The following is a 60,948-nucleotide window of genomic DNA, read 5'->3' as shown; positions in this document are numbered from 1 at the left end:
TAAGGCTTTTAAGCATATCTCCATGAATCAGCAGCAGGTTTTCTGCTTGTTTTTCTCTGTTTCCTCAGTTTTTCTCAATTGTTTTGGGCCTGTAGATTTGGACCAAGAAGATTTTTTGGAAAGGTTTGATTTCACAGACTTGCACAGAAACTTTGCTGAGTTTTTTTACTTTCTAAGTAAAATATTCACCAAGAAGTATCAATAGTTGCCTGAAGAGTATTCCTAAATCACAGTTGGATAGATACAGTACCAATGAAGTATTGTCTATGAATGATGGTAAAGCATCTGAAGCATGTGACCTTCCCTAAGCAACTGAGAGTTCCACTGTTCTGTTTGTTAAAGGGAAACAGCTTGTGGATTTCTTGTTTTGTTGGGTTGGTTGGTTGGGGGGGGTTGCAGTTTTTATGGTGGTTGTTGTTTTTTTAACCCATGTAACTTTTAGGCCTGTTGGCCTGTTCTATTTAAAATTTGAAGAGTACTAATGATTCTGGAGACAACTGACATTCCTGTGAATCAGTTGTCTGAATGATTGAGGCAGGAAAGACAGACGGTCACATTCAGATGTTTAAGGGTGTCAGCCCTAGTACTCTTTGACTAGGGGCAGAAGAGGCTAGTTGTGATGAATCTCAGAATGGTTATGGTTGGAAGGGACCACAGTGGGTCATCTAATCCAACCTCCCTGCTCAAGTAGGGTCATCCTTGAGCATGTTGCACAGGACTATGTCCAGACAGTTCTTGAGTAGCGCCAGTGAGGGAGACTCCACAACCTTGCTGGGCAATCTGTTCCAGTGTGCATTAACATGCACAGTGAAGAACTTCTTCCTCATATTCAGGTGGAACTATTTGTTCATCAATGGTTGGTACCACCACAGAGAGCCTGGGTCCCTCCTCTTGGCACCCTCCCCTTTAGATATTTATACACGTTGACGAGGTCACTTCTCAGTCATCTCTTTTTGAGGCTGAACAGGCCCAACTCCCACAGCCTGTCCTTGTAAGAGAGGTACTCCATCCCGTAGTCATCCGTTGTTGTCCTCCGCTGGACCCACTCCAGGAGCTCCATGTCGCTTCCTCTGAGGAGCCCAGAACTGGGCACAGTAAGGGATGAAGCAATTACAGCAACAAAGAATGTATCTCCCCAGCAGCCCAGCCCACTTGCAGTTCACAGAGCCACTCCACAGCAGCTGTCTGAGCTGCTTTCAGACTCCCCTTGGTTTGCCTCTCTAAGCCGTGGAGCTATTGAGATCCAGAACTTCCCGCTATTTGCCCGCCTGCCTGCAAGGGCCAATTCAAAACGTGCATTTCCGACACAGAGTGTAAGGAAACACAGGTGGTCGAGTCACCCGCGTGCCAGAGGATGGAGAGGGCTCGCTTGGCCTTGCAGTCGTTATTCAAACACAGTTTTCCCGCTTCCGTGCCTAAGCACTACTTGACGGTGTTTATAGGTTTGGTTGGGGGTTTTGGTGGTTTGTTGCTTGGTTTTTTCCAAATACTCCTCTTCGGCCGCGCCCGGGCGCCGCGGCGGCATTTGAGCCTCGGCGCGGCCCGTAGCGGGAGCGCCGCGCTCGGTTCGACATGGCGGCGTCCGGCGTGGGGGGCGGGAAGGCCCCGGGCCGCCTGTGGAGGTGAGAGCGGAGCGGGCCGGGCCGGGGGCAGGGCGGGACCGGCACCGAGCGCGGCTCGGCCCGGCAGACACCCGCGCGGGCGCGGGGACCGCCGGCACAGAGCGGCGTCCCGGGGCGGCCCCCTGCGGGACCCGCGGCGCGGAGCCCGGTGCCGGCACTGACCTGCCCCGGCCGGGCCGGCCCCGCAGATGGAGCACCACCGGGAGCGCTCCCTGCGCCCGGCACCGGCGATCCCGCTGTGGGCGCGGTGTGAACCTCTGGAAACTAACGCAGTTATTCATCGGGGGGTTAAGGCTGCTGTGTTGATATGTTGGCTAAATACGGCTTTTTGTTTAAAAAAAAAGTCTTACAGAATTGCGTTAAAAAAAAAAAAAGTGCTAAACTGGAAGAATAAAGCTGTAGGTAACTGGGTTTAGTACTTCAGGTGGGCCTCACCTGGACCTAAAGTCAGCTGAAGATAAACTATTAAACCAACTTTGGGTTTTGGTACTTTTTTCAACTTTCTTAGACAAATTAGGGTAAAAACTACTTTGAGAGCAGTGTTCCTTTACATATAGGAAAGGTCTTAGATAATTTAATCTCTAAATCTATGCTGAGACTCCAAGTTTTGCTTAAAATTATGTTTGCAAAAGTTGATAAATACTTAAAAGTGGGCATCCACATTCTGTTTGGAATTTAAATGTGATTTGCTGAGTTATGTAATTCGTGTTCAACCCAAAACTTTAAGGCCATTAGTTTAAAATGAAACAAACACACCCCCCCCCATGTCTTTGTGTAAACAGCCAAAGTATTAATTGAAATTACTATCAAGTAGCTATGTTTGAGAGAATAAATCAGTTACTGAAACATTTCTTTAAAATTGAATTGCTGTCTTCTGTGTATTGGGTAATAGCTGCATGATGGGGTGCGTTAATCATGAAAATGCACCTGTTCCTCTTCACCAAAAAATTGACCGTGTATTTTGGTTAGAAAAATGCTAATGATTAATAGCGAGGTTTAGGTCTGCACATTTTTGCTAATTGTTTAGAAGGTGGAGCCAGGAAGAGGAGATTGCATTCACAGTCCAAGCTGTCATTTTGCAAATACGTTATGCTCAAGCAGCATTTGTGTCTTTCCTCAAGGAACAGATGTGTTGCCCAGCCCTGGCACTGAACGCAACTTGTGGGGCAGCAGCAGACCAGCTTCTCTGTTGTATTGCTCATGGTGTGATGGCAGCAAAAATGCGCTTGGCAGTTTTCTGTCACAGTAGCTGCTTGCCTGCAAGGGAGTTTGCTCGTGTTACCTGTCCCCCAAGAAAATAATTTACTGATCACAGCAAAATTTTAAGTCAGGTGTTAGATGGGATCTTCCACCCTTTGCATATGAGAAAGGGCTCATTCCTGCTTGCTTCTGTGGGGCTATTGTCCAAATGAACACAAATAGTGTGAGCCCCTTGACTTGGAGGGGTTCCAGAAAGGCTTAGGAATCAAGATAAACAGGATGGCGTGGTAGATGTTCTTCAGCATAGCAATAATCACATGTCAGTGCTGTGGGTTGGAAGGAGATGGGAAATTGTTCCTCTATGTTCGTGGTTTGAACAAGAGAGAATTGGAGGCAGGGCATGTGTAGCAGTTGAAGTAAATGGTTTGAGTTGTCCATAAAGCAAACGTTGTTTGTAAGTACAAGAGACAGTGAGGCTGCAGACAGGGCTGCAAAACCTAAAGTATCATGACCTGGAATATGATAGCTAACAGGTCTGTGTTACCTATATAATGTAAAAACAGAGTAAAGGTTGAGAGGAATAGTAGGTAAAAGTAAGGGGAGAAACATTGTGAGATCTTGAATCTAGACAAGTCAGAATTAAGTTAATATTGATAAAATGGTATTAATAATGAAAACTGTAAAAATACAGTTGAGATCCAAAAAACTTTTAATTTGCAATAACTTCATGTAATAACCATTTGCTTTAAGTATATGGTATGTATTCTGTTTCAAGTAAACAGATTTTTAATGTATAGTTCTTCCAGGTAGTATCTTTAGTGTTGTTTAATTAGATGTTTAGTGTAATTTGAAAATATGTGTTACCAAATACATAATTTAAGCAATAGAATGTCTTAGGCCTAGTCTGTCTTTATACCAATTATTTAAGCTGGATTTACACTAAGTGCCAGTCTTCAAATCTGCCAAAACTTACAAGCAAATGAGTCAATTCACTTTATCATTTGTTGTTTGCTGGTTTAAAAAATGAGAATTTAAAAATGAAGAGAGAATAAAGGCTAAGTTTTGAATTTCAGTTTCCCCAGATTTATAGATACAGGTAGTAAGCACTGAGTGTTCTTGGCACATTGGTTGCTCTTTCGTGCCAGTAACTCTTCAGAAGTATCTGTAAAATGGAGAATTAGTTAATTACTTAAAATTGATAGAGGCTCCATTTTAAGTGTACTTATGTGTTGGAGACTGTGCCCATAACATTACATAATTCCCATTAAAAATACTGTCTGTTCCTATACTATATTAATAAGAAAATCATGTCAGTTAAATGGATCTGAGTAGGAGGTGCTTCTGTTGTAAATGTAATATTGATCCTGATAATTTTTTTGCTTGCTTTTGGAGGAGGGGAGGAAGTAGCTTGAATAGGTGAAAATTAATGCTTTGATTTTACATTAGGAAAAATCTCTGAAAATCATGCCAGATCAGTTGATACATCTGTGTGTCCAATCCCCTTTTGTGAAACGGAGATAAATGCTAATAACCTTTTCATTATTTACTGTAGGTTAAGCTCATTAGCTGAGTGTGAAGTTATTTTTGTAACTCCTGTAGTTATTTGACTGCTAAGAGGAAGTCTTGCAAAGCATACTGAAAAGATTTAGTATAAAGTGAGAACTTAATGAATGTAACGGTGAAAGAAAATAGTGTTTTAAAACAATACTGAACTATTCTAGAAGGTCATAGCAATATTTTGGATATCCATGGATATCTCATATAGGTACCTAATGGATGAGTTTTGTGGAAACCTGCACAGGTGAGGTTTGTTTTCCACTCATTCAAATTATGAAGCAAGATTTATGCAGAACCCATTTTATATTGGTTTTAGTCATGACCCCAGTTTACATGACCTTTAACAACACACTTGCTTGATCTTTTCTATGTGTTAATTTAGATGTTTAACTCCTTGGTGAGAAAGGACATGTCATGTTTATGTTCCATGTAATTAAAAGGGATTATTTGCCACTAAAACTTTTTTTAATTCTCTTCCAGGACTTTGAGGATTCTGGACCACTGTTGCTGAAATGATACTACAGAAGGCAGCGATTGCATTGTGTTTGTTGAATGAAACCCGAATATTTACTTTCAGTCAAGTGGGTGAAACCCCCTAACTGCAGTTTACATGTGTAGGTCACTGCGTTACTGTGTTAGTCATTGTCTCTATGCAGCAATGACAAGGCTAGAAGAAGCAAACAGGGAAGTGAACATGCACTCATCAGTCAGATACCTTGGCTATCTTGCCAGAATCAACCTGTTGGTTGCCATTTGCATGGGCCTTTATGTCAGATGGGAAAAAACTGCGGATGCACTGATTTTGGTAATATTTATTCTGGGGCTCTTTGTTCTTGGAATTGCCAGCATACTGTACTACTATTTTTCAATGGAAACAGCAAGTTTGAGTCTCTCCAATCTTTGGTTTGGTTTTTTGCTTGGCCTTCTCTGTTTTCTTAATAATTCTGCCTTCAAAACGGATGTGAAAGAAGAAGCTACTAAATATCTGCTCCTCTCCGCCATTGTTTTAAGGATATTATGTGCTTTGGTTGAGAGGATTTGTGGCTGTGTCCATCATCGACCGACTCTACTGACAACAGTTGAATTTTTAGAGCTAGTTGGATTTGCCATTGCCAGCACAACTATGCTGGTAGAAAAATCTATGAGTATTATTCTGTTGGTCATGGCTTTGGCCATGTTGATTATCGACTTACGTATGAAGTCTTTTTTGGCAATTCCAAATTTGGCAATTTTTGGAGCCATTGCATCCCTACTCTTTTTTCCATCACTGCAAATTCCCACAAACCCTTTTGCCTTGGCATGTTTCTTCAGCTGCCTGATTTCTGATCCCCTTCTCGACGTTTACTTCAGTGGACTTTCAGTTACTGAACGGTGGAAGCCCTACCTGTACCGTGGCAAAATTTGCAGAAGGCTTTCTGTCCTCTCAGTTGGAGTCGTTGAACTCACCTTTTTCATTCTTGCAGCCTTTAAACTGCGTGATTTGGATCTCTGGTATTTTGTGATACCTGGTTTTTCTATTTTTGGAATTTTCTGGATGATCTGTCATGTGATTTTTTTTATAACTCTTTGGGGATTTCACACAAAACTAAATGACTGTCACAAGGTGTACTACACCCACCGTGCAGAAAACAACAGCTTGGACAGAGTTATGGCATCTAAAGGAATGCGTCACTTCTGTTTGATTTCGGAACAGCTGGTGTTCTTCAGCCTGGTCGCGACTGCTGTTTTGGGGGCCGTCTCTTGGCAGGTAAGTAATTATCTTGATCTCCCTCTTGAGAATATTCCTGAGAATTGTTGGCTCCCTAAAATTTCTAAAATTTGATGGTGTGCCGTGGCTCAGCAATTAAAAATTTGAACTCTTGGTTTCACCAGCATGCACTTCAAATTTGACACTGTGTGCTGCCTTGACTGTGACCTGTTAAGGCAGGTGGAAGAGTTAATGCTTCCAGGGGAGAAGAAGCGTGCAAAGTATTTTGTATTTAACTACTTACGAAATTATTTTGCTTTTGAATATGTTGTGCCATAAAATTTGTTTTCAGAGTAAATCACTATGTTAAACCCTAGTAATGCTCACTATATCAAGAGCTTTTGTTGTGGACTATTTTAGTTAGATTGAGTTGTATTAAATAATGTCTTTTTCAATACTTTTGCTTTTTGTTTAACCAATTATAGGGAGTCAGAGATCACCTCATAAGCTGGTACATTGTTGGTGTAAGTGTGCTGTAATTGTCTCACTTTCAAGTCTGGTTATGTACCACAGGATATGTCATCTGAAATACCAGTTCTTAAAATCACACAGTGTCCTTTGACTTTTCTTTACATGTATGAATTAAGGATGTTATTTTTTCTTTAGCAGAAAACATATGTTTTGTTAAAAATATTTGTTCAGTGCCCAAGTTGAGGCACGTTGTGTGTTGTCATAGTTGCAGCAGGGTGTTTGGAGTCTGTTTAAACCAAGACGACAATGATTTTTGTACCTATGTATCTCTTATATGCATTACAAACATACAATAATGTATAAAAATATAATTTACAGCGGATCCCATTTACAGAAATGTCTCTACAGTGTTTCCAAAATAATTTCCTGCCCATTCCTGCAGAATTTCTAGTCCTGGAGATTTTCTTAGGTTAAATAACTTTGTGGATGAAAGGATTAAAGAAATTAGTGGAAGATGAAATTGAGAGTTATGTTGTGAGGTTCTTTGTGTTAGTTTTTGGTTTGCTTTGGGGTTTATTTTATTGCACGAAGAGCATCAGAGGTTAACAGACAAGCCTGCGAGGAATGCTGGGTAGTTTTGCTTTTTCTTTAGAAAAGTATCAGCACTCATAGCTGTGGTGTGTGGACTTGCAGAAAAGACAGAAGGAAATAGAACCAAAAAAGAAGAGAAAAAAAATCCCCAAAATGTACTTACAGAAAGTAAAGGTGCTGATGCACCTAAAGAAATGGGAAAGTGGTTTGCGAGGCAGAAACAATAAAGATGGACTACCAGCATGCTGATGTTGCTAACTTCCATACTTTTTCTTCTGACAATTATGTGATTTTATCAAAATGCTAGACTTTAATTTTTATCTGCTAGTTGACCACTTTTCAGTAAAAATATTTTTTGCCATATTTATCAGATAGTCTTATTAATTTCTCAATCCTTGCCCTTGGATGGAGTCACTCTACCTAGTTACACCTAACAAAGCAGTCAGAATAAATCAAGGGCTTAAGTTGTCCAGATAGTCTCTGGAAAGAGGCAGTTTCTCTTGGTGGTGCCCAGAGCCTGACTGCAGGGAGTTAGGTTTGGGCAGGATCTCCAGCTGTAGCCCTTCATGGGAAGGGCCCTCTCTCCCCCTGCCATCTGTTTAAAGCACACAGGTGCTTCCTTTAGAACTGCCTCGTTGCTGCAAGCTGTTGGGGTAACCCAGGAGGATTGGATTCATACCCATCTTGTTAGTTTTTTCTTTTTGGAGTGGTTGATAATTTATTGTAATTTTTTTCTGCCTCTGTTCTCTGACCCAGAATAACTGCAACTGTTATTACTGTCTGATAATTTTTAGTTCTGTCTAATTCTGAAGAAGTGCAGTTGTGCTGTGGAATTACTTGTGCATTACTTGTACAGTACCCAAGAAACAAACTGGTAATCCACCTAAAAACTCAGTGTTTGTTATTGGCTGATTTCAGTTTATAGCATCCTGTGTGTAAGTAAGATAAGTTCATCACCCTTGTTGAGAGGCATTTGCCTACTCAGTAAGAGAAGGAGTAATTGTAGTGGTGAAAGTGCAAATACTTTCATTTGTCAGGAAATCCAGTTTTTTATTATAATAGCTTATTTTCAGTAGATAATTGCATTTATCTTACTATATTTATATTTCTTTCACTGTGTATTTTTAGTAATGAATTAACCTAAGATTATGAATGCAGTTGCCCCAACTAAAAGCATTTCTACTTTAAAAGATGTTGTGATGTTCACCTTGCAGATGACTTGTGTCTATTTCATCTCTTACTGGAAGATGAAATATTTATCAGATCTGCGCAGAAGATAATTTAATAAATAGGTGTATCATTTATTATAGTGATTGCAGGAAGCTGTGGCCTTTTCTGTATTTTGCTGGATAGTGTCAGATTGCAAAATAATTAGAAATAAGAAAACAATGATACATAAGCACACAAATTGTCCTCTTACAGGGCATTTCCTTTTTTCTCTAGAGGTTTAACAGAACTAGGGGTTTTTTTCCTCTTTCTAGGGGGAATTCAAGGCCTTAAAATTCCAGAATCCTTTACTGGATTTTTGAGTCTCCTGTTTTAGAAGGTCTAGCAGGCTCAACAGTAATGCAGCAAACAGACTTCTCCGGTGAATATATACTTTTCTAATGGTGATTTATATGTATTGTAATAACTAAGAGACAAATCAGACTGTTAGAGATAAATCTCTGCCTTTTCTATTGAAAAAAAATTAATAGTTATTGCTGAATTCCTAATGGATTGGGATTTCAGGGTTTTTTGGTTTTGTTCTGTTTTTAAGAAAAATTGGCTGCAAGAAAAAACCTACAAGCATCACTATGTGGTAGAAAGAGATCCTAGATTCATTTCCATGAAAACATCACCCTAATGTTTATTAGCGATCAAAAAAGCAAATTAAATATTGGGAATTATTAGGAAAGGACTGGAGGTATCATTATGCCACTGTATAAATCCGTAGCTTTCATATTTTGAATGAGTGTGCAGTTCTTACTTGCTTTCCTATAGATAAGAAAGCAAGCAAAGGTTGTTGAAGGGTGATGAAATTCATTATAGACATGAAAGAGTTTACATGAGAGAAATGAATAAATAAGGGTGCTTCTGTCAGAAGAAAGCAGAACTAAGTGAAAATATGATGAACATATAAAACAGGTTTGATGTTGTAGAAGGTAAATAGTAAGAGACAATGAATGATCAGTTTCAGTGCAAATGTTGAGGGGAGTCAGGTTGGCAAGAGGCAGGTTGGGGGAAATAGTTCCTCGTTCCGTGCTGAGTGAGCTCTGCTTCTGTGTATCTCTGTGTGCCCAGCAGCTACAGAGGCTCAGGAGAAAGCTGGACAAGCTCATGGAAGTAAATTAGCTGAGGTTTGTGTACTATTTGGAAACCACATCTGGCTCAGGAAGTCCTTGAGCCACCAGTGGTTAGAGTGCTCGGGAAACATGCTTCGTCTGTTCTTATGGTCTTTTCTAGGGGTCCATTTGACCTCCTTGGAGACCAGAGATTCTTGTAGCTGAACCTTTGGTGCAGACTAATACAGCCACTCTTGTATTAAGGAAATTGTTCTAACTTACATTTTCATCGTATTTTTTCCTTAGAGTTTCTTAGGAATGCCAATGATTCCTCAAGTTACCAGTTTTCGAAAATGTGTTTGCTCTTTTAAAAATTGTTGAAAGTGTTTTTTTGGATAAGTAAGATTAACGATTTTCAGTCTTTGCAACATCAGTTTGGGATTTATGTATTATATTTGAAATCTGTTAAATATTACCTGGAAGGTGAAGCATTTTTTACTTATACCTTTCCTCACTCTGAAGATGTACTGAATAGTTGTTTTATGATACTGCATTTGATAAGAGAGATGGCGTGAAATCACTTCATGGTCTGCCGTTTGACCTCCTATATAATTAACAGAACTGGCTGAAAACCTGAGCCTTGGAAAGGTGCTTCCTAGCAGTCAGCTTTAAATAATTAGCAAAAGCATATTAAAAAAAAAAAAAATCTAAGTGAACTGTGTGTGTTAGGTTACAGCCGGAAATGAAATGGTGTAGAGGAGGGGTTCTCTTTCATGGAAAACTTTGTTACAAGCACATTATATATGCCCTCTTAACATTTCTAATAACTGTAATATCTGTGCTTCATATAACTCTCAAGTGTATGAAAGGTCAAGACCTAAAGAGCCAGTTGTCTGCTAATTGGTGCCTAGAAATATTCTATTTGATTAAAATTGCCAGAAAAATATCAAATCTGCTTTCGTGGAAAGGTTTTTAAAAAGTGAGATCACTTAACTCACTGTAGCACAGACTGGTTTTCTGACTGATGCAGAGCTGTTGAGGCTGAAAGTCCTGTTAACCAAGGTTCTTTCTTTAAGGGGAACATAGCTCTTGTAATGAGACAAGGGTTGAAAGTGTCTGTTCCTGGTGCTTTGGCATGTGCTTGGGAAGAACTCTAAAAGTAATTTGTCAAAATTGGTTGCAATAAAAAGGGAGTAACAGCTTATCTTTCAGTGGGGCGTGTTTCAGGTGGGGCGTGATCTGCTTCTGATAATAATCCCTGCTCTAGCTGCAGAGGAAAGACACCTTGCAATCTTGGTAGAAATACATGGACACTTTCCTTGCAAAATCTGCAGGAAGCGTTCAGCACCTGCCTTTACATTTGTGTGAGTAATTGCAGTCAAATCAATAGACTCTAGAGCACCAACTTATTACAGCAATTAGTCATGTGCCTGTTCATAATTAGGCCCTTGGATGGGACAAGATCCAGCAAAGTCATGCAAATGACTCAGACATTAGTTCTTTCAGAAGCCAGTACAATGATGAAAAATTTGTAATGAAGATCTCGAAATTTGCAGGCAAAGATCTTGGAAAGATTTGGGGCACTCTTTTTCTCAGAAACTTATAATCAGATTTTGTTAAGTGCTCTAACTACAGGTTTTCTGAATTACTGGCCAAAGAAAATTATTATCCCTGGAAGACTTGTATTTAATATCACCGAGAGAAAAATGAACTATGTTAGAGACAGGTAATGTAATGTAATGAAGTACTTTCAGTACATTACTCTTGGTTTTAGTGAATTTTATGAGTTAAATGAGTAATTATTTTATGAGTAAAAGAATAGTATTCATTATATGCTTGAATACTTAAATGGACAATACCATTTAACTCTAATTATTTATGGGAGATAAATTAGTTTGTTGTATATAGGAGTACTCTCATGTTTTGGGGAGAGTTAGTGATTTTGTATTCTTTATTCTGGTGTGGTTGCCTGGTGTTTCTTAAAAGCTAAATTTACAATGCCTTAATAAAATTTGAAGATGGTGATTTTTTTGAACTTCTCTAAAAACAAGATTATTTTCTGAATAGTAAGAGGTTTTCTCAGTAACATCTATATTTACTTGTACATATTTTTGTTAACATCACAGGTTAAATAACTTTTTGAATGCAAATCATAGCCAGTCTTTCTTCTTCTTTTTATCCCTGCTTTTCTTCCTTGTATTTTTAATCCAGTCCTCCTCAGACTTTGCTTATTTGGGGGGTGGGGAGGTTGTTGGTTTGTTTGGTTTTTTTACCTACAAAGGTCCTGCTGCATCCTCTGGCCTCTTTCCAGATTTTCTCAAATAGCCATGCCACTCCTGGTTTTTTCCCCTCTCTGTCTGTCTGGTCATCTTAAGTTCCCCTCTTTCTTTTCATCACTGACAGTTTCTCCCCTCCTTGCCGATTTGACTGTGCTTTGCTGTTTCTTTATAGACTCGTCTTTTCAGTTTCTTTTGTAATACCTTTATTCCCTCTTTCCCTACTGTTCCTGGGGATCCTAGCTGGATCCTAAGTTCCCCTTACTCACTGTTTATTGCTTCTTCTCAAGCTCACCCTCTATCCTTTTAATTTTTGCTGCCTGTCTTCCACTCTGTGATTTGCGCTCAGCCCTCCTTATCTCTGTGTCTCTCCAGTCCTGTCCCGAGGGCTCCCTCAGGTTACCTGCTCACATCTACAGTGGCAGCACACCTTGGGGCAGTCACCACCACTTCCAGAGGCCCTCTATCCTGAAGGGGGTCTCCGGTGACAAGAGAAAGAATGTATTAATTGTTAGTCTAAAGAGTGTGATCTATATATTAAGCTTGCTGTAAAAATCTCATTAATTTCAGGATCCACATTTTTGTATTTAAAAAAGCAGAAGTGCATTTAGTACGTTTTTAAACTGACAACCACTTGAGGTTTTGCTGGGACAAATACACATAGATTAAAGCACAGGCTTCCCCATGTTAGAACAGGAGTCAGGGGTGGAAAACAACACATTAAATCCATCTGCCAGTGAATGTGACAACTATTTTCTGCAAGCTGTTTTCTAGATTTTCCCACTGCTGTTTTAACAGAAGTAATTGTTTATTTATTGCTCTCCAGAGACTGTTCTCCCATTCAGTAACTTGTTGTAAGACTGTTTCATCTGGTAGCTGATCTACTTTGTAGCTTTACAAATTTTGTCTTTACACTTCTTTTTACCTGTAATATACATATCTTGTCCTCATTTGAAATAAGCTATCCATCAAATATTTGTAGATTAGTTACCATGTTACTCTTTTCTCCTGAGCCTCCTCTGTCATAGAGTGTGTACTTCTTCAGTTTGTTTGGAAGGGGTTTTTCTGTGTATATATAAAAACAGGTAAATATTATTCAGCTTGGATAATGGAAAGCAGGGCAGTATTTTTGCTTGGAAATGCACAAGGACATTTTTGTAAGCCTTCTCAGTTGTTGGTCTGTCAGACATAATCCCAGGCAGCCTGCTGTAGGTCACTCTGCTTGAGTACTGTGTTGGACCAGACAATTTCCAGAGGCCCCTTCTAACCTCATCCATTCGGTGATTCTGTGATCATCTTAGTTGCCATATGTTAAATGATTTATTTCTATTTTAAACAGAAGGGCTCTTCTATAGGTCTTGGTAACTGACTTCCAATTTAAATTAATGTGTTTTTTGGTTTTATTTGCTTTTTTCTTACCTATTTTTTTACATGTCCAGAATTGCATACAGTTCCAGAGTTGTACTTCAAACAGTGGTTACGCTTTGGCATGGGAGTTGTTGTATCCATGAATGTAAAATTAATATCGTGGCTGTAAAATACCTCTAAATTCTTGTGGTGTTTTAGCAGTTACACTTAGCATTAAGTGTTGCTCAAAAAACTAGAGAAAGTGGAAAGATAATACTACTAGTGAATCTCACCAATCTTTTATTCTTTGTCATTTCAGTTGTTAGAGGCAAGAAGTAGATTTTTTCTTTTATCTTTTCTACATTATTTGAAATAATACTACACTGTGTATTTATTTCCCTCAGAAGAAGACAGACAAGAAAACCCCTAAGACTAAGAGAAGAAATGATTTCTCATGTTTTTCTAGTGGGATTGCCTAGATGGTCCCTATCTTCTGTTCGCTTTTTGAACTGTCTGTCTTGAATCAATGGGCACTTAGAGTACAGGGATGTACTGCAGGCTCAGATTGCCAGTGCAATCAAAAACAGAATGAAAATGCGTTGAATAGATGAAAGAACAAAATCCCTTTTTGGCTCCATTTGTGCATCCGTGGCCATCTGCTCCATTAAGGACCAGTCTTCAAATCTTTGGGATTTAATAAAGAATTGACAGTCTCCACCTGGCATTTTAGCTCTTTGTCTTAAAGGAGTAATCTATCTTCAGTTTTACTGTAATTAGATATTATTTTTGCTATTTGAAGTTCTTATAGTTTGGGTATTTTAAAATGCCACCAGTCATTTTTTTTGCAGCACTGAATTAAAATATTTTATTATTCTATTGTAGAGCTGCTCTATTCATCATTAGTCATTTTTATACTTGTTAGTGACGTATTTTTTCGAAATCAAACTGTTGAAAAAGTGCTGACAGCAAGTGCCAGCATCTTTACATTAGATAGATGTCTATAAATGTAAAATATCCATACTAACAACATCTTCCTATGCTACGGAGGTAGCATAAGATGGCCACTGAAAAAGAACAAAGTTGAAACCTCAAATGGAGCTGAGTTGATTCATAACACTATAGAGCTTATTTCCCATTCCTGTTTAATATTTGGTACAAAGTCAAAGCAGGACACAGAGAAAGATGGATCACTGAGATGATCCATAGAGTTTCTGTGTGAGATCCTTATCCCACAAGTCCTCGGGAACTCTCTTACCAGTATCTTTGTATTAGTAGGAGTACTTTCGATGATTAAATATAAATATTTTTTAGTAGTCAGACACAGAGTGAGTTTTTGTGATAATTTCAAGTTATGTTATGGTAGAACACTGTGAGTTTAATAACTTGCATGTGTTTAGGGAATTGGGGAAATACAGGGAGTGTTTAAAACAACATGCCACGCTGTAAGAGAACTTCTACAATCAAATTCATATAAAGTAATAATATAATAGTATTATTTAGGATATTATGATTGCTCTAGTTTTTATCAGCAGTTGTGTTGTTTTATCAGCAGTATGTTCACCATGATCAAAACAATAATGCAATGTAAGAGCAGTTTACTGTAGCAAGATCCAAGAAAAGATATATTTATATATGCTAGAAAAGCTGAATTTGTCATAAAAATGTATTATAATACTTCCTGGTCCAAAGCTTAGAAAATTCTCTAACTAACTGATCATGAATAGGAAGGTTTTCCAGAGAAGCCCTTCAATTTCTGGAGCACGCAAGCCTTCCTTTTTTTTTGGTAACTTCCAGAAAATTACCCTTTTGGTATCTACAACTAGAAAAGTAAGTCTCCAAGTCTTGAAACTAATTTAGCTACTGAGCTCCCCTGTTTCATCAGTGTTATCTCTTACAAGGTTTCTACAGTATAAAATCTAACCAAATCTTTCTAAGTTTTTATTGCTGCTGCTCCTAGTCTTTTTCTTTTTCGAAGTGCATTTGGGAAATAGCAATGAAAAAGAGCGCTTGCTGCTGAAAAATATGAAACAAAAAATACATTCTCCTAGTTAAAGGGGTTTTTTTCTCCTTATTGACAAGAAAACATTGAGGTTGCACCCTAATTATTACAGTGATTTGAGCTTTTCTGTCTTCTGGTTATTTCAGATAATTATGTGCATTGGGAGGAAGTCAGTGCTATCTGTTAATAATGCTATCAATTATCATTTAGTATAAGACTCTGGTGTTCATTTTTGGTTAGAAGTATTGCTGTCACCATTTCAAGGACACATAGGGGAGGTCCTTCCATCAGAAATATGATGGGACAGTTTTTAAAACCAGGAAAGGTAGCAAATGGTATTCTTCCTTATCCAGGAAGCACATTAGATGGGTGGTGTGTTCTTTCAGGCTGAGACGTTGTGTGTTTAAAAACTGAATGTAGTTGGGTTAGTGCTATGTGCCAACAAGAACTGAGTTGGTTTAGGTGTAATTTTTTTCAGTATTATTCACTTTCCAAATTATTAATAGTTTTGACTATGTATTGAGTCGAACTACCAGTCCTTATCTAATCACTGAGTGTTAAACAATAAGGCAATATCCAGATTCTTTAAAAACATTAATATTGTAGATTTATGCAAAGATGGTGAATAAAACAGAGAGAGGATCAGAGACCACAGGACTCTTCTCAAGACAGAAATCCGTAGCTATGAATTTATTTCCTTTGCTGCATAACAAACATTAATATTTAACAAATGCATCATGAATATTTAAGTTCTTAGTTAATTATATATTATAATACTGTTTCTACCTTTCCTAAAACATTTAATGCTTCATTAACCCATTCACATCATACTAAAATAATTAAAATTAATCTGTATCTGTTCTACCTCTCAGTGACATCTGGCATTTTTTTGTACGGAAGTCAGCTACGTATCAGTAAGAGTAATCTTTTCCAAAACTGCTTTTTCCCTACAAAACAGGAAAACTCCATATAGGTTATTAGCTCTATGAATGCTAAGAAGTCCTGTAGTGAATGTTCTTTCTCCTCTGGTATTTATGTAACTGGTAACGGTCTTTTTAATTGAAATAATGTTCATGAATGTTCTCAGAAGTCATCTTTTGTGTGATACATAGTGTTCCACAAAGAATATTTTGAAAACTCCCTGGTGTTAAAAAGCAAGACTATTTGAATGTATATTTTCAATGAACATAGAATCATAGAATGGTTTGGGTTGGAGAAGACCTCTAAGATCATCGAGGCCAGCTGTTAACCCAGACTGCCAAGTCCACCACTAAACCATGTCCTTAAGTGCCACATCTACATGTCTTTTGAATACCTCTAGGGATGGATGCAATATAGTGTGCTGTAATCTGATTCTAGGTACATAATACCTTACTGATTAAGACCTGACTCTGCAGATGTCTACAGATATACTTATTTTATGCATATAAATAGTTTTGTGGCATTTGATTTTCTTGCCTGAATGGGTAAAACTAAACTGTGATCACAGCTTTTACAGCTAAGTCTTGTGCTGTCAGTGTTTTCAAATGCATTCCTTTCAGAAGAGTGATCCCTGCTTACCAGCCACCTTTTCCCCAAGCCTTTTGTTTGTCTTTAGAGTACTTCACCATGTAATATGTGGAAAAATAAGTATACATTACAAATAATATTTTGCATGTTTCAGGATCCAATTATGTGTGATCAAACACAGGGAACTATGGTTCATAAAACCATAACCAACAGACAGGAAGGATTTTTCATACAGTGCCTAAATCTCTTTGTTTTCTTTTTAGCCAGCCAATGGGATCTTCATGAGTGCATTTCTCATTGTTTTACCTCTGGAGTCCATGGCTCATGGGCTTTTCCATGAGCTGGGAAACTGCTTAGGAGGAACGTGTGTTGGGTATGCTGTTGTGATTCCCACCAACTTTTGCAGGTATAGTTACCATGTATTTCAGCTGCAGAGTATTGTAAGTGTACTGTTAACTCGTGGAGACAATGCAGTAATGTGGCTTGTATTTTTCAATAATTAAAAACAAATTTAAATAATAGGGAGATTTTCTATTTTTCTGTTTTTCTCATCTTTTGGAATGAGTAACTCCAACTCCCAAGTTTTTATATCTAATGAATTTGTTTTTAGAAAGCCTACGAATACTCTTCAGACCAGTTGTGCATGGGCAGATTCCATAGCCCATGTCTCATGCAAAGGAGGATCAGGGCATTTGACTGAGTGCAGATATTTTACATGAGGAGATTTAGTAAACCAAACAGATTAGTTCAAAACAATTTTGAATTCTGTTAAATGAGATGCTGTCTACATTTAAAGGGCAATGAAATTAAATTTGTGAGTGAACTATATGTCAGGTCTTGGTATTGAGAATTTACAGCTGATTTTTATTCCAACATAAATGTTACTGTGTGAGAAATGCTTGGGGCTGGAGGGATTGTACCATTATTATTTGCCATTTTGTGTGTTTTTCTTATAAGCTTTAAACTTGCAAATGCTTCTTTAGCCATATAATTAAAATTGGTGTGGGCCCATTTGTTTTGTAAATGATAAAGAAGAGCTATGCAAATCATCTGTTAAAGTTACAAGAGAAACAGAGTAGTCAGTTGAAACGAGGCTTAAAAATAGAACTGCCCAATTTATGAAAACTGCCCAGTTTGGGTATGTGTAGTGGATTGGGAAAAAAATTAACAGGCAGAGAAACCGAAGCTACTGTGCTAATCTTAGATCACTGTATCTTAAGTAATGTAAAACCCAAATTTTCTGAGCTTCTGATCTACAGCTGTGCACCCTTAAAAGAATCCATGTAGTCAGTTATTGTTAGGGATTAAAAAAATAAATGTTCAAAATTTGCATTACAATAAAAATAAAGTATTTTTGTTTCCATGGCAACAATATAATTATCTCATTGTATTGTTCTGGCTCTGGCAGTTACCTCTAATTTTGCATGAATGAGATACTCTTGAGCAACTGTTCAGGACTTGACAGAACTAAACTTCCTTATTAATAAAGCTTGCCTCTTTCAGTGATGGGCTCAGTCTTCACTTGCTGAGACAAACAGTAATGATGAGGTATTCAGTGTAGCTATAGTAGTGGAACATTAACTGTCATAAAAGCACTAGACAGGTAGGAGGTGCAAAACTGAATTAGCTAGACCAATGAGGAAACCAGGTGGCTTTACAAACTGGCTTGCAAACAGAATGCATGAAGAATACATACATACATACATACATATATAGAAAAAAACCCCCCGTAAGTCATGTTTTGTATTATTAGAGTAAGATTGTATTTTCAGCCACAAAAGCTCTTGTCTAACTGAGCCACTTGTCTAAATCAGGCCACTTTGGCAGAACTGTCAGTCACGCTCCTTATCAGTACCCTTATTACGTTGGCTGAAGAGCGATAAATGCATTTCTTTTTATGAAAATACATTCCAAAAAGCGTTCCCATAATTGGGTGTCTTGGAAGGCCAAATTTCTTATTGTAACGATTAATGAATAGCTATGTAGACCTAAAAAAGGTGTGTGTATTTTTACTATATATTTTATTCTATATTTTACATACTATAAGTATTTGATTTTATATTTTATATATTTATCTATATTTTATATAGAATATACATATATTAATAGAAATAAAATGCATTTTGGAACCAAGGACTCTTTTTTCTTTTCTTATATATGCATATTCATAGGTATAGAGACTCACACAGACATATGTATACAGACGCACACACACATACATGGTTTGTTCCAGGTCTAATTTTTAACTGTCTTAAAACTTTGATTTTCTAATCTGTGAACACTGTTACGTGAAATGCATTTCTTATGGTGAAAGAACAGCATCTGAACAGCATACACAAGGAATAATTACTGTATATGTGCAAGTTCCATATTTCAAAATGTCTGAGCAAAATGTGTATTTGGATTTCTCTTTAGTCTATTATTGGAAACTAGTTAGCATTTGATGTTTTGTGCAGATTAGCACTCATTCTCCCTATGCTCTTTTCCAGATGTGAAAAAGTGCTTTTGCGTAGACAGTGCTTCTCAGTGGGGCTTTATGAAATTGCTGGAACCTCTCCAGCATGTTCACATTGCAGCTCCTCTCTCCCTCTGTCTCTCAGCTGCAGGAATAGCATAGGGCTTAGTAAGGACTATGCTTTGAAGTGAAGTGTGACAGAAGGGAGATAGTGGTCCCTTGCACAAATACAGTAATTTAGGTTGTTTATAAACTGTGCATTTAAAGTCAGTTTAAATTTAGAACAGTGCTACTTCATAGCAGAGAAAATATGCACAGGGGAAAAAAATCACCAATTGCTAAAAGCCCACTAAGCATGAAATAATTATAAACCATAATCACAGCTGTTTTCTTTCTCTTTAGTCCTGATGGCCAACCAACTCTTCTTCCACCTGAGCACGTACAAGAGTTAAATCTGAGGTCTACTGGCATGCTTAATGCCATCCAAAGATTTTTTGCATATCACATGATTGAGACATATGGTTGTGACTACTCTACAAGCGGACTGACCTTTGATACTCTTCACTCCAAGATCAAGTCTTTTCTTGAACTTCGGACAGCAGATGGACCCAGACATGATACCTACATTCTGTATTACAGTGGTCACTCACATGGCACTGGCGAATGGGCACTGGCAGGTAACTGGTTTGGGGATTTTTTAATTAACAGTTTTGGTATTGATAGACTTTCCAGATCTGTTCATTCTGTAAAAAATCATACTGTATTGCAAAACTTTGATGTTTTGGTCATACTTATTATTGCATTGTCCAGAATGGCAAAGAACCATTAGTGTTCAGAGAACAGGTTTATATACAAGCTCCTGGCAGGGAAGAAAGAAAGGAAAGGGTAATACTACAGAGCATGACTGTTAAGAGACTAAGAGGCAAAAAGGAGTTGAAAAAACAGGACAGGTTGTGGGCTGACTGCCTCTGATAGTGGAGAGAATGGAGAGGTGCAGTCACCCCTTTTGTATGAAGTTGTTGAAAAGAAGCAGTTCTTTCCTTACCTTGCTTTGTATGACAGCCAGGTATGTTACCTCATGAACTTTGTAATTTTAGTATTCTTTCATTTTAATAAAAATCCTTTTTCAGCTAACTAATCTTTCGCTTGTTCTCAAAATTGTCTAAATATTGTTGACCCCAAAGGTATTCTTACAGGTTTCGTATTCTCCTGATTTTCATCCCACATGATTTTCATATTCAACAAGTTAACTTTAAAGATCTGTTTTCCCCCCCCATAAAATTTAAAGTGGAGATAACCTCCCACTCTAAGGGCAGATTTTTCCCTATATTTTGAGGAGTATTTATTCACTGTAATGAAAAGCATGATTTTTTCTCATTCCTTGGACATGGTAGAATGAATTATATAGTGTTCTGTGTCACTGTGTTAGTTAGTCATGAAGTCCTTAAGATGTACTTTGGGTTTTTTTGTAAAAGATAGAATCAATAACAGAAATAGGAGGCAGTTATGCAGTCCACACTAGAAAAGCAGGTCTTCAAACATAGTTGCAAACCTTGTATTGTAAAAACAGCTATGATTTGCTGGTGTCCTAGACCTTGGGAGTGACTGTGGGCACAGGCCTTAAGACTATAAACCCTTATATAAAGGGCCAGTTCAATGCCCCGTCATATATATGCTTGGCATAGACTTCACCATTTTCCATTTTCTTGGCCCATTTTTTATCTCTTTTTAATGGCCAGTTTTGTCTCAGCTCTGTTCTTTGGTAAGCGTACTGAAGTTGTTGAATCATTGGAAGGTTTAGCCTTGCTCTGCTGCTGTAAGGAACTGAGCTTCTGAGGTCACTACGTGCAAAAAGTGAATCTCATGGTAAATCCATTGAAAATTTGCAACTGGGATAGAATTAATGCTCCTGGATAGCACTCTGCCTGTGAGCTCCTGGCTATTTGTCAGCAGTGTCTCTCCAGGTGCATGTGCTCTTCAACAGGTTAGACAGATAGTAGTTTTGTGTGTGGTCACGCTGATGTAGGTGTCCAAGCACAGGTCACTTTCCATCTGGGGGCTCTGTACCTGTGTTGGTAAAGCTCCACGGCTGAACCATTTGTTCTGCTGAACAGCAGTGTCTACTTTTTTCTCAAAGGCTTCATCTGTATCAGATATTTTAAAAAACCACGGTTGTACTGTGAGCTTAACATGAGTGGTGAAGTGCAGTGTATGCCAGGGTGGCTGAATTAGTTCTCTGGGAATAGGGTGGTTTGTCCATAAGAGCAGCTGCCACCCTGTGCAACTGCTGAGCATGGAGCAGGATAAGCAGCAAAACTCCAACTCCCACCTGTGCTCCAGCCAGCAGCTTTCTAGCATATATAGAGCCAAATGTTTCTGCAGAATTTGGCAAGCTTCCAGCCCAGTCCTGGCTTATGACAAGGTTGCTCAGGTGTCTCTGTACCTGTGTAGGTAGCTGTAGCCTATAATTGAAATCTGTCTTCACTTTTAGGATGAGGACCAAGGGGGCTGTTAAAAAGAAAGTTTCAGTGCTAAAAGATAGAGTGTAAATGCAGTGGTGTTCAGGTTTCTGACAAAGCTCCTTTTCAGTTCCCTGTCCAAGCACATCTTCAGCTTCTACATAAAGGAGAGAACAGGCAGCTGTCACAAGTCTTGCATGCCTTTTTTGTGATTAATTTTAGTTAAATTGTGGAGTATAATGTGATCTTCCTCAGATGGTGCTACTCCTGCACATAACTTGGAATATAAACTGAAAAGATGAAGACTGCTTGACTGTGTAATTGTGCCCCATGTATTGGACAGTAGCATTTTGTGACAGATGGAACATTGGTCATCAGCTCCAGTACTATGTACTATCCTCTGACCTGTGAAGAGGATGAGTAGAGATGGCAACAATTAAATAAAACATTCATATCTAAATGAAAAAGTGGTTTCTCACTGCCTCCCTATGCCATGATACAGCACAGCAATAGCAGTGTACTCTTTGCTTTGTAGTGACATCTTTTGAAGGAGGCTTACTGAATTTATTAATTCACTAATTGTGTTTCTCTGTTGTCGGAAGCTGAGATGCAACACAGTGGTGTATAAAAGAAACTGTTAACTAGTCATGCATAAAGTATGAGCAGTAAAACGACCTGGGAGGTCATGTTCTGTGAGTGAAGGCAAAGGCATGAGCTGGGCTAATGAAGCTTTGTCTCTGTTGCTGGAACTGTCGGCTTAACTGTCAGCCGGCAGAACCTGCCAGAGAGCCAGAAGTGGCCAGAAGCCTGGATTCCTTACACAGCTTGCTGCTTAAATCTTGCCCTGGCTGATAGGTCCATGTGTTTGAGGTCAGTAGGGTTAGAAGCTGAGCATGTTTGCCTCTGTCTGTGAAGGATGAGATGGTTTTCTTTGGGTGATTCTATCCAGGGCTGTTTTGAAATCACCTGCACTTCTGCATAGTTACACTAAAATAAAGTATATTTTTAAGCCTTTGAAATGTGAACAAATAAAGAAACTTTTACAGATAATTAATACAGAAGGTGGACCTAGAAAAGGGGAACTGCTTCTGTAAGTCTCTGCTATAAGTAACTACAGCAGTGTGGGGATCATGTGCCAAGACAAACTGTAGGTTTGTATATTAGAGATTTTCTTTGGTACTAACTTTTCCAGGTTTGCACTTTTTTGGAGACAGTTGCAGCCCTGTAATTTTGCTTTTACTTTAACTGAAATATCATGCACAATGCTTTAACTCTGAGCTATTAATTTGAAGCATGTTTTTTCACCCTTTACAGGTAGAAATGTAAGTGCTGAAATATGCAGTTAACAATGTTTAAATACTGCTTAATTATATTCCACAGTGAAAATCACTCTGGAATGAAAATACAGTTATTCTAGATCATGTTTTTATATCTTTCTTCTTCTTCATTGTTTTTAAGTTGACATTTTCAAACTAGAGTATTTTTGTTGTAAATCTCCAACTGACCAAAACCTAGGCATACCAGTTCTTCACATTTAATATCACTGTGGAGCCAATGGAGATTTATTCATTTGTTTGCAAGATATTGTCCTTAGACACTTCAATAAGTAGTCTGCTTTTCAAAGCTACATAGATCCTGTAACGTCCATTACACTTAAGCAGAAGGACTCCCACTGTAGGTAACTTGTTTTAATTACAATCTCCTCTGTCAAAACGCTGTTGGAGCAACAGCTGAGATGGAACATGAGAAGCTGGACACTTTAGTTGTAAGGATCTTCTAGGCTAATAGGAAATAAATACTGTGGGAAAATTTCTGTGAGGTTTGTTTCATCGAGTTGTAAATCCATACCAATTTTCTTGAAGCTCTGAAAACAACTGTGTCTGTAGAGAGAATCTCTTCATTTCTGGTCATGTGAATTTTTGTGCCTGTAGGTGACTTTCTCATTGACATTCTTTCTTTGAAACTGTTAGCATGTGTTTTGTTCTAAAGTTATCTCTTAGAGGAACCTTTTTTTAGTTTTGATAAAGACATCTTAAAAAGAGTCCTTGTTTCTAAAATTATAAAGATTTAATACAAAATAAACTTCATTTCAGGTTTTCTTTCCTTGTTTATCTATTTCCGGATTTCTTCAGTAGACTGTGGGTTTTTTCACACTATGAGGGAATTGCCTTTTTTTTCCCCCCCCTTGGGTGTTTGGGGTTTTTTTTCTAATCAAGGGTGAGCTCATGGTTTTATCTACCATAGCAAGTCAGATGGAAGCAGTTCACACTTCCCTAGAGATCTGCAACATTTACAACTAGAGAGGATCACTTGAAAGCTCGTTCTTATCTGTCCAAGTTGTTAAAGTAAGGGATTCTTAGAACCAGTCGAAACAGTAAAAATTCTTCAGAGTTTTCTGTTTCTTTATCCTAATATTAAAGCTTTTTGTCCTTTTGGCAGGGGGTGATGCTTTACGACTTGACACGCTCTTGGAGTGGTGGAGAGAAAAGAACGGCACTTTTTGTTCTCGGCTGATCATCGTTTTAGACTGTGAGAACTCTCAGCCTTGGGTTAAAGAAGTAAGAAAAGTAAATGACCAGTATGTTGCTGTGCAAGGAGCAGAAATGGCCAGAGTTGTAGACATTGAGGAAGCAGACCCTCCACAGCTTGGTGACTTCACCAGGCAATGGGTTGAGTACAACTGTAACCCCGACAGCAACATCAGCTGGTCCGAAAAGGGACGTACTGTGAAAGCAGTGTACGGTGTGTCAAAGCACTGGAGCGACTACACTTTGCATTTGCCAACAGGAAGTGATGTTGCCAAACACTGGATGATATACTTCCCACGCATTACCTATCCACTAGTACATTTGGCAAACTGGTTTTGTGGTCTCAATCTGTTCTGGGTCTGTAAAGCGTGCTTTAGGTGCTTGAAAAGACTGAAAATGAGTTGGTTTCTTCCCACAGTGCTGGACACAGGACAGGGTTTCAAACTTGTCAAATCCTAATTAACAACCAAAGAGGAAATGAAGTGAGAGCTCTGGGAACTTTCTCACTGTACCATACTTAAAATTTTTTATCTTACTCTTTTTCTCTGAAAAAGTCTACTACATTCACCTAATTCAGCTCTTTGAGCAGCTCTACTATATGCAAGTTAGAAACTGCAATCTTAAACAGAAGATTATGATATTTTGAGTTTTGTTACAGGTCTGTATGTACATATATTAGAGACTTATTTAATATGACCATGCATTCTGTAGACAGATCGCATGTTCCTATGGGTTTCTTAGAGTAACCTTTGTTCAGAGACACGGTTTGATGGACAAGAGCTCCTGGGAATGTTACAGCACATTCATCTGTCATTATGTCCACTATATAGTTCAAATACAGGAAAGGAGCCAAGCTAGTACTCCAGTCAATTTACATATCCTTGAAATTATGTGGTGGTATCAAGAGTATTACAAAACAGCACTGAGCCAAAAAGAAAAAAAAAAATAGCTACTGTAGAAGAATAGCTTAGTGTAGGTAAGTAGCTACCAAGAATGTTTAGTTTTACTTGCTTTTATATCTTCAGCCCAGCCTCAGTTCTCTACTGCCATCAGTGGAAATTTGCCATAGAAAACAAGGAAATCACACAACCCCCTGATGTTCTGGTGCTGCTCAATGTTTGCTGAAGTGAGTTTTAAAAACATTCAGTGTTACTTCCAATATTCAATATCTTTGCTGCTGACCTTTGGATATATATTCCCAGTAGTTAATTCATATATGGAATAAAAACTGCACTGAGCATTTTTCCCTCACCTGTTAAGGTGGTTCGGTCTTTTCCAGGCTCTTACTAGTCTGTACTTTGAAAAGCTACCCTGAAGAAAACAAAACAAAATAAAATCCAAGGAATTTAACAAAGAAAATAATCCATAGATAAAAAATGGAAATACAAGTGTTGCCTTGCCTCCGTGTTTATCTGAAGTCTTTGCTGTGCCTAAGACCATGATAATGTAAAATGCTGAGTACAGGGTTGGACCAATGAGTTCATTAACTATTAAAATCACAAGCACAGTTTGTTGGAAGGAATGCATTATTCCCTTTGGACAGAAGGGAATCCTGAGTATTCCTTAAGTCTGTTCTCCGACCCATAAGGTCATAGTTTTAATCCTTCCACTTACAGAGCTGGATGGGACTCCAGAAATCCTGTCCTGGCCTTTCCTTCAGTTAGAGAAGCTGCATAGCTTTCTGATCTCATCTCTCAAGTACAGAAAATAAGTAGTGAAACAACTAAGTGGCTGAAACAGTAATATTTGTGGGTTTTTATTTGCATGTGTGTGTGCAATTTACTAGACCTAGAGTTTACTTTTTTCTGTTTTCATTAGTATTTTAATACAAATGTTAGGTACTAGCTGATACTTGTCTTAAATGTAACTTTTTTAAAATTTAAATACATGCAAATGGTATAATAGCTCTTTAAGTCTTTGCCATCATGACTTTTTCTAATGCCATGTGAACTTTTTACCTAGCTAAGCTAGAGAATCTGGTGACACTGATACCCATCATTAACTCCCAAAATAAATAATGAGATCTACAATAGCCAAAGCAATTTGCACCCACCAACTTCAAAATGGTGATTTTTTCAGAGTTACAAATGACAGCCACTAAGTTTCTTCATTACTATATATTACACGATGTTGTTTAGCAAGACACCACCCCACCATCCCTTTCCCTTTTTCCATCCCCTTCCATAACATAAAAAGGGGATCTAGAAATGAGAGAGAAGAGATATCTTGTGAAGACTTAATGCCTTTGTGTCTTGTCTAATTAAGTGCTGTGATTGCAGTCCATAAGAGGTGGCTGTTCTCAGTAAGGACAGAGGGTACTTATACCATCTAACTTCAGGTATCCAACTTAAGTTCCTAATGTGGGAGTCTGAGGTAGGAGTCATCTCATTTAATTTCAGGTGTCCAAAAGCCAGACATCTGAATCCATGCTAGTGACCTGAAGTGCTCCACTGCTCATTAGCAAAGAGAAGTAAATATTTCCAGAGGAGGACTGATCTGATCTCTGTTTTAGGATGAATTTTCCTGTGATTATGCACATTACATTTGTTTTGGTTTTGCTTTCATGCACAGACAAATCCCATATGTCACTTGAATAACTTTAGGGCACCTCTGTTCTAAGCTGTCCTGTGGAACCTGGGCTGGGTACATAAGCTCCTAATTCAAGCGCGTGAGTTGGATACAAGAATCCGTTGGGTTGCAGAAAAGCAGCACTGCCTCTTCCATTTTTGGTCAACAACCCTTTAGTATAGATGCATAAAGGCAGTCATTTGGTTTGTAAAATCTCCATTATTTTGACTGCTCTTTCAGTAAAAGTTCATCTGATTGCATTATAAACCGTTACAACTTGAGCCTTAGAAATTTTTAATTAAGTCCCCATAAAGCAAAATCCGATAGTCACCTTTTGAACATTTGAAGTCAAGAAGTTAGTCCTTTCTGTTTTGAACAAGCTTTGAATATCAGCCATAACTCTCCCTACTAATTATAATGGACAGATCTTAATGGGTAAATCTCTACTTGCTACTGTTACATTTTCATGGGCATCATCTGTATCTTTCTTTTGTACAACAAGGAGAACAGGAGTGGTGTGGGACTGAGACTGTGAGTAGGATCCACTATGCAGTGTAGTGATGGGCTTAGCTTTGGACAGAATAAACACAACAATTGGTGTTGCTCTTTTGCCTCTGGTTATTAAATGGTTTCCAGCTTACTTATCAAACTGTTAGATCTTTTTCGACGATAAACTGGGTGATCTTCAGCTGTTTGCTGAAAGTTAGATAAAGAGCCAGCTAAAAATGTGGCAAACATATTATTTGCAAAACTAATCATGTCTTTGCAGACTTGTTGCAGGTTTTGCAGTTAAAGACCTCTGATCTTCTGAATTTGAAATAGTTGTAACATGAGCTAATGTATTGCTACTTCTGACTTTGTTATTTTTTTAAACAACAAAGGCATGGTGAAAATGCTGATTTAAACTAAAAGAAATGTTTACAGCTATTCGAATTATGACACCATTTTGTACAAAGAGACTGTCATGTACTTCAAAACACAGTAAAACCAGGGCTGTGGATGATGAGGAATTCAACCACATTAGTTCTTCACTTCTACAGTGACTTACATCAAGGCATCCTACCGTGACCAACATTCCCAGATAGAGTTTTTCTCCAGCTCCTGGTGCTCGAGCCTCTGCAGGTCTCTGCCCAGCCTGGGTGTGCGCCTGCAGGACAAACACCAGGAGCTCCTGTAATCCAAGTGAGGAGTTATCCCTCTTCTCTTCTTTGTATAAAAGACAGGGGCAATGCCTGAAAGAGAAATTTAAATTTAATTCCAAAGAATGTTACATGTTCTCTCAGTTACGTACAAGTTGTTTAGAGGTAGCGTGTACAAATTTCTGGGTAGAGAAAAATCTGAACCTTTTTTCAAGAGGTTTGTCTCTCTATTGTATATTCAGACATTTTGTTATAAAGCTTGTTATAAATTTGTGTCACATTAGTAATTTTATGTTGATTTTGTTTCATTTACCTTCTCTGTATCAGCCTTGCTGAAACATGCAAATGTACTGAGTCCTACAAATTTAAGTCTTTTACAGGAACTCAAATTGCATATTCACAGTAATATTTTTCTCTGAACAAGTATTGGGGGGAAAAAAGCCATTGTTCTTTGGTTTTGCACTACTAGAGTTATGTATTTGCAGTTCCTTATGCTTTGTATGCCTTGTAGTTGTTGTCATCTAGTCTCCAGTTGAAGTTTTTCCCAGAAATAATGTTGTTTATTTTGTAAAGGCATAGTTAACACTATGCTGGCTGTAAAGCACCTTTGTTGCAAGCAGTAGACAATGAAACTGTGTTAATATTCTTGTTTATAAATACCTTTTTGTGGGAGGATTTTTACTGGATATACAGTTTTTAGATCTGTAAATAGATTTTTGAGTGTATTTGTGATATTACTTAAATATATTTTGCTGGTTTGGATGCTCATTTCCATTTCATGTTTTTGGTTATGTCTTGATCACTTCCCAAATTTCTGTGCACCCTCCTGAATTCCATGAGGTTTTTCTATACAGCTTGTTTTAGGGGCAGAGTATTTTTAGCTAGAAATTGCAACAGAGTTTACTGAAAATACTCTAAGGATTATTTGTAGTTTACTGATTTAATAGAAATGAGAAATATTACTTGCAGTTATTAATACTTTTCACCTTGTCACTTATTCAACAAGCTTGTAAAAATACTGTTTATACTTTGACATTATTTTATAGAGACATAATTGAAGACTACATTTTACATGAGTATTTGTATTTAGTCAAACTCGTTGTCTCCAGTAAGATCAAGGTTATGGAGGGTTCCTGTGTGAGTGGGATCAAACCTGGGAGATAAAGCAAAAGGAAGGTGTTGCTGCAGAACGGTGAGGAGGACAAATCTGCACATCTGCTCCTCACAGAAATTGCTGAGGAGGTTCTTGCACTCCATCCTCACGAAACAGTTCCAGCATTACTCTTAACAAGCCGGGACTTTGGTGGGAAGTGGACAAGCGTTTACTGTGGTGAGAGGTTGCAGGTGTGTCGGTGGCAATCCAGTGTCCAGAGCTGCAGAGAAGGGCAGTGACCACGGGCAGAGCTTTTAGCACAATGACTAGCAGAGTACAATGATGATTTAGTGGCACCTTTTTGTTGTTGTTTTTTTAAACAGAAGGAATTTAATTTTGACTCTTTCTAATTCATGATTGAATCCTTAATTTTGCAGCTTAACAATCAGTGTTCCTTTCTTATTAAACTTCTTTAGATCTTTTCTGCTCAATGTCAAATTCAGAGGTAGCCCTATACAGCACCACAGCTCACCCTCAGTGCTGCCCTGCTGCTATTCTAAGTCTCTTTGAATAGAGTCAGACAACCCAAAGCATTTCTCCATCCGTGGCACTAGGTTTGGGATTTGGGGTAAAGTTTTTTGGTTACCTAGGAAATAAAAGCCCTGTGAATGTTGAGAGAATAGCCCTGTGAATGTTGAGAGAATGTTTCAGCTTGGGTGCTATTACACATACATTATTGTTGGAAAACAAGTGTAGCAAAAATTTCAAGCACATTGATTTGGAGCAAGAAGGGCATTGATCAATGTTCACCTGGTTTCCATCGACTCTTGGACACATTGCCCACTACCAGTGTGGAGTGAAAAAACAAATACACTTACTGCTGGATTATACTGGAGACTGAAAAGCTGAATCCAATAGCAGTCCTCAGTATTACAGAGCTCACCTTTAGAGACTCAGACCCAGAGTGAGTAGAACTTCTTTGCACAACCAGATTTGCACACCTTAGGTGTTTGTGAAGGGTTGGTCACCCTGCAGGCAGCATTTGAACTATTTGGGATACTGAGTAGGAAGCTATTTCCTACAGGTCCCTGCAGCATCCAGCTGCTTACAACTAGTGACATGGAAATTTAAAATAGCACTAAATTATTTTCTTTATGTAGGAATCATATAGTCACTTCAAGGTGTCGTGAAACATACTGAGCTCTTAACTCTGATACCACTGTGCATGGAGCTAAGGAACTGCCAGTGCTGATGTTCATGGAGAAATACAGCCAGCTCTGCTCAGTACAGACAATTCTATAGTTAATAGATGTTAAAATCACAGTGAACCTGACTTTGCTATCCCACAAATGCAAAGCCAGGCTACTCTAAGACAGTCTGTGTTGGGAATATAAAACAGAGAACTTGGCTTCCTTTGCAAATCGAAGAGAACAGCCTGATTTGGAGACTGGCAAGAGCCAGAAGACAAGTAGAAACTTTTTGCAAAAAAAGTTTGCTTTATAAATTGTGTATAACGTCCCTAGATACCATAGTACTGACTACATTATAAATGCATAAGAGATCCATTAAGAGAGATGGGGAGGGGGAATAAAACCTGACAAATTAGGTTTTTATAGCTGAAAGCCCTAAAGATTTCTTCTGCATTGCAAAAGAGTATAAAGATTTTTATCCTTAGACAAAGGTTACTTCTTTTCTCAGGAAAGAAAGGGCAGAAAAAAAGGAAGAAAACAATGAAGGAAAAAAATGCCAAGAGGAAAAGTAATATTATGAGATAGGTCAGATGCAGCACTGTGGCAGGGGAATGGGAATCGCAGACCGAGAACTAGAGAGAGGCTTCAGAACTGGTCAGTGTTGTTTCTTATGGAGGCAACCTGTGTGTAACCTCAGACCAGAAGTATGCTGTGGCCCATCCTAAGAAAGGATGGCCTGACAGGATAGGCAAGTTTCCATTCTGGGCATATGACCTGGCACCATCTAACATTCTAAAGATGGCTTCTAAAAATGTATGATTATATTTTGAATACAGTGCCTGAAACCAGGTGATGCTGCACAGCTACAACTGGCTGAGTAGTGGGGCTTTACTAGTAGGAAGACAATAGTGTATGTTACCTCCCCTCAGGCACATTCTCACCGTGGTGTTTGTGCATGAAATGTGTGCTGCAGCATTGAAGAAGGTTCCCTGTCTGCTGCCGTTGCTGGTGAGGAAGATGGCTAAGACCAGGTCCCTGCACCTGTTTCATTTTTACTCTTGGGTGAGTCTTCACATGCTTCTCTGGATGAGGAACATGGTACCTTCCAGGCTGAATTTGAAGCAGGTTTCTGATATCTAAAATCGCTCAGTGAAATAAATTGTTTAAAGATTGAACATAAGAGGTTTGATGAATAAAGACAGAATACAGTCCTGGCATACACGAAGGAGGTATGTGAACTAGAGAAGAACAGAAAGGGGGACTGGAAAGGGAGCAGGAAGCCCTATAAAGGAACCACATCCTGAATGTCTTGCACCCAGATGTACCGCAAGATTGCTTGGTTTAGGGCAGGAAGTCAAATATTTTGTAATTCCTGCTTGTTTGGCTTAGGTGTATAAAAATAGTAAAACTAAGATAAGTACCAGGAAGGATTCAGATGATGGACCTGCAGCCTATCTCAAATACAAATACAGAAAGGGCACAATGGGCCAGGACCAGCATTCAGGAGTTTGCCTTTATCTGAACAAGCCAGAAGAGACTGGTTCTACCCACAGACAAGAGGAAGTAAGCTTCTGGACCAGCCTACTCTCAATGCACAAAAATGTCTACATAAACATCAGAATTAGCCTGTTGGAGACTGGTGATAGATGTCTACGTCCTTCAAGCATTTCAAGTTCTGGGGCAAGCAGTTTGTCCTGCTGAGGACACCAGGCTTAAACTCAGTAAGTGTGGGACTCCTGGAAATCTACTCCAAGGCTTCTATGGCATATTATGAAATTGTATTACTTAGAGAAATTTTTCTGAAGGGGTCAAAAAATACCAGAACCCAACCATCTGAAAAACTAGTACTTTTCTAAATTCACTGCTGTGTGTCAGGTGCCCTGTGGCTCTTTTACGTGCACTGGAGAGAAGGTTGGTCATTGCATGATGCTGGAGTACTGTTACTATAGTTCCTTTTCCAATTTTCCCTCCAGTTCTTCACTAAATTATCTTAATAGAGAGTTAAGCTACAAGTCCTGCCAAAAGGTATTGCAGATGCTTCTGTGGATTCAAGAGATCTAGGACCAATTCATTGGAGACAGCTGCACCATGGGCTGTGAAACACAAAGCTAGTAACCTAAGTTCAGGTCTGTTTGACCCATTCTTAAGCTCATCCTATTTTTGGCCACTCTAAGAAACATGGTGTCAGACTGGATGGGGATCTGACCAGATCCAATGCAGCTGCTCTCATTTTACGTCCTGCTTCCCCAGAAAGCCTGTAGCCCTCATGTCTATGCAGCAAGCAAAGTGTGGAACGACCCCCAAGACCAGCATATTTGCTTGGTGGCTGCAAATGGTGTCTGCTGTGTGTCACCTCATGGCTGACAGGGCGTGAGACAACTGGCAGGGATCTGTTTGAAGATTCCAGGGTCTTTAAGATCAGTCAGTAAAATACCCCACAACCATAAACTGTGAAACTACAATCATCTCTAGGTCAATATTAGATTGTAAAACAATCACTGTGTGACCCTGCATACCCAAAATTTGTCAGTGCTGATTGGACCTGTAATGTCAAAACTGAAGTAAGTACCCAAAAATAGCACTTGAAGGAGAGAACTCATTCCCTTCTCGTTGTCTCTTTTCTTCTAGTTAGTGACTGCTCTTTATATTTCCAGCAATCCAAGGATGGTTTCAGTTGTGTTAGACAGTTTTGATGTCTTCAGAATTTATAAAGCACTCAGCTTTAGACCACAAAAAGAAAATAAGTCAAAACCAGTCACAAAGCTGTCAGTTCACAGCTCATTCCAGTTCTTCTGTCTTTCACTTTTCATTTATGTGGTAGTATTTCCCACAGCAGAAATCCGCAGTCTGAGTGTAAAGCTCAAATACATCTATTCAAGACATCAGATTTACCCCAAACCCCACTCAGACTAAACCATTGTGAGAACACCACCACCAGAGTAACTACTGAGCTTGCAGGCAGCAGAGTGAAAACATCCCAGTGTTCTCATGGGAACATCCTGTATCTGTACAGCTCTGGACGTCCACATCAATGCTTCTGCCAATGTGTATATCCTGCAGTTTAAGAAACATTGGTTTATCTACTGACAAGTCAAAAGGAGATGTAACATACCTCAAACACTCCTGATTTTGTGATACACATAGTAGGACCCAGCTGGCACTTTTCAACCAAACATTATCCTGCCACCTGAAGAAATTCAACTTGGCTTTTAGCCCTCTGTTCAGCTTTCCTTGACATACAGCAACATCTCTGTCCCTCACCTGAGCTGTGTGCAGCCTCACATGCATTGCACAGCAAGCCTGCACCTTCAGATGTGTGCAGGGCTAGAGAAGAGCTGCCCTCCTGAGAAATGTTGGCCATTTTCCTCCCTCCAGGAGAATGGGGGACCTGCCTCAGAGACTCCACCTATTATTGGTGCATGGTGTGAAGGTTCAGTGCTGCCCCACACCCAGGGTTTCAAGCCCTCATCTATTGAAGGCAAGGCATGCAAGCAGGCCTCCCAGGCCGCCAGTACAGCAGGACAAGATTGATGAACTCTGAATAACACCAGCTGAAAGTCCAGATGGGGATGAGTATGCAACTTGGGACTAGGAACTGTGAAGTAGTCAGTTCTGGAGTTAACCTTTCAAGTTGATTTCCGGAGTCCTATTTGTCCATTAAAATGGTTTTTAAAACCATACTGAGGGAAAGAGAAGGCAGGGGCAGCAAGAAGCCCAGCTGGCACTACCGGCAGTAGGACTGTTGGTTGGCATGAGGATCATGGTCAGAGCAGTTTGCAGTGAATGGGTGCAAGGTTTAGATCACTGAGGTGATTTCAGTGCTTGTACCTCATCTTCCCAGAGCTCCATCTGAACTCTGCAGAAGAAGGGAGGGGTGAGGGGAAGGTATTTTTAAGTTTTGAGTTTATTTCTCATTATCCTACTCTGATTTGATTGGTAATAATTTTTCCTGAGTCTGTTTTGCCCATGATGGTAACGGGTGAGTGGCCTCTCCCTGTCCTTAACCCAACCCTTGAGCCTTTTGTTCTGTTTTCTCTCCCTCATCCAGCCAAGGAGGGGAGTGATAGAGTGACTTCTAGTGGGCATCTGGCCTCCAGCTAGAGTCAGCCAACCACGATCTCCATGTAGAGCTTGACCATGTGGGTATGATTAGACAAGACCTCCAAACACGTGCCCTAACCAAGAGCTGGTAAGAGAGGAAAGAGATTTTCCTGTTTGACTTAATGATGGGCTCCAGTACTCACTAAGGACATCAGAAATTGACCTTAATGGCCAACACTCCAGCTACTTTAAACAGTATTTAAAGATACTTGGGATTAGGTTTCCCCACTCGAGAGAGTGTGATACTCCTGAGTACAGCACATCATCTCCTCTGAAGCAGCCCAACACACCATGTGAAGTGAAACACTTCTGCAATGAGGACTGCTCCCCCAAAGACTACTCTAACACTGGGTGGGAGGTGCTGTTCTCAGTGAGCAGCCACAGGAAGTGAACTGTGACCACCCACACCATGGGGGAATAGCTGTAAATACCAAGTTTTGGGTAAATAAGAAAATTCTTGTCTCCTTGCCAAACAGCTGTGATTTACTAGGGCAAGAGGGTGTAAGGTTCCAGAAGCAGCTTGTCCCTGTGTATAGCAAAATCCAATTCTGTGCAATTGTGGTGTTTGCAGGAAAACCAGCAGTGAGTATTTATTTACCACCCTTCGTCTCAGGAAACCACGCATGAATACAAGCACAGGAGCTGCATTTTAAATGCCAAAATATGCTTTATAAGATTCTATCATCTATGCTTTTCCAAGCTAGAAAAATAGCAACAGCTTCAGGAATAATACAATGCAAGAAGTTGTTCAATTATATTTTTTTTTCTTCCCTTCATAAACCACACTCTCCTGAAGTCAAGCACTAATATATTAAAATATTTTTCACCAGTGGCATTTTGCACATCAGGAAGAGCTCATAATTTTATTTTAAATTAACATTTGCATATTCAGTCAGTCAAATCCATTTCCTCTCATGATTAAGCATGCTGTATAATTGATATTCTTCTTCCCTGTAGTGTGACACAGCATGTGACTCAAAACTTGCCTTCATAAAGATATTCATGAATGCTAAAGCACCACACATGCAGAAAAGCGTGTTGCATTCCTGTATGCTTGGGCTGGAGGAAAATAGATGTAGTGCTCCATAACTTAGCTTGCTTCAGAGGACTGGGTGGTGTCTTTGATCTGAGAGAGAAAGACTTGCCAGGAAATACCAAAAAAGCTCTGTCCGCTTGTAATTTTGTGAGTTTGAGGTATATTGAAGGAAATGAGCTGATCATACTGAGAATGTATCCATCTCTTATAAAGAAGACACCTACCCCAAAGACTGGTTTAGGGTTGTTTTTCACTTTTTTTTTTAATGTTTTTTATTGGTGGTGGTTTTTAAATATTGAATTTGCTTTAGGAAGTGAGCCAAATTTATACTTAGTGAGTTACTCCGAAAATGCAAAACAATCCCCATGGGGGTTTTGCCCCATACAGAGTATGGGCAGCCAGAACAGAGCCCTCTGCTTCATCAAACATTTAGAGAGGCATCACATGCCCAACCACCATCTCCCTGTATTTAAAACTTTCTTCCACTCTACCCTAGACTTTTCAAACTTATCCTAATTGAAAAGTAAGCCCCTGGCAAGTATAAAATTTTAATATTAAGCCACCTGAGACGTCCAGTGAAGAAGAAAAGTTTTTAAAGGAATTGAACCTGAGGAAAAGATAATCACCAAAGCAGCCACTGGAGTAACTGAAAACCTTTGCAGACCAGGGCCCAGGTGCTGAGCTCAGGCTTGGAAGCAGTGCAGTGCTGCCATACCGGGACAGTGTGCAATCCATCCTTCATAGGTCTGTGCGTACCAGCCCTCAATGTCAGCTCTACATGTTTCTCCACTTCTTAAAAGGCCTTATTTCTTATTCAGATCAATGTTTCTAATTCTAAAATTATTCGTAATACAAGGCAATGTCATTATATTAGAAGACAGCCTAATTTGCAAGTTCATTCCATGCCAAGAGCAGAGCAGCAGAATTGCTAATTGTAAATAAGATCTACTTTATGCCAAATATCCTTGCCAGAGCCCTCTAATGAGCTGGCACCAAATGGCTTCACAGGAACATCCTACTGTCAGCAGTGTTTTCCAGGCATTACTGGCACCTTACGCTCACCCTTTTTTCTTTCCCCATGTCAGTTTTTTCTACTCTTCTCCGAGTAGTAAGCATGAAAATTTCCTCTCTCAGCCACAACACACACTAAAAAAGCAGGTCACTTCAGTATATTGTACTTCAACTCTGTCATGTCTGAAAATATTAAACATTACTATTAAATATTTATGTACTGAAACAGTTCTGTCACTGATAGAGAAAGCAGTTGGTGTTGGAGTCTGAATCACAAGTGCCAACAGTGCACCTCTTACTCGAACATAGGCAAGAGAAAAACTTTGTGTGAGATTCGGTTGCTTCAAGTGCTTGCATGAATTATCCTGAAGAATTTTTTCAAATGTTCTTTTCCAGTGAAAAAGCTGAAGGTTTCATTTACTGGCCTACTGGGAGCAGAGGAGAATACTTTAAGGCCTCTCTTGACAAATAAGTATGTTCTTCTAAGGAGGAACCAAAAAAATTAGATCAAAGCACTGCTTTCTCTCTAATAATTTAATCATCATGAGCCAAATTCTAAGCTAGTTTCTTACAAACTGCCATTAGAAGAAACTTTCCCTTAGAAGTAACTGAATAAACTCCAGAAGAAATCCCAGTGTCTCTCCCCATTGCCCAGCACATACCACACATCCCTGCAGTAGCAAAATGTACTGTCCCAGTGTTTTAGCATTACAGGTAGAGTATTTGTCACTCATGAGTAGTTGCACACATTAATTGATATGTTTTGTACTGTATTGCTATCCGTAGGCATTAACAGCTGAGTATAGCAAAACATTTAAAAAATAAAAATAAAAAGTAAAAAAAGGAAAACACCTTCTTACCTGAGAGCTTACTTACATAAAGGTCTAATTAGCATCAAGATGTGGTTTCCAAAAGCTGCTAACGCATTTCCATGACCTCTCTCCATCTGAGGTAGCCCGTCATCTGCAGGTCATTAGCAGGGTGTGTGTCAGACATAGGGATCCACTCCACAGCTTTGTAGACATATACACAGTCTTATAGAGCTACACTTGGCAACCAGTTCCTTATAGCCTCCACTCTGCTTGTCAACATAAAGCAGCTTTGCTAAGAGCTTCAGCAGATCATAGATGAGGAGCCATGGACCTGTGTCCAGTAGTAAGTTTTCCTGAATGCCCTTGATGCAGCACAAAAAGGTTTCAGGGCTCAAGAAGGCAGAAATCATTTCTTTGGATGGGGGGAGATGTTTCCTCACACTTCCACACATTGAAGAACCTCCTCATGAGGCAGATCATGTCTCTAGAGACATAATAGAGAACCAGCAAAGCTAGAGAAGCAGCACACTAATACCAGATTCCTAATCTCTGCAAAAGCCACTCACCAGCCCCACCCAAAAACCTGCTACCTCTGCTCATCTGCCAGCAGTTAGGCCTGAGCAGGTTACCTCTGGCTGGGGATGGGATTGTGCTCTGCTGATGTAAAGAAGGTGCAGCTGGTGTAGGTAGGACATGATATGTTTTCAACAGGGCGGAAGTTGTTAAAGAACCTTAGCTACTCCTCCTTGCTGTTACATTATGTGTCTGTCTTTATTAGTGGAGTCCCTTACTCCAAAGCGTTGTTTAGCACAGTGACACCTTTATCAGCATTAATGCTCCATGCTGTAAAGCATCTACTTCTTCCCACAGCTACTGTAATTGGTATAATTGATAATCTTCCCTCTGGAGACGCACCTTATCCTCTGCTTCCCTGATCAACAAAGCCTTGTCCCAAATGGCTGGTGAACTAATCATAGAATCATAGAATTATAGAATCAGAGGGGTTGGAAAGGACCTCCAAGATCATCAAGTCCAACCCTGGATCCACTACCACTGTCGTTACTAGGCTATGGCAATAAGTGCCACATCCAGTCTCTTCTTAAAAACCTCCAGGGATGGAGAATCCACCACTTCCCTGAGCAGCCCATTCCAATGCCTGATTACCCTCTCTGTAAAGAATTTCTTCTTAATTTCCAACCTAAAACTCCCCTGGCACAGCTTAAGACCATGCCCTCTTGTCTTACTGATAGCTGCCTGGGAAAAGAGACCAACCCCCACCTGGCTACAACCTCCTTTCAGGGAGTTGTAGAGAGTGATGAGGCCTCCCCTGAGCCTTCTCTTCTCAAGGCTAAACAGCCCCAGCTCCCTCAGCCTCTCCTCATAAGACTTGTGCTCCAGTCCCTTTACCAGCCTCGTTGCTCTTCTCTGGACCTGCTCCAGCACCTCAATATCCTTCCTGAACTGAGGGGCCCAGAACTGGACACAGTACTCCAGGTGAGGCCTCACCAGCGCTGAGTACAGGGGAAGAATCACTTCCCTGGTCCTGCTGGCCACACTGTTCCTGATACAGGCCAGGATGCCATTGGCCTTCTTGGCCACCTGGGCACCCTACTGGCTGACATTCAGCTTCCTGTCAATCCAAACTCCCAGGTCCCTTTCTGCCTGGCTGTTCTCCAGCCACTCTGTCCCCAGCCTGTAGCGCTGCAGGAGGTTGTTGTGACCAAAGTGCAGGACCCGGCACTTGGCCTTGTTGGACCTCATCCTGTTGGAACCAGCCCAACTCTCCAGTCTGTCCCGGTCCCTCTGCAGAACCCTCCTGCCTTCCAGTGGATCAACACTCCCCCCCAACTTAGTGTAATCTGCAAATTTGCTGATGATGGACTGAATCCCCTCATCTAAATCATCAATAAAGATATCAAACAGGACTGAGCCCAACATTGATCCCTGGGGGACACCACTAGTGACCGGCCGCCAACTGGATGCAGTACAGTTCACCACCACTCTCTGGGCCCGGCCCTCTGGCCAGTTCCTAACCCAACAGAGAGTGCCCCTGTCTAAGCCTTGGGCTGCCAGCTTTTTCAGGAGTATGCTAGGGGAGATGGTGTCAAAGGCTTTGCTGAAGTTCAGATAGACCTTCCCCTCAGCTGCAAGGTAAGGATGAAGTATGAATTTGGAAAACTGAAAGGCATATTGCAAGGCTGGAGACTTCCATTTAACAGACGTTAGTGTTAAGGTTATGGACTTGAAGGCACAGAGGTAGAAATTAGAGCAACTGGAGAGCCGCTCTCTCCAAAGAACATTATGCTGTCTCTGATGGAGGCTGTCAGAGCAGCATTCCTGCTACAACAGGAGGGGGCTATTTTTTATTATCAATAATTTAAAGTGAATTTCAGTGAAGCTGCAGCAGTGCTGTCTTCATGCTTTGTGTAATTCTGAATGGCCAGCCTATGAATGGCTGGTGAGAATTTAAGACCTATTTTGTGAGTCTACTATGAAACATTGCTTGACTTGCTTTAATGAAATATAAGAAAAATGAAGGAAGATGTCTGTTCTCTTACAACATGGAAGAGAGTTTATATTCCTGTGATTTATTAAGCTTGTGGCTGTGATGGGTTTTTTTATGCTTTGTTTAATATTGTATGCACATTGCTATTAAATGTCATGAATATTGCTATGAAACTTAATGAATATTGTAAAATATGAGGTCTGAACAATTCATGAAATACAACGTACAATTTCATGAAAACTGGGCCTGTGTTGTCTTGGAGTATGCCCAACTTACAATTTCAATGAAATCATAATTATTTTCTTTATACACTTGCATCTATATTTCATGAAAATATCAGGGAGTCTTTTTAAAATACTTTAGATATTTCATGAAAATTGCTGAATATGAGAGCAGAACCTCTTTGGCTGAAAGTTATGCTTTTATAGAACTTTTTTCAATTATACAGATGGAAAATAATTCTTCATTTAAGAAAATGAAGGAATGATACTCATCCTTGTTTTCCCAAGTTGTCTTGTTTATGGTGAGATTTTCTTCAGTTATAACATTGCTAAGCTCTCATCTTTCTCTTTCCAACCTTGTGAGATACTGAAAACAGCCTTGAAAACACTTGCTGTCGGCACCTTAGAATCGTAGAGTGGTTTGGGTTGGAAGGGATCTTAAAGATCATCCAGTTCCAACCCCTCTGCCATGGACAGGGACACCTCTCACTAGACCAGCTTGCTCAATGATCCAACTAGCCTGGCCTTGAACACTGCCAGGGTTGGGGCATCCACAACTTCTCTAGGCAACCTCTTCCTGTGTCTCACCACCATCACAGCAAAGAATTTCTTATGTATATCTAACCTAAATTTCCCCTCTTTCAGTTTGTATCTGTTACTCCTTGTCCTGTCACTACAGTTCTGGATGAAGAGTCCCTCTCCACCTTCCCTGTAGGCCCCCTTCAGATACTGGAAGGTTGCTATGAGGACTCCACACAACCTTCTCTTTTCCAGACTAAACAACCTCAAATCTCCCAACCTTCCTTTGTAGGAGCGTTGTCCTAGTCCCTTTGTCAACTTTGTGGCCCTCCTCTGGACTTGAACTACTACATGTTGTTCAAGCACTTCCTCCTTTGATTCTTCTCTCCTTCTAGTTCAGAATTGCAAAGGAGGAAATTGTCCTTGACAGCACTAATGGCTCATGTTGCATTACTGTGAAAAGCAGGCAGACTAACATGTTCTTACTTGGATGACTTAAAAGGTCCAGTGTCCCACACCCTTCAGTTAAGAGATGCTTGCATCTTCCCTAGACTGGAGACAAAATTTGTTTCCCCACCTTGTTTTCCTCAAGTATGATGCTGTGTGGTCAAGAGTCCTCCCTCTATCCTCCCGTGACATGTGGCCAGTGGGGGCAAGTGGGTGGTTTTTTTGTTGTGGACCATTGATCGAGAAGAGCTGACTGTCAGCAGCAACAGTTCCCATCAGTGTAGCGGGAAAGGGAAGGAGAGCTTTCAGAGGATGTTGGCAGGGAAATGCTTGGGAAAGCCATGGAAGAAATGTCATGCTTTGAATGCCTGCAGGAAGTAAACTAACAATTGTTCCACTTGCAAACTCTATGGAGTATTAAAAAGCACAGATGTACTTGTTTAAGAAGGTAAGCAGAAACTCAGCAAGACACAGGCAGATTGATTCCCTCACAAAATGCTGCTGGCATGTAAGGGTATATCTTGATGTAGTGGAGCAGATGAGAAGGGAGTGCTGCCTGGCAGTGTTACAGCTGTACTTTCAGTGTATCCTGCAGATAGGTATGAAGTTCAATCACCAGGTATAATAACCCCTGTAGGATTCCCTTGTAGAATTGCCTTGTTAGGCAATTAAATGCTCTATCACCATGACATAATTCTGAGTCATCTGTCATAAGTGTCATCTCAACAACCTAATTATAAAACTGAAACAAACTGCTTTAAATGATGCTTTGCTTCTAGGTGGATCCATAAAATTACTTTACTGTAAGGTTTTATAATCCTAACTCTAGTAAGTGGCACACTAAAAACACTGCCAATGTAGACAGGTTGGCTGCTGATGCCAGAGATGCTCTTGTACCTCTCCCTTGTCAGCCCTGTGAAAAAGACGTTGTTCTCAGCTCTGAGGGCCTGGCTTTATCAGCAGCCAAGAGAGGCCCACTGTGGGCTGCTCTCTGATGAAATGCCACCCAGCTTTTCCAAACAAATACAATAAAAGTACTGCTAGGGGTTTGGCAAGTTTCCTATGGAGATGACACTTACTAACTCTGTATGCATGAGTATGTTCTTGGTAATCAATATAAAACTTGTTTAATGTCATGTTATAGATGTTAGGTTCCTACAGATTTTGCAAAAGCATGCAGAGGAGATGGAGAGGGACATTCCATAGGCATCCCTCTTGAATGAATGGCTGAACCCACTTCAGGTGCTAGTTACCACATAGAGGAGTGAGTACATCCTGAATGTCCTTATTGCAGTAGCATAAAACATGGGTAGTGTCATTAAATACCACAGCATCCAGCTATGAGATTTAAATCCACAGGTAACTCATTTCTTTTGCTAATCATAAAACCTGCTGTTTTTCCTTTGGATCTTCTAGAATTTGCTTTTACCTCACTGTGTTAAAAAAACGGGCTAGCCCAGATGCCTCCTGATTAAGGTACCCCTTCAGGGGATACTTCACAAGTCCATCCTGAACTTTTACTTCTTCCCCAAAGGCACGGGGATCTGCCCTGTGCTAGCTGACACAGCACTGGAGTACCACTGCCATGTTCTGCTGCTGCTGAAGCCAGGGATATGCAGGTAAAAATGCCCACAGTTTTCTCCACAGCTGGATAAGGCCTGAAGGCAAAAGGACTACTTGGTCCTGGTGTGAAACACAACAGAGGGAGGGGCTGCCATACATAAAAACTTACCTTTTGTCTGTACTACACCAATAAGCAGTGAACTGAAAGAACCTTCAAAACAAACCAAAGAACAAACACTGTCTTGGCAGTCAGTACACTCTAATTGGTTTGCATTGTTAGTTTGCTGCAGCTTCTTTTATGAGCAGTAGCTAAACTTAATGTGAAATAAATACCCTTGTGAAGATACATCTTTAGGTTTGGATTTGTCATCTTATCTATTTCTGTGTCACAGGAAAATAGCTATTTTTAAGTATTCATTCTCTATACCACTTTCTTGAAGTCGTTTGTAAAGTAATCTTCAAGACATGTTTGTAGGGTAGGTAATGGTATCCAGTGAAATGACATAGCCAAAACAAAATCAGTAGCCTCAGATGAGGACTTTTCACAGAGTGGGTATTGCAGTATCACAGTTCAAGCTGAGGAGAGCCCAGAACAGCCCCCGTAACTCAGCAGCAGCCACCTGCCCTCTGCCCTCCCAGCTGGCTGTCTGCTTTTGTGCTGAGCACCTGCAAAGGAAGCAGGAAGCCAGAGCCTGCCAGCATTATTCTTCACTGACAAAACAAAAAGTGGCTGGCAAAAGTTGAAGGTTGCTTTGCATTGTCTAATGCCCTTCTCAGCTTGCTGGAGATGGAGCTTGGGACCTGGAGATCGAGATGATCACAGGGTAAGTGGCTCTCCAAGCTTCTAAGATAAAAGGCCTAATGTCAGGTCTTGCAGAAGGACCCCAGGTTCACAGGCTTGTGATAGATGGGTTTCTCCAAGATCTTGGTACGTGGTAAGAAGCAACAGACCTCTATCAAACAAACCTAATTCTTCCTATTTCTTCAGTTTTACACACCTGGTCATTCTCCCCAGAGTTGTCCCAACACTTCACCTTTTCATAATTTGCTTTTGTCTTCATTGCAACCTCAGATTTTTTCCTCCCCAGCTTTTCATCCTGTAGTCTCTGCCCCCGCAAACATTCGCATGTAGTTTTTTTCCAAACTATCTGACTTGTAACTCATGTAAATCAGATAATTTCATATTTCCTTTAAATAATGATAAACACTTCTTAAATAAAAAAGAAGTTTCCTCAAACAGTCCTTTCTAAATTCAACGCTTTCAATTGACATTTCTGTCAATGACAAGCATGAATGTTACATAAACTAGATGGTGTTGCAGTTCAGTGGCTGCAGTATGTCCCCACTAGAGTAATTGTCAAATGGCAACTTCACACGGCCACATTTTATTGACCCATGAGACCATAACAGCCTCCCTAAAGAGAGAATTAAGCTCTCCATGCAGGTCCCTCAGAAGTGCAAAAGGTGCTTTACTCTGGCTAGGATAAGTGTTGAATAACTAACATTTGAGATATAAATAGATTCTTGATTTGCAAGTTCCATCTTCCCAAAAGATGGGACCTTCTCTTGCTAGCACTTAAAAAGCCATTTTATGAAATGGAAAATGAATCTCCAGACCACTACCTGACTGTAAGTCACAAGTGCTATTCCACATCAGCACAGGACATGCTAGATTTCAAGGTAATCTTGAGTACATGTATGTAATTTAGACTTCCGAAACAGCCACTCTTTACATTTGAAGGACATATCAACTTCACTCTAACAGTCAGCACTGTAATGTGATTCCCACATCAAGTTGAAGGCTATAATTCATGAATGCACAGAGATTACCTAGGAATTGTGATGATCTTAACCTCTTGGAAGGTCCTACCTCTGCTTTAAGCGTACCTCTACTCTTCATGCAACAGCTGCTAAAATGTCAAAATTTAAAAAGATTACTCACAAAATCCAATTACTCAGTTGCTGGAACAAACACATCTAAGACCACAATAAAAATGGAAGAAGCAAGGCAGAAACTGGGAGCATGACAGTTCCTCTGCATTACAGCAACAAACTGGATTATACTGGAGAAAGGGATACATGCATTTCTAAGAGATCTGCTTGGGTCTACAGAATCTCTGAAAACTAGGTCACATGTTTCAGTGAGTAAATCTAATACCATCAGTTTAATTTAAATTAGGCCTGAAATTTTATGTTCCTGTACTTAACAAACCTAGCAGAGACCTGTTGTCTTAAGACCTTCTCTGGCTGCATTTTCTGAGTTCAAACACTCAGAATTCTGTTCAAAATTGCTGCAATGTAGTTTAAAGTTTCCCATCTGTATTTCTGAGGTCCTCTCTGGAACAGGTAAGTCTGAGTAGGAGGTTGTGGTTCCACCTTCAGAATATATAATAGTGGAACACTTAAGCATTAACCAACACCTGCAGGAAGGCAGCTAGACTTACTTCATATTGTGATACCCAAGACCCCTCATAGAGTTAGGCCTTTGTCCTCCTGATCTCACCAAATTAGGCTATAATGTGCAAAACAGAAAAAAATGCTTCATGCCTACCATTTTGTTTTATTGATTGAAATGAAAATTAATCTTCTGGTTTCGTTTTCTCCATCCAGTACTGAATAGAGTAGTTCTATCCGCAGCAAAATTCAGATGTGCTGCTTCCATATGTTAAAAGCTACAAAACCTGCATGTTATGAACTCTCTATTGTGTGTGCAATCCTAATAGTATCCATTTTACTTTCTGGAGTTGTTTTTTAAAATCAGAACTGGCATGTTTCAGGACAGGAAATTGGAAACCAGATCTTCTCCTTATGAGAAAATCAATAACAGAAAAAGTTATGCAGGGAGTTAGGTTAGAAAATTGCTTCTCCTTATGTCGGCTGCAGAGATATAAAAGAGGAAAATTAAAGACTTGAGGGAGTGAAAATAAATGCCAGAGCTGGATTCTAAACCTTCAGATGAGAGGTTTAAAGGACATGCTTTCTCAAGGAGAAAAACCATCTTGATTGTCAAAAGAGTCCGGGTTTAGGTCAAATCCCTCCAAAACACTCAAAAGGAAATCAAGTGCTTAAATTTTACTGTTTTGCAGAAGTCTGGGTGTTCTTTCTGACTTAAGTAAGAATACAGAGTAACTTAGAAAACTCAGCGTAAAGTCCCTCTTATTTCTCTTGCCTGAAGGGCTTCAAAATTTCTGCATCAGGCTCCAGTACCCAGTGTAGCTGTTGCCCAGGTACCTCACTGTCCAAGACACTGTAAAACCTGAGTCGAAATAGGAAACACTAAAGGGAAGGACAGCAATCCTGCAGAACCACAAGGGCTTCCTGGATTTGTTGGCTAGATCTGGGTAACCTGTACATTGTCTGGGAAACCAAGGCTTGTGGCAGGTCCGAACAGGTACAATGCCATGTGGTCTGCACCAGAAGCCACTGATCCAGGGAACCAAGGCAGCAAAGCTGCCAGGAAAGGGGGCAGAGTGAAGCCGTGTAATCGGACGCTGTGACCAAGACCTGCAGAGGTAGTGCAATGTCTCAGTCTGAAGCAATTAGCTTTTCTGAGAAGGTTCAGTAATGTACTGCTATGCAATTACTCAAAGCCATGCATCTTGTCAAATGCTTCTTCCTGCTTCTACTGCTATTTATATACTCCCAGACTGAAAGCTGGCACACAGACACTAGTTGGCCCGAGAGGTGACATTGCTTTGTTTTCATTTAGAATGAGCTTATGTTCACCTCAAGAACTGTGAAAACTTCCTAGGCTAATAGATCTGAAAAAAACTCCATAATTCTGGGCTTTCTGGGCACTACAACTGTCAAGCGATGTTGAGAATCAGTATCAGTATCAGTATCTGATACTGAGTATTCAGTATCTTTCTTTTAAATAAACATAGTTTAAAAAAAATCCCCAGAACCTTGGCATTAATATGTCAGACGATTAAAAGATTAAAAGGAACTTCAATGCAAACTAAAAATATATTTTGAGAAAGTTTTTAAAATACAATATTATGATGTTACAAGTTAGATTAAAGCCTGAAACCTAAAAATAATACTAAGATAAAGTCTTTTTACTATAAAGTTTTACTATTTACTATTGCTTTAAAAGAAGCTAAATACTTGAAATAGCTCAAAGTGATACAATAGGTCTGCTATCTGGAAAAGATAACTATACAAATATTCAATGTAACCTTTGTTTCTTTTTTTCATTTGCTACAGGTTTGCCACATAAACAAACCTGGTTTCTAATCTGTGCAAAAAAGACAGCAGGAGCTTTATAATATATAGGTGAGAGCCACGTAAGCATAACTGCAGAAACTATTCCACCTGGAGCAGAGACAGTAAGAGAGCTCTCCGGAGCAAGAGCAGGGAGAGTATAGAAAGCAGCCACTGTGTAGCTACCGTAGTTATCCGAGTTATTTACACTGCGAAAATGAAAATCAAATGCTCCAGTGCTACAATAATGTCTCTTTTTAGCAAGCTTAAATAGCCACTAAGAATGTGACAGATTGACAAGAAAATATGAAAAGAACTTACTTTATGGATATAGCCTTGCTAAATTTGTTTTCTTTACATTATTTTTTCTCTGAATGAACTGAGGATCACCTCCAGATTTTGCTGCATTAGGATCATAATGATGGCAATTAAAAACAAAGTATGTGCAAGTAGGCTTGGACAAAAATAAGTGACTGAGATGGTTGTCTTGATTAGTATCGTCAGAGATGGACACGCTATCACAGGAACTGTTAAATGTAGTTAAATATTCTGGGTTTTTTTGTTAAAAATCTTCCATTTTCTACCAAAAAAGGAAATTTCTAAAGATTCTATTTTTTTTTAAATTAACAGCAATTCTAAATACTTTAACAGTGCCACACAGAGAACTGATATAAAAGGACAAAATTATAATGTTTTAATACTTTGAATTTAATGAGTATAATGCTTTTAAGAGACATGTTTTTCAGGTCTTCTGATCCTCATCTTCCCCAAGTTCTCTATGAATCAGTAGCTTCCTTAGGAAGATAGGCCCCACAAAGTACAGTCTGGGAATACTGTAAAGCACTAGCACCTCCCAGAGGATGCTGACTGCTACCAGCTCTGTAGCACCCCAAATAGTCTTCTCCCAGCTAGTAGTCTCATTTTAGGGGTGCAAATTCTGATACAGATGTGAGTTAAGATGTGAAGTATCTTGCAAGTACTACACAGGAAGACCTCAGGGGAAGCCCTCACACAAGATACAGTCACATTGCCTTCAATTGCAGCCAGTGAATAATTTTCTGGTGAAACGGAGATCTTCCTTCTCCCTGAAGGAACAAGGTTTAAGTGCTGCAGAAAGAGGGAATTCAGCTCATGTTGAATCAGGAACATCAAAGCAAACAGCTTCACTTTCTAAATGGAAAATGTTTTAAAACAAATTTCAAATAGAACTCCAGAAATATAGATTTTGTATTTAATGGGAACAAAGACTTGTTGAAATCTCAGCATTCTCAGAAATTCTCAGTTTTTATAGACCACTTAATTGTAGTAGTACTGGCTCTGCAGACCAAGACTGCAGTACTGGACAATAATACATTACAACAGGACTCTCCGCGCAAGGAACAGACAGAAAAGTATGCTGAGATGCATCTGCATCACACAGCAACATACTTGTGCTTTTGACCTGAAAGCTGTCATCCATTCTCATGAAACCTGATTCATTCTCCATTGAAATTAGAAGAGAAAGACTTTTTAGTAGCAGCTGGAGGGGCTCTCTTGTCTACAGAACCATCGCTGGCATAGAGAAAGTAAAAGAAATACCAATGGAATTATTTGGCTTTCCTCTTTTGTAAGAGAGAATGTAATAGAAGATTTCCAGTCATACAAAAATCAAAGGGAGGAACAAATTCCAACTTCCTGGACAGAAGTGTTTCCTGAATAAACACAAGGAATGTCATTGGTAAAAAAATTCTATACAGAGAATAAAAAATTAGTTAACCCAGAATCAGAGAATATTTTAAAAAAACAGGAATACTTTAGTATGGTCCTTAGTCAAACATAGTGTATTAGATCAAACAGAAAAGTATAATTTAGGCTTCAGTGGCTTAAAAGTAAATTAAAGAAAAATAATGTAAAAGAATACATTCCTCCATCCTACTATGTTTACAATAAAATTATGCAAGCAGTATAGGAAAATATTATTTTGAAAATCCATTACACTAAACCTCTTGTCAATTATTTCAAAGTGACTTGAGACAAACACAATCTTTTTGATACCTTAGTGAAAAAAACCCTGTATTTAGAGAAACTTACCATGATGATAAATATTCACTGAAGTGGTTTTGGCTTCCTCAAAAATTAAAAAACACTGGCAATGATGCTCTGATGGTTGACACCAAGCCTTAACACCAAGAGCTGTGAGTATAAGTTCATCTTTAGCAAGGATAAATCCTATCTTAAGTCAGGAAGCCTGGTCCCTCAGTGCAAGAGCACATGCTAGCAATTCCAATTCTGCATTCCAATTCTGTACTGAGAAATTTCAGAGGAATTTTTGATATTCCACCTCACTTCAGTTATAGTTCAGACCATTACTTTTGCAAGAATATGAATGTGTCTGAAGCTAAATCCTCAAATTCTGCAGGAACAAGTTTAATAAAATTGCTTTTCGAACTGATATGTGACTAAGCATAAGATAATCTCAAGTCCAGAACTAAAATTGATACATATTACTGTAGGAAACTTATTTTATTTTCCTAGTAATGACTAGGCTAAAAATAGTAAAGTGTAATTATTTGTAATCCTGCAATTCCACAATATTAAAAAATCATCATCAGATTATCCATGCCAGTAATTCAGAAACTGGTTCTTTTAAAAAGCTGTGTGACCATCTTACTTTAGCTGACTTCTGTCACTGTTCCACACACATGTCAACATATGGATCTAAATGAAAACGTAGACTTGATGAGATTAATGTAGTATTACTTAACCCTGAACCACAGGAAGCATATTCCATAGTTAGATAACAAGGACTTCCTGTTAGAGGATGATAGTTGCTATGAGTTAAATGTACTCACCTTTGAACAAATACTCTGATAATAGCTTTGAAAGCCACTAAACACCAAACAATTCAAAGGAGTTCAAGGAACTCCTCCTTTAACGTTAGAGAAACAAATTTCTATTAATTCAAACAAAACATTCAAACATTCCTATTCCTACAGCCACTGATTTAAATAGAAATAAGAGAGCAAACCTGAAATACGAGGTGTTCATATGCTGAAAGGGTGTGAGTTCACAAGAGCTTTCTCAAACTTGAAGTAAGAGAATCAAAACATCTAATGCTAATTAATCAAATCACACGCTTGAGCTAAGTGGAAAAACAATATAAGTTTATAAATAGCCCCAAAGATCATACACGTGTGCAATTGCAGAATTTAGGTGCCTTCACTATGTGTCTTCAGTGTCAAGGCCCAAAATTTGTTCAACTTGTTCCCTGTGTCAGGAAGCATTTAACTCCAGTTTCATAGAAGGATGTAGGTGTCTAAAGTTGAATTTAAACACATGCACTTAAATCCAGCAGTACCAGTCAAAACAACAGACCTCCACATTTCTACCAGTACAGGAGATACACACAGTTCTTCTTGATGGAAAATACTGAAACAAACAAATCCAAAGTCTTGCTTTATAATACACATTCCTTCTTTATGGCCCAAAGAATGTTTAAGTATTCCATTTTAAAGTGGAGCAAGTGGAGATTGAGAGCACTCTCTCACTAAGCAAAAATTGTCTGTTTCAGGAGTTAAATCCTGTGAGTTCAAATCCTCTTCAGGGAAAGGGAGGAACTGAAACAGTTCTCCAACATCCAAAGTGAGCAGCCTAAGTCATGAAATAAAATATCTGACATTTTCAAAAAGTATGATTGTCTCGATGTATTTGTAAGAGTATTCTCAAATGTATCAATTTCTTCCTTTCAGAGAAAAATACCTTGTTAAGTAAATGTAAAGTTACGAGCATTTATCAGTGCCCAAAATGTATATTGTCTTGGAAAAAACACTCAGTTTTTCAACTGAGTCAATTAAGCATAAGAATGCTTCCTACAGAAACATTAAACCTACTTTAAAGTAAGAGCCACAACCTTCATTTCATCTAAACTGAGAAAGGCTGAATGAAATCTCATGCTAGTGCAGGTCAATGGCAGGAGGCCCAGAGGTCTTGAGAGTCTAAGTCTGTATGTCAAACAGATGTCACTGAGCATTGGCAAACACAAGGTAATGTGTGTAGAAAGGAACAGTGTGTTGAGTTCTATACTAATTTTACATCTCACCAGAGAAAAGGTCTTGAGATTAAAACCACAGTTCAGTGTGCTGTGACAGATAACAATGCAAACAGTGTTAGAAACAATAAAGATTCTGAGAGAAAATAAGAGTGTGTTTCAACATTTTTTGTCTATCACTGACATTCTCCTACAGTACTATTCTCACTAAGAGAAATGACTCACTAAGTGAAAAACACATGAAGGGCAAACATATGCAAAGGCGGTCAGGAGTATAGTTGGAAAACAAGGTTGGGAAAGACGTCCATATGGGAAGACAATGAAAGGACTGTAATACTTTCAATCAGAGAAGAATAAAAATACTACAGAGGGACAAGAAATAGTAATACAAAAGAGAAAATCCAATGCTTCTACTCATTTGTCCTTAAATATACAAGAAATAAGTTATAATATTTTTTAACAAGTATAATCTACAAGGTTTTTCATTCAAGTGTAATATACCCCAAGTGCTTGTCATATTTTCTTTGGTTTGCAGCAGTCATGAGGAACCTCAGCTGCATTGTGAATGCCCTTATGCCTCATGTCCTGGAAAGCTGTTCTGACCGTGGAATCCATATTCACAACACAATTGGAATCATAATCATTTCTCTAAAGTGAATACTTATTCCTCCCTTTTCAAGTTAGTTCCTTCATGGATAATAAGATCAGCAGACAGCAGCTACAAGACTGCTATTCAGGTTAGAGATTTGCAGAAAAAAATCTAAAGTTTTGCTTATATTAGTGAAGATACAGAAGCAGCTCAAGTTATAATGGAATGGAGTTGTCTCAAAATAGTATCTACCACAGTAAGACATACATTTAAATAGTATTAAATATAAAAATCTTGACCTCTAAGCCATTTGTAACAGGCCACAAAATCAAAGTGAGCTCCAAAGGGTTTTGTCCTGTCCCTGTTGTCTTAAAGATCCCTGATCATGTCACTGGTTAGAAATTCAGCATTTTTTTTGTTCAAATGGAACTTGGTAAAAGAAAAATTAGAAAGTTAATGAACAGTGAAAGTAAAGCTTAAAGAGTGTCTTTGGTGAGATATGAAAATGTGAAATTGGTGAGGAAGAATCTGTTTTGCAACTAGCAATGTCATTTTCCCATAAAGTTATATTAATTACCATTATATTTTCCTCCTTTAACTATAAATTAATAAACAGCATCTCTCATTCTGTCTCAGACCAACTTCAGAGAAGTCTTCATTGCTCTATAGAATATTCCAACTAATAAAATAATTAACAAATGTTACCTATACCTATAAACCTTCATTTTCTTTCAACCTCAGACTACCACTACCAGCTACATGTCACTATTACTAGATAACTCATTGCCTACAAAATATACCATTATGTTTAAAGAATATAAAGTTATACAGTCAGAAACACAAAGGATCTTGTTCAAGCAACCAGCAACCAGGCAGTGTTTGTCAATGCAGCTTCTGAGCTCTGCAGTACCTCTGCTGAAAAAGATGTGTTGAAGTAATAAGAGAGAACGTGTTTTTACTTTTGGATGTTTTGTAACTACAAAAAATAATAATTGGATTACATAGTAAAGATTTACAGGACTTATTTCATACAAAAGATACTCTAATTAGCTGCCAGCTCTTTCACTAGTGCTAGGAAGTTGCAGGTCCATTGTTACTTGGTTCTATTAAAAGTGGTACGCATGCAGGTAAACCCAGATGACCAAATAATGGCTAAGGTATTAAGGAAAAGTTTATTCTGAAATTAGAAACCCTGGATACACAGCTAAGATCATGCAGCAGGCAAAAGAGTAGCTCCAGTTGTCCTGTTCCAGTACTTTTATAATAACACCTTTTGCATACACGTAACTTCGAAGTGATAATCTCCTCTGTGCTTTATGGTTTCTTTCTCTCCCAAGAGGCCTCTGACACATGTGAGAACTTTTATCTCTTCTTGCAACAGCAGAGTTAACTTCTCAAAACACACAGGCAAAAACAGGTAGTACTGCTCACGTGAAAGGATTTTCTCCCACGCTGGGTTTTTCCTAGTCCTAGTTTTCCCAGCAGCAAAAAAGCTCCTTGAGCAAAACTCTTTTTTCCTCCTCAAATAGTGTTTGAACCTGGACAACAGTTTAGAAAGAAAATTCGGTTTGATCTTCTGGTGTACATTTTTTCATATAAATCTGTCCCAGTGTTGTACTAAACTGGAATGTTTCTTATTCAGTTTTCCAAAACACTAACTTCATAGTCATAGAATCAGAGAATGGTTTGAGTTGGAAGGGACCTTAAAGATTATCTAGTTTTAAACCCTCTGCCAAGGGCAGAGGCACCTTCCACTAGACCGGGTTTACTCAAAACCGCATTCAACCTGGCCTTGAACACTTCCAGGGCTGTGGCACCCACAGCTTCTCTGGGCAACCTGTGACAGTGTCTCACCATCCTCACATTAAAGAATTTCTTCCTAACATTATCTAAACCTGCCCTTCTTCAGCTTAAGGCCATCCCCCCTTGTCCTATCACTACATGCACCTGCAAAAAGTCCCTCTCCAGCTCTGTTTTTGACTCCCTTTTTGTACGAAGTTCTTTCTGGAGCCTTCTCTTCGACAGGCTGAACAACTCAGCTTTCTCAGATGGTCTTCATAGGAGAGGTAAAGTGCTCCAGCCCTCTAATCATCTTTGTGGTCCTCCTCTGGACTTGCTCCAACAGGTTCACATCCTTTTTATGTTGAGGGCCCCAGAGCTGAAATCAGTATTCCAGGTGGGGTCTTACCACGGTGGAGTAGAGGGGTAGGACAACCTCCCTCGACCTGTTGGCCATGCTGCTTTTGATGCATTTGGCTTTCTGAGCTGCAAGTGCACATTGCTGGCTCATGTCCAGCCTCTCACCCACCAACACCCCAAGTCCTTCTTGGTAAGGCTGCTCCATCCATTCTCTGACCAGCCTGCATTTACACTTGGGATTGCCTTGACCTCTGTGCATGCTGATTGAACTTCATGAGCTTCCCACAGGCCCACCTTTCAAGCATGTCAACGATGGCATCCCTCCTCTTAACACCTGTGTTTTAAGCAAATCTCATTTGTATTTAACTTTAAAGTCTTAGTCGAAAGCATAGTGAGCTCTAAGTACAGTGCCTCTGGGCATGTTAGGATTGCATCAACAGCTCTGAAAGTCACTTGCCTTTACCACTAGCCTAGGTATGATCTGACAGCTCTGAATCAGTGCCAACACAGGTACATTAAAGCTATTTTGAATTTTGTCTGGGTTCCCAGCAGTGATCCCTAATATCTACAGAGCTGTCTGTTGGTCTGAAAATACTGACATGGATTAGTAAGGCCCAAAGCTTCACTTTCTTTCATATTTCATGATGGTAAAATGTGGAGGAAACATTGAGAATGGAATTGTATGGAACTGCTTATGCCAACACTGCTATTTTAGCCTCATGAAAACATAAATCTCATCTTACCTCCACATTAGTGCTTAGACAAACAAATAACCTAAAACAAATTACAGAGAAACAACATCTAGAAGTGAGTTTACATTAGCACTTCAATTAGTTTAAATTTTTTTCTGTTATTTCACCTTTTGACCTACACATGCAAATATAATCCATATTTGAAAAAAAAAGTCTCCTTTCAACCTTCTCTGAGGTTATAATACTTCTTTCTCCTGTCTTTAGCTAAAAGGTGTTACTATTTTTTAACTCTCTTTATTCAGTTTAATCAATTTGACACATTCAAGGAAAAAAGTCCTTCTCTACAATTCTCTGCTTCTTGAACTTAAGAAGAAAAAACTCCACCCCTCCTAATTAGCAACTCAGTATTACTGGCAAGTATCACTGAAAAGCATTAATTTAAGTACCAGAAACTATGCCAGATTTTAGAAGTCATAATTTGGTAATTTGCCTGCAGTTATTTTAGTTGCAAAGTTGTACATATATTATATTTTACAGATTAATCAGCAAATATCATCTACCTGTCTTCAAACTCCACAACTATTAGCATTTCTTACCTGTCCATTCTTTCTCTATTTTCAATAAAAAACAACAACAACAACAACAAAACATCAAAAAAAACCGCCAAAAAAATCCCAACCCACACTTCGTTTAGGGACAAAGTAGAACTCTGCTTTATGTTCCATAAAAACATTATATACTTCCCTATTTCCATAGAAATGCTTCTCAATAAAAACAAGAAAACAGGGCTTTCTAGAGGAAGAGAAATAGGCCTTTGGCATAGATTTTGAGTCAATAAGATATATTATGACCTTCGGATGTTGCATCCAGTTCCTTCATTGTCTCCACATCTGATAGTCTCCTTAAAACGGCAGTGTTGTCTGGATATCTAGTTAGAGTACCATACTTAAAAGACTGCACCTTTTAATGTGGAAGTGATTAAATTGTATGCTTTTACCTCAGTGCTGCACAGAAAGAAAACAGGCTTTCTCAAAAAAAAAAAAAAAAAAATTTAGAAGAGCAAGTTTGATGTGTCAGAAACATATTTCTTGAAAAAGTAGGTAATAAAATCTTTAATGTATTCAGAACAATGGTGTTGTTGCACAAATGGAGCAACATTTTTTGTAAGTTGTGCATCCCTAAGCCTAGGATGGGGACATAGAAACTAGCTCTGCTACATCAATGGAATAAAAGGAAATGACAGAATGACTTATATAAGTCAAAGTTATTAATCAGTAAGGAGCATTTCAATTTTAACAATAGTTGAGAACATAAACACACTGATACATATAGAAAATGTTAATTAGTATAAAAACACTGGTATTTTATAATACGTCTACCTCTCTCTAAGCACTCCTGAAGGCTGCCCAACCACCAGAGCTTCCTGTGACCCAGCTTTGATATAGCCAGTTGTGTAACCTTAGCTCTAACCACTACACAAATTGCAATGTGAGAAAGAGCAGTGAGAGGATCTGCAGAGTGAAGCCAGGCAAGATGAGAAAGGTAGAACTGCAAATAGAGGATTACTGAGACAAGAATCCTTAGGAGTTTAAAGGACAAAGAAAAACAACATATAAAGGTATAAAAACTTTCAGGAAAAAAACAGAATCAGAAGATTACAATTCAGCATCGAGGATCTGTTCCAAGGAGGAACAGAAGTCAACCTTTCCCTTCTTGACTGATACCTGTCTGACCAGCAAATAATCTTGAGGGATCTTATTGGGGTGGGGAGCATACAAATGCTTAGCTGAGCAGCTCATTAATCCTAGTGATCTTATGTATGTTTTAACCAATAAGAAACTGATTTCTGCATTTGACTTGGATGTGTTCTGTTTGCAGTGTTCTTAGTGCATGGTGAAAGGTTCCCTAACAAAGTGACCCCTCTGCAGTCACGGAGTGGAGATAACTTACACAATAAGGGGCGTACAAGTTCAGTACACAGCCTAGTTGCAATAGAAATAAAGGGGTCTTGCTAGACACAGTAGAAATATCTGACTTTAAAATAGTGAAGGAGTATTCTCTAGAGAAAAAATGGAGTTTTACCATTAAGGAAAAGAATATAGTCTTCTTCAAAATAAAATTAATAAAAATTTGTATTTTGAGGCCTGCAAAAATATTTAGACAACCCAAAATTTACATGACATGGATATTTGCAATTGCAAGGATCCTGATTCATGACCTAAGATGTCCCCTTCTAGTCCAAAGTTCTTTTTTTTAATTATTTTATATGGGGGTCTGTTTCATGGTCAAACAAGAAAAAAACCCAAACTTTGCAGAATCAGTGCAACTTACTCCTCTAAACTTTATAGTATCAGATGTTAAGAATTGTAAGGCATGCATAGAAATTTTTGTCTTGGGATTTAAATTTGTCTGCACAAAAAGGACCCAAAAAGGCACAGGCAAGTCAAGAAAGGGCTATTAATTACCGTTGCTTTTTTTGAAAGGAATACTTGCACAACTTCTGCAACTTTTTTTGTAAGCTGTGCATCCCTAAGCCTAGGATGGGGGCATAGAAACTAGCTCTGCTACATCAATGGAATAAAAGGAAATTACAGAATGACTTATATAAGTCAAAGTTATTAATCAGTAAGGAGCATTTCATTATTTTAAGTAATAACAGCACTGAAAGAATCAGGAAAAAAAGGGTCTGATCAAGTCCATCTTTGTGTTATTCATAATCAGTATTTTACAGTGAGGTCTGAGTGCAGACATAAACTTAATTCTCAGGCAGCACCCCCCAACTAAGAGAAAGTCTCAAAAGCTGTGTCTTCTATGCTAAAGACTTACACAGAACAGTCTCAAGCTCCGTCTTGCAGGTTTTTATGCTGTTTAACATATATATTTAACTTTTAGCATGCTCTTTTAGTGTGGTTTTGCTGTGTCAGCCACCACTCCCCCAAGTTATGCCATATTGCTGGGACAGTGTGGGCCAGGCACTTACTCCTGACTGCACACAGAGAGCGTGATACGGCCACAGTGTTTGATGTAGATAAGGATGAGACAGGTTGGTAATATGAATGTAAGTTGTAATGTGACACTTGCTTTAAGAGTCAGAGAACAGGTTTAGATGTATTTTATGTAGTAATACAAACACAGTCCTATGGCCTGGACTAGCAGAGGCAGGAGCTTTGCAGAGACAGCTTGCTGGGAATTGTGTAAGTATCAGTTTCCCCAGAGCCTACTGTAGAACTTTAGAGATTAATATCCTTCAGAATTCCTAAGTTTCAGTGAAGGTAATAGAAAGGTAGGCTTTCCATAGGGAAAGGAATTTTTAACTCTCCTTACAGACATAGTGTTTGTAGGAGAAAACAATTTTATTGCATTATTGGCCATAAGTCATTATAATGATCTGTATTAAAAGAAATATTGCTGATGAAAATATGGTTCCTGTTGAAGGTTTTATCTAAATAACAACCAAAAAAAGTATCACTGTAACTACATTGTTAAATTAATAAATCTCCACTACAGTATAAGTAAAGAAAATTCACATCACGTACCAGTGTTGACACAGTGTTTTTCCTCCAGAAGAAATTTTATAATGTCTATGGAACCTATAATCCAGGATTATAACCTGCTGTAAACATGGAATGAAACTGAATTCAGTATTTTAGAGATACTTTGGGGTAAGGAAATTAGTATTTGAGTTGCCTAAAAATATACAACATTTCACATTATGTTAAGCATTTCATTTATTCTAGGCAGACAAGGGCAAAATACAGAAGGTAGTGAACTAAAATAAAGCCTTTAAGAATTCTCCTGAAAGAATGATGACTCTGGTATGAATGACTGTCCAGTTAAAAATAAAAAACAATAAATGTTGTCCAGCCAAGAAACTGATTTCCATAGTTGTGTGAGGTACACTTACCAGGCACAGATGTCTGAGAAAAAGAAAACCAATGAAACATTTCTTGTTATTATGAGGATTCAGCTTCCTTACCATTCTTCAGACAAGTTTTCCTAAACAAAATGATTGTTTTTACTACAGCCCAATCCATTCTTTAAAAATAATTTGATCTTTCTTCTTCAAAGAAGTATTGCTGTAAGAAAATAAAAATTAATCTTATTTGGTATTAGTAAATATTTTTATTTTATTTTCATTCTATAAATGGTTTTTTTGAAAGCCATCAGGACTAATGAGGTTTGCACTGATGTCAATGCACACTAAGCAAGAAGTGGTCTGGGCTGGATAAGAATATTTCTAGCTTTCATGAGCCTTTCATAGAATCATAGAATCAGTTGGGTTGGAAGGGACCTCTGAGATAATCAAGTCCAACCCTTGATCCACTACCACTGTGGTTACTAGACCATGGCCATGTATGAAAATGCTGTATCACTGTCTGGATCCACACAACAGTATCACTGCAAATTTTTAAATGCCTTAAATGACAGCATTATGATCCAGAGATTAAAATTTCAGTGCCAATATTTTTAAATGTTTCAATACTGATAACTTTTAGCAACTGTCTAATTATTGTTGGGAATTACACAAGCAGTTTCTTACTGCCACCCACCCAGGAAGCAAAAACTATTCCCAGCCTACCTGACAAGCCTTCAGCTATGGCTGATAACAACATTACTACAGTTACTCATTTTCAGTATAAAGTCTAGGGTATGTCAGAAACCTCAAGACACATAGATCATGATAAACTGATTCAAACTAAGTGTGAAAACAGAAGATAAAGCCCATGTGGATATGTTTCCACACTTAATTCAATAGCTAAATAGTTCAGAATGACCTATTGCTGAGTATTTCTCCAGCAGCAACTAAAAATGCATCTGAAGTAGCTATAAGTACTAAAGTGATGCCATGAAGATCATGAAGAACATGATTGGCCCTGAAGATGAATGTTAATGAAAACACCCTTGATGTGCTATTTCCTTAATGTGACACTGCATATTTTCTGCTGTTGCGTGTATCTTAAGCTGGTACTTGCAAAAATCAAGCAGTTGAAACCAATGGGTAAATTAATTTTTATTATAGCTGAGAATCTCAGGGTTTCCATGGCTATTAAATGGAAAAGTGCATCAGTGTGGTCTTTAGAAAACACAGAGAAAATGCTCCCTTAGAGATACTCCCTCTCAGTATGAGTAACCTTATTACAAGGATGCAGAATTAAATTTCCTTTTGAAAGCCATCAGGACTGATGAGGTTTGCACTGATGTCAATGCACCCTAAACAAGAAGTGGTCTGGGCTGACTAATGGATTTCGATTGAATTAGGCATTTTGGTGGAATTCCTAAGAGATCCTACAGAGGACATATGTAACTGCTTCCTGGGTCAGAATACCTCTAGCCTTACTCTAGAAGCCATCTTGAGACACTGACCAAGGTAGAGGAACGAAAATACTTGATTTCATCTGCATCCACAGCTAGGCAATGCCAAAGAACAGTCAATCAATCTGGCTGAGACTTGATCTTCTAGCAGTAAGATCTGCGCAATCTGAATCTGCCCCCAAACTCTGAATTCAAAGAAACTAGGAGATTCTTTTCTAAGTGTGTAAAGACCCATAATTTACTGGAGATATCACCAAGTAAAGATGTGTTACCTACAATTTCAAATTCAAGAATAAGGACAGCACTATCTGAGGTACTATGCCAAGAAATAATGACCACACCATCCAGGAATAATGAGCAACCCTTTATTTCCAAGTTGCAGAATACATTTTATTAATGGAAAAAACAAATTTGTGCCCTAACTATTAAAATAATTCAATGATAAACCACAAGATTGACACCCAGCTACTAGAGATTTTTCACATATTGGTATAGCTAAATTGTAAAAGAGGAATATTTTAGTTTCTGATATTTACCATAAGATATTTTGCAAAATCCTCTATGAACTGTATGTTGATGACAGTTTTATTTAGCCCAAAAGTGATACTCATGTTGCATTTTTTTTTATTTTTCCAGAAGACCATTGTTGGTGGTGACTCGCTACACATCGTTTATAAGATCTTCTCAAGTATGAGGAGAGAAACAAGCATACTTATTTAGATCAACACTATAACCACAGAATACTCATTCCTCATTTAGCTTTATTGTAATTGTTCACAATCTTGTCATAGTTTCCAAAAAAATTGTAGTCGTAGCAACTACATATCATGTATCAGGTACAAATCAGTATCAAATCTACCCACAATATACAAAAATTTTAGGACAGAGACAGAAATAAGAGAATATTCATGCATCAAATCTGTCATAGTGAGAAAATAAATTCATGTATATTACCTCAGCAGATCATTGGTCATTAAACCATGACCCAAAGTGCTACATCCACAAACCTTTTAAATGCCTCCAGGGGTGGTGACTCAACCACTTCCCTGGGCAGCCTGTTTCAATGCTTGACAACCATTTGGGTGAAGAAACTTTCTCTAATGTCCAATCTAATTCCCCCTGGCACAGTTTAGGGCCATTTTCTCTTGTCCTATCATTTGTTATTTTGGAGAATAGACTGATCTCCACCTCACTAGAACATCCTTTCATGTTTCATATATAAGGAACGATTGCAATATGTTGCTCTGATGATCAAACTTCAGACCTGAGAACAATTCTGAACAATTAACAGGTAACAGCTCAGCTACAGAGCTTCCCTTCAGGACAAAATAGCATCGGCCTCCAAAAAGTGAATATTTTACTAAAAAATAATCTTACTTACGTAAAAGTACTGTCAAATATACATAAAGTTAGACATACTAATTCAACCTCACTGCAGCTATATATATTAAAAAAAATTGGTTTATCTTCTTCTATTCTCAATAAATAAGAGCTACAGGACTGTTCTGAGGGCACAAAAGGACAGTATTTTTACCTAGCTTTATAAAATTACTTTTTATCAGTTTCTGTCATAAGTTTAATTGATTTCTGTCAAAAGTTTAATTGATTCTTAAACTTGGCTAGTGTAACAGCCTGGTCTGTCTTTCTTTCATAACACTTTTCTATGGGACATCCCTTCCAACTCAGCATATTCCATGATTCTGTGATCAGAACTATTCACAGTTTCTTTTTGCAGCCTCACTTACAGCCGTTTAACACAGCAGAGAGATTACAGGAGTTTTAATAATCAATCCCTTACTAAACTTTCAATTAAG

General features: G+C 38.8%; 1 protein-coding gene across 2 annotated transcripts; it reads left to right on the top strand.

Annotated features, from left to right (window-relative positions):
* Positions 1-906: 906 nt before the first annotated feature.
* TMEM168 (transmembrane protein 168) lies at positions 907-28,444 on the top strand. 2 transcript variants are annotated; one of them, XM_027658319.1, is made up of 5 exons: positions 907-1,383; positions 4,860-6,126; positions 16,787-16,929; positions 19,381-19,655; positions 23,877-28,444. In XM_027658319.1, the coding sequence occupies exons 2-5, from the start codon at positions 4,990-4,992 to the stop codon at positions 24,422-24,424; spliced, it is 2,103 nt and encodes a 700-aa protein (XP_027514120.1). In that variant the 5' UTR covers positions 907-1,383; positions 4,860-4,989; the 3' UTR covers positions 24,425-28,444. The 2 variants fall into 2 exon arrangements, with proteins under 2 accessions (XP_027514120.1, XP_027514112.1); XM_027658311.1 differs by lacking the exon at positions 907-1,383 and adding an exon at positions 1,529-1,622.
* The last annotated feature ends 32,504 nt before the right edge of the window (positions 28,445-60,948 follow it).

The sequence above is a fragment of the Corapipo altera genome, unplaced genomic scaffold, assembly GCF_003945725.1.
Source record: "Corapipo altera isolate COAL_440 unplaced genomic scaffold, ASM394572v1 1, whole genome shotgun sequence".
NCBI classification, from domain to species: domain Eukaryota; kingdom Metazoa; phylum Chordata; class Aves; order Passeriformes; family Pipridae; genus Corapipo; species Corapipo altera.
Note: the sequence above shows the minus strand (reverse complement) of the source record. Positions and strands in the feature narration are given on the sequence as shown.

Bases quoted from the DNA above. Each gene is read 5' to 3' on its own strand.
- TMEM168 (XM_027658319.1), top strand. From the start codon at position 4,990: ATGTGTAGGTCACTGCGTTACTGTGTTAGTCATTGTCTCTATGCAGCA. The intron at 16,930-19,380 runs GTATAGTTACCA...CTTTCTCTTTAG, and splicing joins ATTCCCACCAACTTTTGCAG to TCCTGATGGCCAACCAACTC. The intron at 19,656-23,876 runs GTAACTGGTTTG...TCCTTTTGGCAG, and splicing joins TGGCGAATGGGCACTGGCAG to GGGGTGATGCTTTACGACTT.